This window comes from Oncorhynchus kisutch, linkage group LG24 (genome assembly GCF_002021735.2).
Source record: "Oncorhynchus kisutch isolate 150728-3 linkage group LG24, Okis_V2, whole genome shotgun sequence".
NCBI lineage: Eukaryota > Metazoa > Chordata > Actinopteri > Salmoniformes > Salmonidae > Oncorhynchus > Oncorhynchus kisutch.
Window position 1 is genome coordinate 23057139 of NC_034197.2, and position 57971 is coordinate 23115109.

General features: G+C 42.2%; 1 protein-coding gene, 1 long non-coding RNA gene and 1 pseudogene across 5 annotated transcripts; all 3 read left to right on the forward strand.

The window, feature by feature from the left end:
* The first annotated feature begins 234 nt into the window (after positions 1-234).
* On the forward strand, positions 235-27190 carry LOC109869820 (inosine-5'-monophosphate dehydrogenase 2). Of its 4 annotated transcripts, none has more exons than XM_031803417.1 (15): positions 235-355; positions 3696-3744; positions 4093-4194; positions 13533-13607; positions 14021-14227; positions 14387-14474; positions 14558-14757; positions 14855-14945; positions 15063-15158; positions 15817-15888; positions 17634-17777; positions 18211-18355; positions 24042-24185; positions 24298-24381; positions 24650-27190. In XM_031803417.1, exons 3-15 carry the CDS (start codon positions 4126-4128, stop codon positions 24669-24671), a joined length of 1437 nt encoding a protein of 478 aa, XP_031659277.1. In that variant the 5' UTR covers positions 235-355; positions 3696-3744; positions 4093-4125; the 3' UTR covers positions 24672-27190. The 4 variants fall into 4 exon arrangements, with proteins under 4 accessions (XP_031659277.1, XP_031659278.1, XP_020315672.1 ...); XM_020460083.2 differs by lacking the exon at positions 235-355 and adding an exon at positions 914-1378; XM_031803418.1 differs by lacking the exon at positions 15817-15888 and having other exon boundaries at positions 239-355.
* Positions 27191-30304: 3114 nt separating this feature from the next.
* Positions 30305-31732, forward strand: LOC109869033 (uncharacterized). The gene is made up of 2 exons (XR_002251983.2): positions 30305-30884; positions 31158-31732. It is a non-coding gene; the product is annotated as an uncharacterized LOC109869033 (long non-coding RNA).
* A 9605-nt stretch (positions 31733-41337) lies between these two features.
* On the forward strand, positions 41338-56862 carry LOC109869533 (DALR anticodon-binding domain-containing protein 3-like; annotated as a pseudogene).
* The last annotated feature ends 1109 nt before the right edge of the window (positions 56863-57971 follow it).

The following is a 57971-nucleotide window of genomic DNA, read 5'->3' on the forward strand; positions in this document are numbered from 1 at the left end:
TGACACAATTCACCGCGCCCTCTCAAGTACACTTGATGAACTGCAAGATGTTTCGAGCATAGGGCGGAGTTAGGCCCGGTACCGGAAATGACGCATGACTCAGGTTGGAGGGATTTATTTGTTCACGACGGAATAAAGGTGGTCTGACGAGCTAGTGATGGGAAGTTCGGCTCTTTTTACTGACTCGGATCTTTTCGAGTCGTTCAGTCGAATGAATATTTCGACTCATTTCGTTCATTTGAGTCAGTGCTGCCCAGAGCACGCAGGAGAACGAACTGAAAACTCGAAAGAGTCATGATTCTACTACGCGCACGTTCACATGTCCTTCATCAAAAGGAGTTTATTGGCTATAGAGGTGCGTGGTTAAAATCACTGGGGAAGACGAGACTAAACGCAGAGAGACGAAGTAAAGGATTGGATGTTTGTTTTTTTTCTTGGTCATTTTTGGGGGAAGCCTGGCTTCCCTTGGCATCCACGAATACACCCCACTGTTTATTGGAGCTGTAATTTGTGTCACTTGTTTAAAAGTGTGCTTTAAACAATGTACAATTGTTGATTGCTAGGCATACAAATAAGGTTATTTCTTGATACTTTTGAAACGAGGTATAGTTGTGGCCACAACCAGATTAGATTGTAAAACTCTTGGCGGAACGCATTGCTTGACTGCCGTGAGAGTAATATGCTGAGGCTGTGTCCGTTTAATAATCAATGACTGGCATTCATTCTTGCACCATGTGATCAATTATCAGTTCTGAACTGTTTAGATCTATTTTCACTTGCGCACATGATACACGAAGCACGTCTTTGGAGCCAATAAACCGGAGGAGCGCGTATTAATCTTGCTGTAGAATTCATTGCCGCCTGCAGGTCAAACGTACGAATAAAATGAACTAGTCGCTCTGAAAAAAAACGAATCATGACTCGAGTCAGTAAAAAGAGTCTTTCAAAAAGAACGATTCGTTCGCAAACTGCACATCACGAACACGTGTGCGACCGGAGCTACCGCCAGACAGGGCAGGAGCCTGATAACATTAAAGGCCGAGGAATAAAAAGGGCATTTCGGTTTATTTTCAACTGTTGTGAATGCATTACATGTCATTTTTACAGACTTGACTTTAACAAGGCACGCGGGGGACAGCGCGCATGGTCGCACCACGCCACAGCTGACTGACAGATCGCCAATCGGAACTAGGAGTGAAACGAAGAAAGTTCTCGGTCTCGTGGGTCGTTGTATGTTTAGCACCAAAGTGACTGATCAAACACTAAATAGATTGTGTATCATGGCTGACTACTTGATCAGTGGACAGACTGGTTACGTGCCCGATGATGGACTGAGCGGGCAGCAACTCTTCAACTGCGGGGACGGCCTTACGTACAAGTAATTATTGGGATTTGGCATGGCTCCTTGATTAAATCCAGTTTCTCTGACAGCTATTTGTAGTTGGCTAATAATCAGAGCAGGCTCTATATTAAGTCTCAAACACATTACATTATTATTTGCTAATGCAGGGGCTTTGAGTCATTGCAGTACACGCAGTAAATTCATTCTTTCTACATGGGTCTGCCGACTTAAGTTTCCCGGCTCAACTCGTGCTTTCAAGTGACATCGAGTTGCATAACAATTTGACTTTGGGGACTGATGCAAATCTACCAACATAATGAAGTAGCTAGCTGGTTATTTGATTAGGTTCTGGATAAGCCTGGCTATTCAGTTATTCATGATTTGGACGTTCCTCTATTGTAGTACACTACATTACCAAAAGTATGTGGACACCTGCTTGTTGAACATCTCATTCCAAAATCATGGGAAATAATATGGAGTTGGGCCCCTTTTCCTGATACAACAGCCTTCACTCTTCTGGGAAGGCTTTCTACTAGATGTTGGAACATTGCTGCGGGGACTTGCTTCTATTCAGCCATGATCATTAGTGAGGTCGGGCACTGATGTTAGGCGTTTAGGCCTGGCTCGCAGTCGGCGTTCCAATTCATCCCAAAAGTGATCAATGGGGTTGAGGTCAGGGCTCTGCAGGCCAGTCAAGTTCTTCTACACCGATCTCGACAAACCATTTCTGTATGGACCTTGCTTTGTGCTTTGGGGCATTGTCATACTGAAACAGGAAATGGCCTTCCCCAAACTTTTGCCACAAAGTTGGAAGCACAGAATAGTCTAGAATGTCATTGTATTCTGTAGCGTTAAGATTTCCCTTCATCGAACTAAGGGGCCTAGTCTGAAATATGAAAAACAGCCCCAGACCATTATTCCTCATTATAGTTGGCAATATGCATTGGTACCATATAGTGTTCTCATGGCATCTGTCAAACCCACATTTGTCCATTGGACTGCCAGATGGTAAAGCATGATTCATCACTCCAGAGAAAGCATTTCCACTGCTCCAGAGTCCAATGGCGGCAAGCTTTACACCACTCCAGCCGACGCTTGGCATTGCTCCCGACAAACAGTTATTGTGCTGACGTTGCTTCCAGAGGTAATTTGGAACTCGGTAGTGAGTGTTGTAACCAAGGACAGGCGATTTTTATATATATATATGTTTTTTTACGGGCTTCAGGACTGAGCGGTTCCGTTTTGTGAGCTTGTGTAGTCTACCACTTCGTGGCTGAGCCGTTGTTGCTCCTAGACGTTTCCACTTCACAATAACAGTTGACCGGGGCATCTCTAACAGGGCAGAAATTTGACAAACTGACTTGTTGGAAAGGTGGCATCCTATGACAGTGCCATTTTGAAAGCATTTATGGCATTGCATCACTCTTATTGAGGGTGTCTGGGACATGTTTCTCCATTCTGTTTATTAATCAGCCTACTTTCTGACACACAAGACAATCACTATTTTGTGGTCAGATACGTTAGCTTTGTTTCCAGCAGTTGAATTTGGAAATTCCATGAAGGCATGACATGCCTTGTGTGACGATGTTTGACAAGAATGTAATTATGACACCCTGGAGGCACCATCATGTCAAGATATTAGCAAAAAGGTCTGGTTGTATTGGAATGCAACAAACAATAAGTAGTTGTTAGGTAGAAATGTAGCCTATATCGTCAGTCAGTCAGCCACTGTCTGCTACAGTGCCTTATCTCTTGTCTGCTCTTTCAGTGAAGTTACCACCACATCTCATTCTGCTAATTCCTTGCTTAATATAGGCTTAATCTCCTCCTAGAAGCATGGGTCACACATTGACTATTTAGGTGTTTATAGTACCAGTATACACCAAAATGAAGATGCAAGTGGAACAGCATGCTTTAAAACTCAACTAGTTAGTACAAGACACACAGTACGCTTGGAAACCTCTCAGGACCTTTAGGAATGTGTTGACCATCAACACTAAGGTGTAATAACACAGGACTCTGTTGCCTGCTCATCACATGCATGCACACCGCGTATCATACACCCAACTTCTCAGAAAAATTATCCACTTGAAGTTCCAGATATCTCAGATGATCAAATACTGAGCTTGCAGTACCACTCAAGTGGTACCATTTTATTTTTTTTACGCCACTGTGTCAACGAAAAAAAAATAGCGTATGAATATGACTGAAGATGGAAATTAACCTTTGGCCTCCCCTTGTGTGATTTCGAAACACCTTGCAGTACATTATGTGTGTGAATGTCATTGATCGATTGTGTGCAGCATGTGAGGCCCTGCTCTCCTCTCACCCCTTCTCTTTCACTCACTCACAGTGACTTCCTGATTCTTCCAGGGTATATTGACTTCACATCGGAACAGGTGGTGAGTAGAACCCTTGTTCTTCAAGACAATAGGGCTTCTGTCCCTCCATGACCAGGGTCGAATTCATTAGTGCACACTTGCAAAACAATTTGCAACAGAAACCAAAGACAAGCATTTCTTATTGGACAATTTTCAGGTAGTCCCTGCCATTTTTCAATCCGTTTTCTTCTGTTTTGTGCCTGTAAATACAACCCAAGGGTTTAATTTAGGAAGGAAGAACTTCCCATTGTAACCTTGATTTGTAGCAGAGTCTTATTCATTAGGCATACCCCCTAAAAGTAGTTTGTTACTACAATAAGTGTTTGTTACAGGTATTCACTTGTAGAAACTGGTTTGTTTCCTCTGCAGGATTTGACTTCAGCCCTGACAAAACAGATCACCATGAAAACGCCTTTTGTATCCTCCCCTATGGACACAGTCACAGAGTCAGCGCTGGCAATTGCCATGGCAGTAAGTCTGGTTTAAACACACACACACTTTGGCATAGCAATGCAGTGGCGTGCCGTGGGCCTGGGCCTTCAGTGAAGTCCTACACAGTCCCACCCGAATTAATCCACCTCTTATTACCATCATTATGATGCCATGGCTCTAGACACTATACATTTAGACAGAAACGCAGTATAACCAGGCGTTGCGTCACCTTGAAATGTACATTTTTATTCAGAGAATTGCAGGGGAAGAGTACAATACCTTTTCATTGTGCAGCTTCGTTGCCCAGCGCGCTTGTTCATTGAGCTGTAGATCCACTCGGGTGTCCAAAAGTTTTCAAAAGCACCATTGCTTGTAAGTGCCCAGCCGTACTTTGGTGTCTCGTTGCTGCCTTGGTTAGACAACTTAAGTTTGCAAAGCCAGTGTGGCTCCAAACACCAAATCGATCACTTGCAAATAATAGGCATTCCCAGCAGTACAGTTTGCAGTGCTTCTCGGAGCCTGTGAGCCATTGATAACGCTCGTAGTTGGTACTTTGAAAGTGGTGAAACGAACCCCTTTCCCGCCTGTGGCAGGCTTTGTAGCGTCGGCGTTGACCTCTCCTGACAATGTCTTAACTTTTCTTGAAAAGTTTGTCTTGAGAATGGCGTTATAATTATATCCTCGACCAAATCGATATCTTCTCCTTCCGCCATTGTGGGTTGAAAAAACAGCTTAGTAGTACGCAAATTAATTTGTTTATCAAATTCAGTTTCCTAGTTCTAAGGTTCTGCATTGACCTGCCCATACAGGACTTGCCTCTCAATATTGGTAATCCAATCAAAAGACGTGCACGCACTACGCCTGCTGGCTGGCTCCTGTGTAACACTGGAGCCAGCCAGCAGGCGTACAATAGCCAACTCTAAAGCTGATTGGTTGACACTAAATTTGAATTTCCATTCACTTTAAGCTACAAGCGCCCACACTGTTGATTCTGAAGGCCTGAGGGCAGATTTTAGACCCCTGGCAACACATGATGGCTGAATATGATTGGATAAAAGATCTAACATAAAGACCAGCCCTCCAATTCTCAACCTGGGGCTGGAAGCAGTGCAACCAAGAGGAAAGCTATGAAATGAAGAGTATAACTCTTACTCTGGGGAATAATTTAATACATATTTGTGGGAAAATATATTAAAAAAAATATTATATTCTGATGATGTTTAGGCCAGCAGAGAAGGCCTTGCTGGCCCTGACGGCCCACCACTGTAGCAATGTAATTGAAGATTTTAGTTAAAAGTAGACTCTGCCATTCACAAAGTAAACAGCCGTATCGGGTCAACTTACGTAAAAACTAAGAGCTTGAAATGTGAGGCTAATCTTCTTCGCACTTGTTGTCACGCAACTACCAAAGAGGCAAGAAGGAATTCAACATGGATCATCACATAATTGGCATATATATTACTCTTACAGAATTTCCACGTGGTTGAGGATATAGGAGATCTAATCAAAGCCTACTAGCTGATAAAATGTTTATAACTAGGACAGAAGAATTTATAAGACTTTTTCCAACAAAAAAATGAAAAGGTCCTATTTATATAACGAATATGAATTCGGCAGATCCCCTTATTTTTTAAAAATGATTTTACCTTTATTTAACTGGGCAAGTCAGTTAAGAACAAATTCTTATTTTCAATGACGGCCTAGGAACAGTGGGTTAACTGCCTGTTCAGGGGCAGAACGACAGATTTGTACCTTGTCAGCTCGGGGGTTTGAACTTGCAACCTTCCAGTTACTAGTCCAACGCTCTAACCACTAGGCTACCCTGCTGCCCCTTATTGTGTGGGGCACTTTTAAATGTGCCTTTTTAGAGGCCATGCAATTCAGTACTCATCTGTAAAACAAAAGCAATTTAGATAATACAAGTAAAAGGCACAGAACAAGTTAGAGGAAAAACTAAAAGAAATGGAGGAACTTATTCAAGAAAGATCCAGTGTAATATATTATATTATGGAATGTGGGGAAAAATGTGCCAAATTCTTTTTCAATCTTCAACATAGAAATGCTTGTCGTGGAAATTTCCTGTATTACCAAATCATGAGAGCAAACCCCACACAAGTCAGTGATATCATAAAGTCCATATTTAATTATATGAGCTATAAATGAATTCTCTGAGAGTGCTTACAAAACAGTTCTTAGTATCATTTATAGCCAAGACACACCCATCTCAACTCACATGACGAATAACAGATCTTAGGAACATTACACAAAGAACCTTTTACTTGAAAGAGGAGTATCCCATAGCTAGATAACATTAGCTATAAATTATCGTTCAGTTTGGTCTCCTAAACAAAGTTCTTAACTCGTTCTTGGTACCACTTAGGACCAAAACATTACCTCATCCAATGGCATATATCAATTGTCAATTCTAGATACTTCCATCTCAAATACACCCACTCCTGGACAAGATCAGAAAAGACAGTGAGCCTCTTAGGCCATATACTAGATCAAGATAAGGGCAACCTCAGAGGGGACATGTAATAGTTACAGACACATTCCCATAAGAAGACAAGCCTGACCTCTCCCCTCTCTGGGCCCCTAGTGACTAAGCCCTAGCAGAGAAGGGATAACTGCAAACTGCCAACAGTATTATCCAAAAGAAGACATTCTAATGTCATCTCACATAAGCATTATTATATTGATAAAACATCTTATTTATGAATGTTACCTAACTAATTCTGATTCATCCCTAACATGCTACCAAAAAAATGTATTGAAACTTGTTTCAAATGATGGGAGTCACACATGATTCACAGAATTATATTTTGAAAGGGGAAGTAAAGTACTTTAAGAATATGTTTTAGTTTGACTCCTCCATCTCCACTAACCAAAGCTAATTGTGCACATGTTTTTCCTATTAATAATGTAAAATGAGCATCTGTACAGAAAGACTCAGGTGAAGGCCAAATAACAGAGGAGGAACTTCTTGGTGCAATTAAAGCCTTTAAGTCTGGGAAAACTCCAGGGCTGGATGGCATACCAGTGGAAGTATACCAAACTTTTTTTTGATATACTCAGATGACCAATATTAGCATGTTTTAACCACTCCTATATAAACTGTAGATTATCGGACACGCAACAAGAAGGTCTGATTTCATTATTACTGAAACAGGATCCAATTGGTGTATATATAAAGATCCAGTCCATTCAAAAAAATTGGAGGCCTCTTTCACCTCAGTGTTGTGATGCAAAAATTCGAGCTAAATGCTTGGCTCATAGAATTTAAAAAGGTATTGTCAGTTTTTTTACATAGACGTTAGATTGGAGATAATATAAGACAAGTACTGGAAACAATAGAACCCTATGAAATATCAGGGAAACAAGGCCTGGTTTTCATAGCTGACTTTGAAAAGGCTTTTGATAAAATACAACTGGAATATTTAAATTGTGGAGTATCTCTTATAAAATGGGTTAAAAATATGTATAGTAACCCTAGGTGTAAAATAGTAAATAATGGCTACATCAAGTTTTATACTGTTAAGGAGTAAAACAAGGTTGTCCACTATCTACATATCTATTTATTATTGCCATCGAAATGTTAGCTGTTAAAATAAGATCCAACAATAATATTAAGGGATTAGAAATCTGTGGCTTAAAAACAAGGGTGTCATTGTAGGCTGATGATTCATGTTTTTTTAAAACCACAATTAGAATTCCTCCACAGCCTCATAGCGGATCTAGATACTTTTGCTACCCTCTCTGGATTAAATCCAAATTATGATATTACGTATTGGATCACTAAAAATGCAACTTTTACATTACCGTGTAGTTTACCAATAAAATGGTCTGACGGAGATGTGTACATACTCGGTATACAAATCTCGAAATAAAGAAATTATCTCACTCAAGAGAGTTAGCAAAAATAGATAAGATCTTGCTACCACGGAAAGGAAAATACCAGTCTATTTGTGGAAAAATCACCCTGATTTAATTCTTTAGTCATATCACAGTTTACCTATTTGCTTATGGTTTTGCCTACACCTAGTGACCTGCTTTTTTAAATGATATGAACAAAAAATATTCCATTTTATTTGGAATGGCAAGCCAGACAAAATGAAAAGGTCCTATTTATATAACGAATATGAATTCGGAAGGGAAGAAATTATTAAATATTAAAGCATTAGATCTATCACTAAAGGCATCGGTCATACAAAAGTTATACTTAAATCCAAACGGGTTCTGTAGCTGTGCCATATATAAATTGCAAAGTAATTGGGAAGAGATTTTCGATGTACCCATTCCAAGGCACCTGGTTTATGAATTGAAACGCAAAACAACGCCGATTCAAAACTTCGAATTTTTCAATTTAAATTATTGTAACCAATAGAATGTTATATATATGGGGGATACAATCTTCCCAGCTCTGCAGATTTTGCTGTGAGGAGGCAGTCATTAGATCATTTATTTTTGTACTGTCCATATGTACCTAATTTTTGGTCACAGGTCCAGGAATGGCTGAAGAATTGCAACATTTGCCTAGAACTAAGTCATAGTCAATCAATAATATAATTATTTTAGCAAAAATGTTCATATTTATTTTACAGTCTGTAGAAGCTATGAGAATAGAAAGGTTCAATACTTTTGTGAGGCATCACAGCACAGCTGAAAAATATTTGGAAAATGGATGGTGTTAAGAGATAGATGGGAGGGGTTGAATGGAGCTGAAGGGTGGGACTAATAACAAGACAACAAATGTAAAACATACGGGTCTGTAAAATGTATATAGGATCAGAAATTTTGTGAAATTGCACAGTTACAAATAGAAATCAAACTGGATGGACATCAGACCGAGGAAGAACTAAAAACAAAAAAAATATGACTATTGTAAAATAGATTTGGTCTGTAAAATGTGTATTATATGTATAAACTGAAGGTAGAGGCCAAAGTGTTATTGTTTATTAGTTTATGGACTCTGTCCATAGGACAACAATCAGTCGTATATTGCACAAATCTGGCCTTTATGGAAGAGTGGCAAGAAGAAAGACATTTCTTAAAGATATCCATAAAAAGTGTCGTTTAAAGTTTGCCACAAGCCACCTGGGAGACACACCAAACATGTGGAAGAAGGTGCTCTGGTCAGATGAAACCAAAATTGAACTTTTTGGCAACAATGCAAAACGTTATGTTTGGCGTAAAAGCAACACAGCTCATCACCCTGAACACACCATCCCCACTGTCAAACATGGTGGTGGCAGCATCATGGTTTGGGCCTGCTTTTCTTCAGCAGGGACAGGGAAGATGGTTAAAATTGATGGGAAGATGGATGGAGCCAAATACAGGACCATTCTGGAAGAAAACCTGATGGAGTCTGCAAAAGACCTGAGACTGGGACGGAGATTTGTCTTCCAACAAGATAATGATCCAAAACATAAAGCAAAATCTACAATGGAATGGTTCAAAAATAAACATATCCAGGTGTTAGAATGGCCAAGTCAAAGTCCAGACCTGAATCCAATCGAGAATCTGTGGAAAGAACTGAAAACTGCTGTTCACAAATGCTCTCCATCCAACCTCACTGAGCTCGAGCTGTTTTGCAAGGAGGAATGGGAAAAAATGTCAGTCTCTCGATGTGCAAAACTGATAGAGACATACCCCAAGCGACTTACAGCTGTAATCGCAGCAAAAGGTGGCGCTACAAAGTATTAACTTAAGGGGGCTGAATAATTTTGCACGCCCAATTTTTCAGTTTTTGATTTGTTAAAAAAGTTTGAAATATCCAATAAATGTCATTCCACTTCATGATTGTGTCCCACTTGTTGTTTTATATCTTTATGTTTGAAGCCTGAAATGTGGCAAAAGGTCGCAAAGTTCAAGGGGGCCGAAAACTTTCACAAGGGACTGTATATACAGTGGGGCAAAAAAGTATTTAGTCAGCCACCAATTGTGCAAGTTCTCCCACTTAAAAAGATGAGGCCTGTAATTTTCATCATAGGTAAACTTCAACTATGACAGACAAAATGAGAAAACAAAATCCAGAAAATCACATTTTTAATGAATTTATTTGCAAATTATGGTGGAAAATAAGTATTTGGTCATCTACAAACAAGCAAGATTTCTGGCTCTCACAGACCTGTAACTTCTTCTTTTAGAGGCTCCTCTGTCCTCCACTCGTTACCTGTATTAATGGCACCTGTTTGAACTTGTTATCAGTATAAAAGACACCTGTCCACAACCTCAAACAGTCACACTCCAAACTCCACTATGGCCAAGACCAAAGAGCTGTCAAAGGACACCAGAAACAAAATTGTAGACCTGCACCAGGCTGGGAAGACTGAATCTGCAATAGGTAAGCAGCTTGGTTTGAAGAAATCAACTGTGGAACAATTATTAGGAAATGGAAGACATACAAGACCACTGATAATCTCCCTCGATCTGGGGCTCCACGCAAGATCTCACCCCGTGGGGTCAAAATGATCACAAGAACGGTGAGCAAAAATCCCAGAACCACACGGGGGGACCTAGTGAATGACCTGCAGAGAGCTGGGACCCAAGTAACAAAGCCTACCATCAGTAACACACTACGCTGCCAGGGACTCAAATCCTGCAGTGCCAGACGTGTCCCCCTGCTTAAGCCAGTACATGTCCAGGCCCGTCTGAAGTTTGCTAGAGAGCATTTGGATGATCCAGGAGAAGATTGGGAGAATGTCATATGGTCAGATGAAACCAAAATAAAACTTTTTGGTTAAAAATTCAACTCGTCGTGTTTGGAGGACAAAGAATGCTGAGTTGCATCCAAAGAACACCATACCTACTGTGAAGCATGGGGGTGGAAACATCATGCTTTGGGGCTGTTTTTCTGCAAAGGGACCAGGACGACTGATCCGTGTAAAGGAAAGAATGAATGGGCCCATGTATCGTGAGATTTTGAGAGAAAACCTTCCATCAGCAAGGGCATTGAAGATGAAACGTGGCTGGGTCTTTCAGCATGACAATGATCCCAAATACACCGCCCGGGGCAACAAAGGAGTGGCTTCGTAAGAAGCATTTCAAGGTCCTGGAGTGGCCTAGCCAGTCTCCAGATCTCAACCCCATAGAAAATCTTTGGAGGGAGTTGAAAGTCCGTGTTGCCCAGCAACAGCCCCAAAACATCACTGCTCTAGAGGAGATCTGCATGGAGGAATGGGCCAAAATACCAGCCACAGTGTGTGTGAACCTTGTGAAGACTTACAGAAAACGTTTGACCTCTGTCATTGCCAACAAAGGGTATATAACAAAGTATTGAAACTTTTGTTATTGACCAAATACTTATTTTCCACCATTATTTGCAAATAAATTAATAAAAAATCCTACAATGTGATTTTCTGGATTTTCTTTCTCATTTTGTCTGTCATAGTGTACCTATGATGAAAATTACAGGCCTCATCTTTTTAAGTGGGAGAACTTGGTGGCTGACTAAATACTTTTTTGCCCCACTGTATGTAGGAATGTTTGTATGCATATGTGTGAAAATATATGGGTATGTATGTACAGTTGAAGTCAGAAGTTTACATACCCTTTGGTTGGAGTCATTAAAACTCATTTTTCAACCACTCCACAAATGTCTTGTTAACAAACTATAGTTTTGGCAAGTCTGTTAGGGACATCTACTTTGTGCATGACACAATACATTTTTCCAACAATTGTTTACAGACAGATTATTTCACTTATAATTTACTGCATCACAATTCCAGTGGGTCAGAAGTTTACATACACTAAGTTGACTGTGCCTTTAAACAGCTTGGAAAATTCAAGAAAATTATGTCATGGCTTTAGAAGCTTCTGATAGGCTAATTGACATAATTTGAGTCAAGTGGAGGTGTACCTGTGGATGTATTTCAAGGCCTACCTTCAAACTCAGTGCCTCTTTGCTTGACATCATGGGAAAATTAAAAGAAATCAGCCAAGACCTCAGAAAAAACATTGTAGATGTTTTTATCTATATCCACAGTAAAACGAGTCTTATATCGACATAACCGGAAAGGCCGCCCAGCAAGGAAGAAGCCACTGCTCCAAAACCACCATAAAAAGCCAGACTACGGTTTGCAACTACACATGGGGACAAAGATTGTACTTTTTGGAGTAATGTCCTCTGGTCTGATGAAACAAAAATAGAACTGTTTGGTTATAATGACCATTGTTATGTTTGGAAAAAGGGGGAGGCTTTTAAGCCGAACACCATCCCAACCGTGAAGCACAGGGGTGGCAGCATCATGTTGTGGGGTTGCTTTGCTACAGGAGGGACTGGTACACTTCACAAAATAGACGGCATCATGAGGAGGAAAATTATGTGGATATATTGAAGCAACCTCTCAAGACATCAGTCAGGAAGTTAAAGCTTGGTCGCAAAGGGGTCTTCCAAATGGACAATGACCCAAAGCATACTTACAAAGCTGTGGCAAAAAGCTGTGGCAAAAAGTCAAGGTATTGGAGTGGCCATCACAAAGCCCTGACCTCAATCCTATAGAAAATTTGTGGGCAGAACTGAAAAAGTGTGTGCGAGCAAGGAGGCCTACAAACCTGACTCAGTTACAACAGTTCTGTCATGGAGGAATGGACCAAAATTCACCCAACTTTTTGTGGGAAGCTTGTGGCAGGCTACCCGAAACGTTTGACCCAAGTTAAACAATTTAAAGGCAATGCTACCAAATACTAATCGAGCGTATGTAAACTTCTGACCCACTGGGAATGTGATAAAATAAATAAAAGCTTAAATAAATCTCTCTATTATTCTGACATTTCACATTCTTAAAATAAAGTGGTGACCCTAACTGACCAAAAATTGAGATTTCGACTTCTGTATGGATGTATATGGATATATATTTTTACCCAAAAAATATATGGGGGATTGGAAATGATGCAGACAATTACATTGATGCAAGCAACAATCTTTCCGCAATATTAAGCTCCAAATTTTTTTTGAAAAAGGAATTAAAAACCTCTTTGTTGTGAATGACCAATCACATGGTCACATGAGACACACAAGCCACAACCCTATAAAACCTCTGATGTAAATATCATCAGCTATTGGAAAACAACCTATACTTTCTCCCAGGCCAGGGTAACTTGAAGTGACTACAACAGCTGCACATATCTGTTTCACTTAAAATAGTAACCTAAGATAGTTGTGAACCCCCCCCCCAGAGGCAAACGTCAGAGGAAACATCACAATCTTCATCGTAAAACAAAGGCCAGAATTTCCTCGAGTCTTGGAACAGTTTGTTCTGGATAAATCCTTACAGGCAACTTCAGTTCGGGTTAATGTCTGAGGACACACATTCTCTCTCACACACATTCTTACACGTGTGCACACACACATAAAAATATGATGTCCCTTCTTTCAGCTCACAGGAGGAATAGGCTTCATCCACCACAACTGCACTCCAGAGTTCCAGGCCAACGAGGTCCGCAAGGTCAAGGTAATGACCCCTATGCCATGCTCTCTCTTTTTCACTCCCATCTCCTTTCATCTTTGTTTTCTGTTACATGTGTGTGTCTGTATGTTTGTCTCTGTTACTCATCCTATCGTCTGCTCTCTCGGTTTGATCTTCCTGCCAACCTAGTTGCTACCGTTTCACTGTAGTGTTCCCGCCAGGCAATCTTTTTCTTTATATTCTCATGCTCTGTCTGGCTTGCTTTTTCAATACCCTGTAGGTTTGCAGAGTGTAATAGATATCCTTACCCTCTCGCTCCTCTTTTTTCCTCTTCCCTCAATTTATATTATCCTTCCTGCTACCTCATTCCTCTCTCTCTACCTCCTCCACCCTGCCCTCCCTCTTTTCCCCCTCATCTCCCTCCTCCTCCTGCCTGCCTCCTTCCCTCTCTCTCCCAGCGGTACGAGCAGGGTTTCATCACAGACCCGGTAGTGATGAGTCCTACAGACCGTGTGGCTGACGTGTTCCAGGCCAAGGCACGCCACGGCTTCTGCGGCATCCCCATCACAGACAACGGCCACATGGGGGGCCACCTCGTTGGCATCATCTCCTCGCGTGACATTGACTTCCTGAAGGAGGAGGAGCACATCCTGCCTCTCAGTGAGGTGGGTGTGGCTTACATCATGGTTGAATGTTATTCGGTCTTCGAGTTAGTATTTTTAAATCAGTGTATATGCATTTAGTTTACTTCCCTACCACTCTAACTGTCGTCCAAAGGTAAATGCTCATCTTCCTTTGTTTTCTCCTTTCCTTCCCCGCTACAGGTGATGACAAAGCTGGAGGACCTTGTCATTGCTCCAGCTGGAGTGACACTGAAAGAGGCCAATGAGATTCTGCAGAGGAGTAAGAAAGGTGAGGAGGCGGGACCTGAGAAAAGGGAAGGACAGTGCCTCGTGATTAGATTTCCCCATTCTAAATGGTGTCCATCTCTGTAGGTAAGCTACCCATAGTGAACGAGGAGGGCTGCCTGGTGTCCATCATCGCCAGGACAGATCTGAAGAAGAACAGGGACTTTCCCCTGGCCGCTAAAGACTCCCGCAAACAGTTGCTGTGTGGGGCAGCCATCGGCACGCACAACGATGACAAGTACAGACTGGACCTGCTGGTGCAGAGCGGAGTAGACGTGGTCGTACTGGTGGGTCACTGGTTCTCCTACCCCGTCTCTTTGTTCTTCTCATATAGATACTTTCTCTTCTTCAATCTGTTCTTTAATGTTGCTCTCGTTCTTTAAGGACTCCTCTCAAGGGAACTCGATCTTCCAAATCGACATGATTAAGTACATCAAAGAGAAATACCCACAGCTTCAGGTCATTGGAGGCAATGGTGAGTGTTGGGACACACACACATAGAAATGCTGCATTCTCAGAGTTGCCCTCATTTAATGGTTCCACCATGTACCACCCTTGACATTGTTGGTCTGTCTCCCCCTGCTTGTCTCAGTGGTAACTGCAGCCCAGGCCAAGAACTTGATCGATGCCGGGGTGGACGGCCTGCGCGTGGGCATGGGCAGTGGCTCCATCTGTATCACACAGGAAGGTAAGTCCCACCAATGGCCTTCCTAGCTCCCCTCCCTTACATCCACCCACAGCTCTAACCCAATCGGGAGTCTCCAATCTGACCACCTTCCCACTAACGACTGAAATCGCCCCATAGCCAAGTGTAGAAGTCTGTAGAAAGAGTCCCATCCATAAGTGTTTGTCCTAGTTTTTTTTTCTCTACTGGGTGTAGAGAATGCTGAATGGTTTTTCAGAATCAAATTGTGCTGCTATGCTACATTCTATACATGCAATTAAACAGAATAAGAGTACCTGCTGAATTAATGCAGCATATGCAACATCCTCAAACCCCTTCAGAGCAAAACGTTGAAAACGGACAAACAATTGATTTTCAAGGGGCAGGTCCTCAGAAAGCACGCACAACTTTCTTCTTGTTCATCGTTCCTACCCTCTATTTTATGTTTCTCTGTCTCATCCTCCCCTTCTCTCTCCATCATGCTATTCTCTCATCTTTCATGATCTGTTTTGGGTTTCTTATTTTCTTTCTATCTATCGCTTCTTTCTTTCTCTGTATCCCTCTCTTTCTCATCACCTTTGTTTCATTGTGTGGACCTCTCCTCTCTTGGTTTCACACTGCCTGTAATGTATGTCTCTAGCGCCTCTCTTGGTTTCACACTGCCTGTAATGTATGTCTCTAGCGCCTCTCAGTGTTCCTCCTGGTATAAAGCTCCACAGCCCCAAAACCCCAACTACTGTAACGGGATACTGCAGTAAGTCCCCCACCCCCCTACGCAGGGCTCTCTCTCATTGGCTCTACTACCACACTGTGCCTGCCCACCCGCCTTCACAGCCTCTCTGCATCGGTTGCTAACGGCTCTGCATCAGTACAAGTAGTATTCAAGCTGGCCTTGGGTTTTTGGATGGTTGTCCTTTTGTCCTTGACTAATCTGTCAATCACAGTGTGTGACATCACACCTATCTTGTCTCGACATGCCCTCTGTACGACACATGCGCTACGTTTTGGATGCATATGATGAAGTATGTTTTAGTAGTGGACTTGAGATGCATCCTTAAATGCAGTGCACAGGCATGTGATGGACAGTCTTAGTCATGATGATGTCTGTCAGTTAGGCCATTCACCTTCCCTCATCTGAAACAAGTTCATTTCTTTAGCAATATCAATAGGCCTACTACAGATGAAAGATATTTTCATCATTCTGCATCTGTCAATTTACTGTAAAAGGTCATTGTCACTGTTAAGAAAAAAACAACCTAGTCTTTTTCCCCATGAGTTGTATTTAACTGCATTTACCCTGTTGGTTGTACACCAACCTATGACCAGGTATAGGGGTTGGGAGGGAGCCCTTAGCGCTGAATTAAACTGGCTGTTGTAACGCATTTAATTAATTTACCTATGTCATTGTTTCTAACACCTCATTTACATATGTCATTGACTTAACATATGATTTACAATGTGTTCGATCATAATAATATCATTATTTTAAGAGCGGAAAAATATGCACAACTGCAAAAACTTTCTGGTAGTGCAAGTCTGGATATTGAGTATTTTTTTAGGTAATTATTTCATATATTAAATACCTGTAACAGTTAGGCTGTTCCAAAGCTTATGCATAATAATCACAGAAAAAGAAGTGGACATGAATCTAAAATAATATGTTCCACTTTATCGACTTCTTTGATGTTGGCTTCTGACATTCTAATGAACTCATTTTAGAGTTCATCAAACATTTCTCTGAAACTGATTGCTCACAACAGGATTCATTGAAACTGTTACACAACACGTTTAGGAGGAAATTATAGCAATCTACTTCTCAAATGAAGTGTTAGACAAAGCCTGCATACGAAACAAACTCCCCTCAAAACACCTAAGACTTACTCGATTTCTTTTCTATTTTCATTTTATGAATGTTATTTTCCCAAATAAACATAAACTTTGTATAATGTTATATAGTGTGCGGTTGTCTATGTTTGCAAATTGGAAATCCTGTCATGCCCCATCATCATGCCCCACCATCAGTTTGATAATGATTTGATTTATCAGGTAAACGCGTGATAAAATAGCATTCATTAAAATATAGTCTTAGTCTTAAGCAAGCCAAAACCATGTTTACTCTACAGCAAATCAACAAAAATATGAATTAATGCTGACTTAACTTCATAAACCAGGAAATTACATCAAATACATTCCAGGACGGACTATCTGCTGTGTGTGAGAATCACTAGTCTGTCTCTGATAGGTGGCCTACAGCAGGGGCTCCCAGACTTGGTCCTGGGGCCCCCTGGGTGCATGTTTTGGTTTTATGCCCTAGCACTACACAGCTGATTCAAATTACCATCTCATTAAGCTTTGATGATTTTAATCAGCTGTGTAGTGCTAGGGCAAAAACCAAACCGTGGGCCCCAGGACGAGAGTTTGGGAAATCCTGGTCTACATGTGCAGGCTTGGCTGGATATTCAACTTGTGTTCTTTGTCCTCCTTCCCCTGTTTTCTCAGTGTTGGCATGCGGGCGTCCCCAGGCCACCGCCGTGTACAAGGTGTCGGAGTACGCCCGTCGATTCGGGGTGCCAGTTGTTGCCGACGGGGGCATCCAGACCGTGGGGCACATTGCCAAAGCCCTGGCACTGGGGGCATCTACAGGTGAGTCAGACTTAAATTAAATATCCATACACACACAGACTCTCATTATAGTCCTTTCAAACTCAACTCTGGACCTTGAAGCCAATTCCACTGCTTGTTTTCATTGTTCCCCTTTAATCGGGGACTGATTTCGACCTGGTATTCAACTCTTACCCTACGAGGTCGGAGCTTGCTGGTTTTCTGTTCTACCCGATAATTAGTTGCACCTGCCTGGTGTCCCACGTCTAAATCAGTCCCTGATTTAAAGGGGAACAATGAAAACAAGAAGTGGCATTGGCTTCAAGGTCCAGAGTTGAGTTGAGGGGTCTAAAGTACACACTCAGAGAAAGGCTTTTACAAAAGACACACCACAAGCATACACACATTCCATTAGCAGTGGATGAAGTGCTAACACTCACATTATCTAACGGTTATCTCCCCTCGGTCTCTCCAGTGATGATGGGCTCTCTCCTGGCTGCCACCAATGAGGCTCCAGGTGAATACTTCTTCTCTGATGGCATCAGGCTGAAGAAGTACAGAGGCATGGGCTCACTGGATGCCATGGACAAGAACCTGGGCTCCCAGACCAGATACTTCAGGTACTGAGGCGCAGTAATACTAATAAAATAATTTGCCAATCGTTTCATTCTGAACAGAACCATCATTTGTTCATTCCGACCAGCAAAATATAGTTCTGATCCGGTTCGAACCCAAAAAAAAGTAACTGTTTATAAAGCTCTGGGTTGTTATGACATGCTGAATTAGGCCCACAGAATTATACCTACGTAGGAGCAGAATCTATGAAGGAACTTTGAATGTCTTTGAACTTCAGAGAGTTGGCTTAACTAACGTTGGACCAGAGCTAGCTCTTGACCATGACTCTCAGTCCCATTACATTACGCATAATGCCGCTTAGAGTTTGCGAGCTAGACCAAAACTAGTTTGTGACGTCAATATCTACTGTAGACTATGCTTCTGAGGGAGGAGGACGGGCAGGTAGCCTGCACACACACACTGGCAAAGATGTTCAGCTGGCAGGCAGGCCGACACTGGAATTTGAGTGACAAAGTGAGTTTTTTTTGTGGGAATGGGAAAAAATGCCCGGAACATAAAATAAGGGTTCCCATGCTTTTAAAATAAGGGTTCAGTTCCGGAACAGTATAGATCACTTTCGTTCTTGCTTCTGTTCCTCAAAAAATGTTTGTTATTTTACGGTTTTCAGTTCTGTTCCCTGAACCGGTTCCAACACCTGATACTAATACACTACTAGTAATACACATTTATTGTCTCCAGGGTTGTATTCATTAGGCACAAAGTGAAATAAAAGACACTACCTGAACGCTTGTTTTTGTTTCCCGTTGCAAAACGTTTTGCTACAGTGTGCAATAATCAATGAATACGACACAGAGGTAACTGGCTTTGAAGCAAGCAGTCAATCAAGACAAACAACATACAGTGCCTTGCGAAAGTATTCGGCCCCCTTGAACTTTGCGACCTTTTGCCACATTTCAGGCTTCAAACATAAAGATATAAAACTGTATTTTTTTGTGAAGAATCAACAACAAGTGGGACACAATCATGAAGTGGAACGACATTTATTGGATATTTCAAACTTTTTTAACAAATCAAAAACTGAAAAATTGGGCGTGCAAAATTGTCTGAAATGTCTTGAGTCAATATGTATTCAACCTCTGTTATGGCAATCCTAAGTAAGTTCAGGAGTAAAAATGTGCATAAGTCACAATCATTTGCATGGACTCACTATGCAATGATAGTGTTTAACATGATTTTTTTAATGACGACCTCATCTCTGTACCCCACACATACAATTATCTGTAAGGTCCCTCAGTCAAGCAGTGAATTTGAAACACAGATTCAACCACAAAGACCAGGGAAGTTTTCCAACGCCTCGCAAAGAAGGGCACGTTTTGGTAGATAAAAATAAAAGCAGATATTGAATATCCCTTTGCGCATGGTGAAGTTATTAATTACACTTTGGATGGTGTATCAATACACCCAGTCACTACAAAGATAAAGGTGTCCTTCCTAACTCAGTTACCGGAGAGGAACCTCTCCAGGGATTTCACCATGAGGCCAATAGTGACTTTTAACAGTTAGAGTTTAATGGCTGTGATGGGAGAAAACTGAGGACGGATCAACAACATTGTAGTTACTCCACAATACTAACTTAACTGACAGAGTGAAAAGAAGCCTATACATAATAAAACATATTCCAAAACATGCTTCCTGTTTGCAACAAGACACTAAAGTAATACTGCAAAAAAATGTGGCAAATCAATTACCTTTTTGTCCTGAATACAAAGTGTTATGTTTGGGGCAAATCCAATACATCACTGAGTGCCACACTCCATATTTTCAAGCATAGTGGTGTCTGCATCATGTCATGGGTATGCTTGTAATCGTTAAGGACTGGGGCAATTTTTGGGCTAAAAAAATAAACAGAATGGAGCTAAGCACAGGTAAAATCATAGAGAAAAACCTGGTTCAGTCTGCTTTCCAACAGACACTGGGAGATTAATTCACATTTCAGCAGGACAAAGGAGATGCAAATTAGATCTCTCCTTTAAGACAAAGAAGCTGATTGTGGACTACATAAAAAGGACAACCAAGCACGCCCTCATTCTCATCGACGGGGCTGTAGTGGAGCAGGTTGAGAGCTACAAGTTTCTTGGTGTCCACATCACCAACAAACTAGAATGGTCCAAACACACCATTACAGTCGTGAAGAGGGCACAACAAAACCTATTCCACCTCAGGAGACTGAAAAGATTTGGCATGGGTCCTGAGATCCTCAAAAGGTTTTACAGTTTTACATTGGGTTTCCAATCTCTCCAAAAGAATGTGGTGATCAACGGTATCAAAAGCAGTACACTAAGGTCTAGGAGCACGAGGACAGATGCAGAGCCGCGGTCTGAGGCCATTAAAAGGTAATTTACCACCTTCACAAGTGCAGTCTCAGTGGTATGATGGGGTCTAAAACCAGACTGAAGCATTTTGTATACATGGTTTGTCTTCAGGAAGGCAGTGAGTTGCAGCTTTTTCTAAAGTTTTAGAGAGGAATGGAAGATTTGATATAGGCCGATAGTTTATATTTTCTGGGTGAAGGTTTGGCTTTTTCAAGAGGCTTTATTACTGCCACTTTTAGTGAGTTTGGTACACATCCGCTGGATAGAGAGATGTTTATTGTTCAACATAGGAGGGGCCAAGCACAGGAAGCAGCTCTTTCAGTAGTTTAGTTGGAATTGGGTCCAGTATGCAGCTTGAAGGTTTAGAGGCCATGATTATTTTCATCACTGTGTCAAGAGATAGTACTAAAACACTTGAGTGTCTCCCTTGACCCTAGGTCCAGGCAGAGTTGTACAGACTCAGGACAAATGAGCTTTGAAAGAATACGCAGATTTAAAGAGGAGTCTGTAATTTACTTTCTAATGATCATGATCTTTTTCTCAAAGAAGTTCATGAATTTATTACTTCTGAAGTGAAAGCGATCCTCTCTTGGGGAATGCTGCTTTTTAGTTGGCTTTGCGACAGTATCAAAAATAAATTTTGGATAGTTTTTATTTTCCTCAATTAAGTTGGAAAAATAGGATGATCGAGCAGCAGTGAGGGCTCTTCGATACTGTCTGGTACTGTCTTTCCAAGCTAGTCAGAAGACTTCCAGTTTGGTGTGGCGCCATTTCAGTTCCAATTTTCTGGACGCTTGCTTCAGAGCTTTGGTATTTTCTGTATACCAGGGAGCTCGATTCTTATGACAAATGTTTTTAGTTTTTAGGGGTGCAACTGCATCTAGGGTATTGTGCAAGGTTAAATTGAGTTCCTCAGTTAGGTGGTTAACGGATTATTGTCCTCTGACGTCCTTGGGTAGGCAGAGGGAGTCTGGAAGGAATCTTTGGGTTGTCTGAGAATTTATAGCACGACGTTTGATGCTCCTTGGTTGGGGTCTGAGCAGATTATTTGTTGCGATTGCAAACGTAATAAAATGGTGGTCCGATAGTCCAGGGTTATGAGGAAAAACATTAAGATCCACAACATTTATTCCATTGGACAAAACTAGGTCCAGAGTATGACTGTTGCAGTGAGTAGGTCCAGAGACATGTTGGACAAAACCCACTGAGTCGATGATGGCTCCGAAAGCCTTTTGGAGTGGGTCTGTGGAGTTTTCCATGTGAATATTATCTGCTATGACTACAAGGTCCGATTAGGAATTTAGGGAACTCGGTGAGGAACGCTGTATATGGCCCAGGAGGCCTGTAAAGAGTAGCTATAAAAAGTGATTGTGCAGGCTGCATAGATTTCATGACTAGAAGCTCCAATTTAAATTTGCTATCGTAAATGTTAGCAACACCTCCGCCTTTGCGGGATGCATGGGGGATATGGTCACTAGTGTAACCAGGAGGTGAGGCCTCATTTAACACAGTAAATTCATCAGGCTTAAGTCATGTTTCAGTCAGGCCAATCACATCAAGGTTATGATCAGTGATTAGTTAATTGACTATAACTGCCTTTGACGTGAGGGATCTAACATTTAGTAGCCCTATTTTGAGATGTGAGGTATCATGATCTCTTTCAATAATGGTAGGAATGGAGGAGGTCTTTATTCTAGTGAGATTGCTAAACACGCCGCTGTGTTTAGTTTTGCTCAACCTAGGTTGAGGCACAGACACGGTCTCAATGGGGATAGCTGAGCTGACTACACTGACTGTGCTAGTGGCAGACTCTACTAAGCTAGCAGGCTGACTGACAGCCTGCTGCCTGGCCTGCACCCTATTTCATTGTGGAGCTAGGGGATTTAGAGCCCTGTCTATGTTCGTAGATAAGATGAGAGCACCCCTCCAGCTAGGATGGAGTCTGTCACTCCTCAACAGGCCAGGCTTGGTCCTGTTTGTGGGTGAGTTCCTGAAATAGGGCCAATTATCTACAAATTGTATCTTTTGGGAGGGGCAGAAAACAGTTTTCAACCAGCGATTGACTTGTGAGACTCTGCTGTAGAGCTCATCACTCCCCCTAACTGGGAGGGGCCAGAGACAATTACTCGATGCAGACACATCTTTCTAGCGGATTTACACGCTGAAGCTATGTTGCGCTTGGTGCCCTCTGACTGTTTCATCCTAACATCGTTGGTGCCGACGTGGATAACAATATCTCTATACTCTACACTCGCCAGTTTCAGCTTTAGCCAGCACCATCTTCAGATTAGCCTTAACGTCGGTAGCCCTGCCCCCTGGTAAACAGTGTATGATCGCTGGATGATTTGTTTTAAGTCTAATACTGCGGGTAATGGAGTCTAGGGTTTTCAATTTGTCAGAGCTAATTGTGGGAGGCTTCGGCGTCTCAGACCCTGTAACAGGAGGAGTAGAGACCAGAGAAGGCTAGGCCTCTGACTCTGACTCGCTGCTTAATGGGAGAACCGGTTGAATGTTTGTCGGCTGAATGAGCGACACCGGTTGAGCATTCCTACAGCATTTCCCCCCAGAAGCCATGAGAAAGTTGTCCGGCTGCGGGGACCGTGTGGGGGGATTTATACTAACGTTACTATCTGTACTTACTGGTGGCACAGACGCTGTTTCATCCTTTCCTACACTGAAATTACCCTTGCCTAACGATTGCGTCTGAAGCTCGGCTTGCAGCACAGCTATCCTCGCCGTAAGGCGCTCGTTCTCCTGTATATTATGAGTACAGCGACTGCAATTAGAAGGCACCATGTTAATGTTACTACTTAGCTTCAGCTGTTGGAAGTCCTGACGAATCATGTCCAGATAAAATGTCCGGAGTGAAAAAGTTGAAAGAAAGAAAGTTGAGTGAGGGGAAAAACATAAACGGTAACTTAAAAAGTAAAAACCATAAAGTTGTCAGGTAGCAAAGTAAGCTTGGCAACAAAACGCACAGCAGCACTCACACCTGTGATAACTAGAGAATCACTGACATGATGTCAGCTGGTCCTTTTGTGGCAGGGCTGAAATGCAGTGGAAATGTTTTGGGGGGATTCAGTTCATTTGCATGGCAAAGAGGGACTTTGCAATTAATTGCAATTCATCTGATCACTCTTCATAACATTCTGGAGTATATGCAAATTGCCATCATACAAACTGAGGCAGCAGACTCTTTGAAAATTTATATTCGTGTCATTTTCAAAACTTTTGGCCATGACTGTACACCTGTTGTATTGCGCACGTGACAAACTCAACAAAATGTGGAATAAGTCAAGGGGTATGAATACTTTCTGAAGGCCCCGTAGCTTACCCATCTCCTCCTCCTTCTCTCCAGTGAGTGTGACAAGATTAAGGTGGCCCAGGGTGTGTCGGGGGCAGTCCAGGACAAGGGCTCCATACATAAGTTTATTCCCTACCTGCTGGCTGGGATCCAGCACTCCTGTCAAGACATCGGATCCAAGAGCCTCACCCAGCTCAGGTACACATTTGAATGTAAATCAGAGTGAGCCTACTTTGATAACACCATCTGTTCGAAGGCTGTGTGTGTAAGCTTGGGGCTCTGTGTAACACTATTTTTCTTCCCCCTGCAGAGCCATGATGTATTCTGGGGATCTGAAGTTTGAGAAGAGGACGACATCGGCCCAGATGGAGGGAGGAGTCCACAGCCTGCACAGGTACTTACTGATGTGCTCTAGCTTGGCAGTATTGGCTTGCCCATAGTGCAGCGCTGTCACAGAGGCTAACATTACAATATATTATCTTCTGAACATCTCAGTTCCATGTACCACATACAAGCCCCTAGATTTAGAATGGTTCCCCTTTCAAAACTAATCTCACTTCAACCTGCCTATATGTCTCTACAGTATCTGATCACGGCCAGATGCAACATGTTGGTAATTTGTAATGTGATCCATTAATCTGTTAAACCTCTCTCTCTCACAGTTATGAGAAGCGCCTGTTCTAAGGAAGAGAACACAGTAGTGGGCTGCAGACTTGTTCCTCAAGCATACGCACAAACAACTACTTGCCAACCCCAAATCTGTCTGTGCCTTTGAGCAAGGCACTTAACACTAATTTCTCCAGGATCGCGGTTGATAGTTGCAGATCCTGGCCGTGACCCCACTCTCCTAGTGTCTCAGGGAGTTGGGATATGCAAAAATGTGTTTCTAATTCACACATGCGTATTAATACACACGTGTACATGTGTGAAATAGGAAAAATATTAGCATCCACAATTATTACACACTCACACAAGTGCTGGGCGATTAGTTCTTTTTGAAGGTAGTTTCGGATCGATTATGAAAAAATACATCTGTTTCGATTTATTTTTTTAAACATTAAATGCATTATGAAATAATGACATTAAAATGATTTTATAGCTTTTTAATGGAAATTCCAAAGCCAAAAATAGTGAACATTCAATTGCCAAACAAAAAATACTCCATGGTCTCTTTCAGGTCCACATTCGGTTGACATCAAAAGAAAAAGAGGAAATTACTATGAAATAATATTTCAGTTGTGTATATTACTTACTTTTTATTTGATAACTTTATTTTTCATTCCTTAAAGTCATCATGTATTACTTATCCTATTTAGCTAACCGGACTAAGCATGCTGCAGAGCTGTCTGATGTAATCATTTGACTAGTTCAAAGTAGATGAGGTATACTTTCCCAAAATGTCTCTCTCTCGTTGTTGTGCAGTAGCGGTATATGGGTCAAATCACTGGGGAAGCCAAGCCAGCCAGGGAAAGAAAATCCAAATTATAACCTATATGTTGTGATAATTGCGTTGTTTGCTCTATAACATGTTAGTTCACATGCCTTGACACCGTGATATATAGGCCTAAATGCCAAGACAATAAGAAGACAGTGGCATAATAAATTCAACCACACCTTTGTTTCGTCACAAAACCAGAGAGCAACATCTGTCCGGTGGAGTCCACAAAGCATATTGCATGTAACAAACAGTTACATGACCTTCCGCATAATCAAGCACGTTAATGTTAGCGATATTTTCGGACTACTAAACAACTATTGATTTAGAACACCAGAGAGTTACCAACCGCAAGTCTCAAAGAAAACAGGAGACTCCACTATTCCAGCACCATTTCAACATAATCAAATCACCTCTACTTAGTCTAATACAGTGACAACTAAAAGATACCAAAAGCTATTTAGTCCAATCAACATGAGCTAAATATGATGTGGCTGTCCATGGTACTGATTTCTGTGTGTGCGGTGTGCTTGCAAGTAGAAAAACGTGGACTCGCTTAACTTCTATAGAAACGCCAATTCCATCCTCTCATGTTGCCGAAACAGTCTATGACTCTGTCATATACAGTACATATTTGTAGTTTTTGCTGTCCAAGGCTAACTGACTAAAATGCTTGCTCACTAGCCTAACTTCCTTTCATGGTCAACAATGAGCCAGCTAGTTAACATCAGGCCAGGGGCACAATATATTAATTCATGGTTGGATCAGAATCACCGTTATAATCAAATAAGAATGTTTTTAACTGACTTGCCTAGTTAGATTTTTTTTAAATTGGCCAGACAGAGAATGAAGTAAAATCACAAGTCCAAATCCCTATTGCCATCCATGGCTGTTTTAGATGACTAACCACAACACAACAATTCAAGTTTTTTTCTGCCAATGACGGCCAAACTGGCTTCCCTTGACCCTGTTTTTTTGGTGCGCCAGGACCATTCACAGTTTAGATTAATGCTGATTGGCTAATATTTTTTATTGGGGAGGGCAAATGCTCGCTGGCTTCCCTTGCATTCAATGCTACGGGTGGCAACAATATCATACTCTTTTTGACCAGACAGCATCCGATAGATGGGCTATAGAGACAGAGAGCCTCTTGCAAATTTAAGGAAAACTAAACAGATTTTTATATTTTTCCATTTTTGGGGGAAGCCTAGCTTCCCTTGGCATCCATGAATAGACACCACTCATGTTGTGTACATTCCTTTTTCATCCAGTCTATGCGTATCTAACCTAACGTAGCAGGCGTAAGTGTATCCATCTCTGTCCAAGCCAGAAAGAACAGGCGCAATGGATTATGATCATTATAGTTAAATACCAATTTTCTGCACTAAACTATGTTGAATATTTGCTTAATGAAAACTACAACACCCTTCTGCACAGCGTTCCACATAGTTCTTGACTTGATTTCTCTCGTGAATTATTTGATTTATTTCCATAGAAACGGCATCGTGGGCTCTCACAAAAAAACAAATGGTTTAAATAAAATAAAAAAGACATTACAGTTAATCGCTCAGCACTAACACAAACATAAATGACCTTAACCATCAGTCTTCCCTGACACAGACAGACATGCTCTGCTCTCCCAGAAAGAGCATGTCTGTCTGTCAGTACTGTGATGGAGTGTTTTGTGTAATCAGATGCCTCCCATGTCCTTCTGAAATGAACTGACTTTGAATAAGTCAAATAAAAAAAGTAAACATTTTCAACAAGCTTTTTTTGTTATTGTGGTAATTTATCAAGTGTAGAGATATTGTAAACACATTTGGGTTCAAATATATGCGTATTTATAATTTTAATATTTATTTGTGTGTATAAAGTGTATAAAGTATTCTCAAATAATGTGGCCGAAAAATATAAACTATTGGAACCAAGACTTACATAAGTGTCACGTAGACGCAGATGCAGAAGGTGAGTTTATTAACAATAATGACAAGCAAATTAACATAACAGGGGATCTATACTGAACATGAAAACAAACCATTACTGCTGATGACTGAGGCTACTGAGGGCTAAATAAAGGGAGGTAATCAAGGTGATGAAGTCCAGGTGTGTGTAATGGGGAGCAGGTGTGCTTAATTGATACATGCTGACCAGACGCGTTGCGTGCGCTGCAAAATAAATGCACACGTTATTCAATCATTGCACCCACACTGCTCGTGAGTGTCTGCGTAGTCAGGTGCTAAAATAGAACTTGGTTCTATTTGTGATGCTCGACACACTGCAAGTCCTGCCTCTCCCATCTCCTCATTGTTTTTTATGAGCATGTACCCACGTGGGTGATTGAAAGATGAACTGAGGTCTACACTCCAGTCGGTTGTGGTAATGCACTTTAAAGTTGGTTGCCAACCGCCATATAAAGTCTGAAGAAGCCTGAAGGAGGAGAGATTACTAGAAACTAACTCGGTTGACCGTTTTATTTGTGGATTAATTGTTGGAGTAGAGGACCTTGTGCATTTCAGGTAAAATAACAACCCAATGTTTATATCCCAGAACAAATTAGCTAGCAACAGCAAGTTCGCTAGTTACATTGCCATAAATGTTTAATGCTTTTCGACCTGTCCCTGAACAAAACATTAGGAACACTTAAAAAATTGAGTTGCACCCCTTTTTGCCTTCAGAAGAGCCTCACTTCGTTAGGACATGGACTCTACAAGGTGTCAAGCGTTCCGCTGGGATGCTGATCCAAGTGGACAATGCTTCCTAGAGTTGTGTAAAGTTGGCTTGATGGCCTTTGGGTGGTGGACCATTCTTGATACACACGGGAAACTGTTGAACGTGGAAAAACCTAGCGGCATTGCAGTTCCTGACACACTCAAACCAGTACCCTGTTCAAAGGCACCTCAATCTTTTGTCTGGCCCATTCACCCTCTGAATGGCACACACACACAATCCATGTCTCAAGGCTTAAAAATCCTTTAACATGTCTTCTCCCCTTCGTCTACACTGATTTGAAGTGGATTTTACAATTGACATCAAATTGCGACTGCACTTGAAGAAACATTCAAGGTTCTTGACATTTTCCGGATTGACTGACCTTAATGTCTTAAAGTAATGATGGACTGTCATTTGTCTTTGCTTATTTGAGCTGTTCGTGACATAATATGGACTTGGTATTTTACCAAATAGGGCTATCTTCTGTATACCACCCCTACCTTGTCAGAACACAACTGATTGGCTTAAATGTATTAAGATGGAAAGAAACTCCACAAATTAGTTTTAACAAGGCACACCTGTTAATTGGAATGCATTCCAGGTGACTACCTCATGAAGCTGAGTGTGCAAAGCTTTCATCGAGGCAAAGGGTGGCTACTTTGAAGAATCTCAAATGACATATTTTGATTTGTTTAACACTTGGTTTCTACATGATTTCTACATGATCTACAATGTAGAAATAAAGAAAAACCCATTGAGTAGGTGTGTCCAAACTTTGACTGGTACTGTATATACGTATCTGAACTCAGCAAAAAATGAAACGCCAAGTTTTCAGGACCCTGTCTTTCAAAGATATTAAGTAAAAATCCAAATAACTAAACAGATCTTCATTGTAAAGGATTTAAACACTGTTTCCCATTCTTGTTCAATGAACCATAAACAATTAATGAACATGCACCTGTGGAACGGTTGTTAAGACACTAACAGCTTACAGACGGTAGGCAATGTTAGTTGGGGATGGAAATTTCAGAATTTTTGGTGGCCTTCCTAAGCCAGGATTCAGACACAGCTAGGACATCAGGGTTGGCAGAGTGTGCTAAAGCAGTGAATAAAACAAACTTAGGGAGGAGGTTTCTGATGTTAGCATGCATGAAATCAACAAATGATAGCGCCTGGGTTAACCTCTACATCACCAGAGGAACAGAGGAGGAGTAGGATAAGGGTACGGCTAAAAGCTATAAGAACTGGTCCTCTAGTGCGTTGGGGACAGAGAATAAAAGGAGCAGATTTCTAGGTGTGCTAGAGTAGATTCAGGGCATAATGTACAGACAAGGGTATGGTAGGTTGGGAGTACAGTGGAGGTAAACCTAGGTGTTGCGTGTCGATGAGAGCGGTATCAATCCTGGAGTCGCCTCTTCACTGTTGACGTTGAGACTGGTGTTTTGCTTGGATTAGCTAACACAACGTGCCATTGGAACACAGGAGTGATGATTGCTGATAATGGGCCTCTGTACAGCTATGTAGATATTCCATAAAAAATCTGCAGTTTCCAGCTACAATAGTCATTTACAACATTAACAATGTCTACTCTGTATTTCTGATCAGTTTGATGTTATTTTAAATCGATCAAAAATGTGCTTTTCATTCAAAAACAAGGCTATTTCTAAGTGACCCCAAACTTTTGAACGGTACTGTACATATAACAAGAATAAATGTATTTCCATATACATTCCAATATCAACTACTTGTATTTCCAAATAAAAAAAGATTCAAATAATTACTCAAATGTACTTGAAAGTAATTGAAATACCCTAAATAGTATTTGAACACAGGTCTGATAGGAAATGCCATCCGTGTTGTATTGCCTTGTGTTAAGGTAAGAGTTGGGGATGGAAAACCTCTAAGTTGAATGAAATAAATATTGCCTTGACTGTTTTTAGGGCAGACAGATTCAATATAATACATAGTGTTGTATTTAAATTCTGTGATTTAGCGTTTTATAACCATCCTGTCTAGTACACATCTCGATCGTACTGGACCGTGAAGAAGAGGACGGAGGTCTCTGGAGGGGGGGCAGCTACATCTCCAAATCCTCCGGACTTTCCAGACACCTCACAGTGTGACGCACCAGTGGAAACACACACACACCTGTCCCACTAATCCGACAGACAGGTGTCTACAATTAGCAACTCCATAAGGCTGAAGCCTTGACTACTGTAACAGAGCTATTTGTATTGTATCTTTCGGAACATCTATATGTCGTGCATATCAACTGTATAAATCACTTAAAATGGCAGGTGGTAGTGGTACAGTAGTAAAGTGTTGTTGTGACAAGGAAAGGGATGGCGCAAAGGAGGAGTTGTGGTCAATTGTTCTGCTGAAGTGAAAGTGAAATACATTTTTTTGTGTATTTAGGAGGAAGTGAAGACTCATAAATAGAGCAACACATACACATATGTGCCGATTCAGGAGGATGACAGGAAAGTGGGATCAGGATTATGGTGACCTGAGCTGAGCCCATACGGTAACTGTCTTTTCAGAAATGGGACTTGTCTTTTTTTGTCTGTACTTTCACTTTGGATGGCTGTCCTCAGTCAACCCTTTCTTGATATTTATCTTCCTTAAACAAATACTCCTCTCTGGTTCTCTCGTTTTGATTTACACAAAGTATTCCTTTTCCTGTTCACTTCTTCTATTGATCAGAGACACTTGCTCCCCTTCGCACCTTAAGAGGAGATGACTTCAATCAATAAGTGAGTGTCCGTCTGTCTCAGAGAATTAATTGTTAGGCTTTTTGTTCACTCTCTATCTCTGGCTGTCCCTTTTAACTATTCTCTGTGTTTCTTTCAGTAGTTTTGTGGATAGATTCTGCTATGTGAGATTTAAAGTAAAATGACTTAACTAAGTTACACAGCCATCCTATCATTTCCTTTAATCTCTCCCAGAACCCTTTGCTTGTATCATTGTCTTTATCTGCTCTACCTTCAATGCACTGACCTGCTTTCTCTTTCTCCGTCTCTCTACAGACATGAAACAGGTTTTTCAAGACTTCAAGATATGAATGGAACAGGATAGACTGTCTTTTATCCACCCCAAGAAGGCAGCTAAATTCAGAATAGAAAGTGAACCTGAGTTTAAATGACATTAGTTTAAATTGTGAATGGGACACTCAGTAGTGGTGTTAGCGGGTAGGGTGGTAACGGAACCCATAAAGCAGCTGTGTTTTTCAAAAGCAGCTGGATGTGAGCTCCGTTTCCATCCCGTTTCGCAACATCCAACAGTCTGACCGTTTGTAGAGAGAAACATACTTCCTGGTGTACTTGAGTCAGTGAGTGTCTTTTAGTGTGATGTGGCTGCAGTTGACTCTTCAATAACTAATAGGTGATGTTCTTCAATGACACGTTTTCTCCCGGATTGACACAAACTATAAGCCCCGGGAATTTCGTGTCAGCAAAGAATGACACCAGCTTCTATATAGGACATGAGCAGCTTAAGCTATTTATTTTAGCTGATTAATGTAGTGTGTAAATTGATTTATCGTCAGGCTATTGTTTCTGAATTGTTGCCCTGTTATTCTGAATTAAAATATAACTGGATTTTATTCACAGTATCCATTTGTTATATTGTCTGGGAACACTTAAGATAATTTACTATACCATGTCATATGTCCATGGATATGTGTGTGCTGTTCAATTGTCTAATTCAGTTTACATTAAAGAGCCAGTTTACATTACAGAGCCAGTTTACATTACAGTTAGTTCTTACATACATACCAGGCATAGTTTAAAATGTTTAACTCCTTATTCCACTTAGTAAAGACTATACTGAGACTTCATGAACATCTGTAGGCTACCGTCCAAATGAGCCTGACTGTAGGCCTGCGGTCCATTGCCATGTTCCTGGCAACCACCATAAGAACATAATGATTTATCATGACTTGTCATTGGAACAAATTGACCACATGAGTTTCTTTACCAAACATTTTTTTTGTATGAAGAATGAAAACAAATTCAGATAGATTTTTTTATTTTACCTTTATTTAACCAGGTAGGCTAGTTGAGAACAAGTTCTCATTTGCAACTGCGACCTGGCCAAGATAAAGCATAGCAGTGTGAACAGACAACAACACAGAGTTACACATGGAGTAAACAATAAATAAGTCAATAACATAGTAGAAAAAAATAATCTATATACATTGTGTGCAAAAGGCATGAGGAGGTAGGCAATAAATAGGCCATAGGAGTGAATAGTTACAATTTAGTAGATTAACCCCGGAGTGATAAATGATCAGATGAACATGTGCAGGTAGAGATACTAGTGTGCAAAAGAGCAGAAAAGTAAATAAAATAAAAACAGTATGGGGATGAGGTAGGTAAATGGGTGTTGCCATCGTGACCAGTGAACTGAGATAAGGCGGAGCTTTACCTAGCATAGACTTGTAGATGACCTGGAGCCAGTGGGTCTGGCGACGAACATGTAGCAAGGGCCAGCTGACTAGAGCATACAGGTCGCAGTGGTGGGTGGTATAAGGTGCTTTAGTAACAAAACGGATGGCACTGTGATAGACTGCATCCAATTTGCTGAGTAGAGTGTTGGAGGCTATTTTGTAAATGAAATCGCCGAAGTCGAGGATCGGTAGGATAGTCAGTTTTACTAGGGTAAGATTTGTGGCGTGAGTGAAGGAGGCTTTGTTGCGAAATAGAAAGCCGACTCTAGATTTGATTTTGGATTGGAGATGTTTGATATGAGTCTGGAAGGAGAGTTTGCAGTCTAGCCAGACACCTAGGTACTTATAGATGTCCACATATTCTAGGTCGGAAACATCCAGGGTGGTGATGATAGTCGGGCGTGCGTGTGCAGGCACGAACGGTTGAAAATGTGGTTTTACTAGCGTTTAAGAGCAGTTGGAGGCAACGGAAGGAGTGTTGTGAAGCTCGTTCATTGAAGCTCGTTTGGAGGTTAGATAGCACAGTGTCCAAGGAAGGGCCGGAAGTATACAGAATGGTGTCGTCTGCGTAGAGGTGGATCAGGGAATCGCCCGCAGCAAGAGCAACATCATTGATATATACAGAGAAAAGAGTTGGCCCGAGAATTGAACCCTGTGGCACCCCCATAGAGACTGCCAGAGGACGGGACAACATGCCCTCCGATTTGACACACTGAACTCTGTCTGCAAAGCAGTTGGTGAACCAGGCAAAGCAGTCATTAGAAAAACCGAGGCTACTGAGTCTGCCGATAAGAATATGGTGATTGACAGAGTCAAAAGCCTTGGCCAGGTCGATGAAGACGGCTGCACAGCACTGTCTTTTATCGATGGCGGTTATGATATCGTTTAGTACCTTGAGTGTGGCTGAGGTGCACCCGTGACTGGCTCGGAAACCGGATTACACAGCGGAGAAGGTACGGTGGGATTCGAGATGGTCAGTGATCTGTTTGTTCACTTGGCTTTCAAAGACCTTAGATAGGCAGGGCAGGATGGATATAGGTCTGTAACAGTTTGGGTCCAGGGTGTCACCCCCTTTGAAGAGGGGGATGACCGCGGCATCTTTCCAATCCTTGGGGATCTCAGATGATATGAAGGAGAGGTTGAACAGGCTGGTAATAGGGGTTGCGACAATGGCGGCGGACAGTTTCAGAAATAGAGGGTCCAGATTGTCAAGCCCAGCTGATTTGTATGGGTCCAGGTTTTGCAGCTCTTTCAGAACATCTGCTATCTGGATTTGGGTAAAGGAGAAGCTGGGGAGGCGTGGGCGAGTAGCTGCGGGCGGGGGGGTGGGGGCGGAGCTGTTGGCCAAGGTTGGAGTAGCCAGGAGGAAGGCATGGCCAGCCGTTGAGAAATGCTTGTTGAAGTTTTCGATTATCACGGATTTATCGGTGGTGACCGTGTTACCTAGTCTCAGTGCAGTGGGCAGCTGGGAGGAGGTGCTCTTGTTCTCCATGGACTTTACAGTGTCCCAGAACTTTTTGGAGTTAGAGCTACAGGATGCAAATTTCTGCTTGAAAAAGCTGGCCTTTGCTTTCCTGACTGACTGCGTGTATTGGTTCCTGACTTTCCTGAACAGTTGCATATCGTGGGGACTATTCGATGCTATTGCAGTCCACCACAGGATGTTTTTGTGCTGGTCGAGGGCAGTCAGGTCGGGAGTGAACCAAGGGCTATATCTGTTCTTAGTTCTGCATTTTTTGAACAGGGCATGCTTGTCTAAGATGTTGAGGATGTTACTTTTAAAGAATGACCAGGCATCCTCAACTGACGGGATGAGGTCAATATCCTTCCAGGATACCCGGGCCAGGTCGATTAGAAAGGCCTGCTCGCAGAAGTGTATTAGGGAGCATTTGACAGTGATGAGGGGTGGTCGTTTGACCGCTGACCCGTAGCGGATACAAGCAATGAGGCAATGATCGCTGAGATCCTGATTGAAGACAGCAGAGGTGTATTTGGAGGGCAAGTTGGTCAGGATAATGTCAATTAGGGTGCCCATGTTTACGGATTTAGGGTTGTACCTGGTGGGTTCCTTGATGATTTGGGTGAGATTGAGGGCATCTAGCTTAGATTGTAGGACTGCTGGGGTGTTAAGCATATCCCAGTTTAGGTCACCTAACAGAACAAACTCTGAAGCTAGATGGGGGGCGATCAATTCACAGATGGTGTCCAGGGCACAGCTGGGAGCTGAGGGGGGTCGGTAGCAGGCGGCAACAGTGAGACTTATTTCTGGAGAGATACATTTTAAAAATTAGAAGTTCGAACAGTTTGGGCATAGACCTGGAAAGTATGACAGAAATGTGCAGGCTATCTCTGCAGTAGATTGCAACTCCTCCCCCTTTGGCAGTTCTATCTTGACGGAAAGTGTTATAGTTGGGTATGGAAATCTCTGAATTTTTGGTGGCCTTCCCAAGTCAGGATTCAGACACGGCAAGGACATCAGGGTTGGCAGAGTGTGCTAAAGCAGTGAGTAAAACAAACTTAGGGAGGAGGAAGTCAACAAATGAGGGTGCCTGGGGACATGCAGGGCCTGGGTTTACCTCCAGATATTTGAATCAGTGGCGAATTTAGCATGTAAATCTTACCCCCCAAAAAATATTTTGGAGCATGCCAGCAAAGTCACTACACAACACTGAACAATACATGAATTGCACTATAACGATGACAAACGGTGCCCACAAACTGTGGGCCAACATAAATCTGTCCCAACAGCAGAGCTTTCTTTTCAGCACCACAGAGTGAATCCTTACCACTGCTACACCTGGCTATCAGTGGAACCTTGTCTGGCAGTAAAACAGTTCATTTAGCCTCATTTACTGTCTTTAAAAAACGTAGCTGACATGGCTGACTTGCCTAAACAAATGTGGTTTCTACTGACAATTTAGATGTCAAACTATGGCATAAGGGAACGATGAGCGCAAAAGAGGCAATCTCTCATTTCTATTACGACATTAATGAGTGAGCTAAAACGGACGTAGTCAATATAACTATTTGTTCAGCACTTTTGAAATGTACAGTGACAGAATTCAGAACACGAGTCATTCGTTCAGTATTCTCTATAAGCAGACAATGAAAGCTCTTACAATATTCGATGATGACATTTCTATAAAACAGGCTATAAGCTACATGTGCACCACCAAGTCAGAAAAGTAGGCGAAATTAAGAGGGTAAATAGATCAAATTATTAGGGTGAGGCACATGGGCTTCTAAAAGCTTACAACATACACATAGTATTACTTTCTTAGCTATACTATACATATCTCCCTTGCATATTACATCATTTATGCAGAGGCATACAATACATTTTTGGACTCACTGTTGTGCTGTGCTCACTTGACCAGGAAGGTGGAGCGGCGGTCCTTCTTGTGGGCAAATTCTTTGTCATCAAAGTCTGGCATTCTCTGGATTTATGGTGCTTTCAAGACAACTGGGAACTTGGGGGAAAAAACTAGGTTGAATCATGACGTCAGTGATCTTCAGGTCGAATTCCAAGCTGGATGACCATTGAAAATGTATTTTCCCAGTCTGAGCAAAATAAATTCCTGAGTTGCCAGATCTCTTGAACTCACTGAAGTCTGAGATTTCTCAGTTCTGAGTTTCCAGTTGGATTGACAGCATGGCCAATATATTCAACATTTTCTGGCCCATGTTGTTGCGTGTGAATGTTTGTCCTTTTAAGCTTTGAAAAGAGACCCTTAAACCCTTACTTGGACCTCACCCTCTCCACCGAATAGCAGGGGAGGCAAAATAGTGATTGCTTGCAACGCTTGCAGTTAGCCACTGATTCCTTCCAAAACACTCATGAGTGAGCACAGATACGTTCTATCTATAATTTATCTTAATATGACAAGGATTGAAAAGGATTTGCCAGTATATTTTTTAATGTGATTCATGATGATGGCTGTTTGTCTATGTTGCTAGCTAAGATTTGGAAAATATGATGTTGACATGATCAATCCAATCAAAACTATGGTAGCTATAACGTGATTTGACATTTTATCTGTGGCCAATGACCTTAAGCCTTCTTGGATGGGCACTTCAAATGTAAATACACTGCTCAAAAAAATAAAGGGAACACTTCAACAACACAATGTAACTCCAAGTCAATCACACTTCTGTGAAATCACTGTCCACTTAGGAAGCAACACTGATTGACAATAAATTTCACATGCTGTTGTGCAAATGGAATAGACAACAGGTGGAAATTATAGGCAATTAGCAAGACACCCCCAATAAAGGAGTGCTTCTGCAGGTGGTGACCACAGACCACTTCTCAGGTCCTATGCTTCCTGGCTGATGTTTTGGTCACTTTTGAATGCTGGCGGTGCTTTCACTCTAGTGGTAGCATGAGATGGAGTCTACAACCCACACAAGTGGCTCAGGTAGTGCAGCTCATCCAGGACGGCACATCAATGCGAGCTGTGGCAAGAAGGTTTGCTGTGTCTGTCAGCGTAGTGTCTAGAGCATGGAGGCGCTACCAGGAGACAGGCTAGTACATCAGGAGACATGGAGGAGGCCGTAGGAGGGCAACAACCCAGCAGCAGGACCGCTACCTCCGCCTTTGTGCAAGGAGGAGCAGGAGGAGCACTGCCAGAGCCCTGCAAAATGACATCCAGCAGGCCACAAATGTGCATGTGTCTGCTCAAACGGTCAGAAACAGACTCCATGAGGGTGGTATGAGGGCCCGACGTCCACAGGTGGGGGGTGTGCTTACAGCCCAACACCGTGCAGGACGTTTGGCATTTGCCAGAGAACACCAAGATTGGCAAATTCGCCACTGGCGCCCTGTGCTCTTCACAGATGAAAGCAGGTTCACACTGAGCACATGTGACAGACGTGACAGAGTCTGGAGACACCGTGGAGAACATTCTGCTGCCTGCAACATCCTCCAGCATGACCGGTTTGGCGGTGGGACAGTCATGGTGTGGGGTGGCATTTCTTTGGAGGGGCCGCACAGCCCTCCATGTGCTCGCCACAGGTAGCCTGACTGCCATTAGGTACCGAGATGAGATCCTCAGACCCCTTGTGAGACCATATGCTGGTGCGGTTGGCCCTGGGTTCCTCCTAATGCAAGACAATGCTAGACCTCATGTGGCTGGAGTGTGTCAGCAGTTCCTGCAAGAGGAAGGCATTGATGCTATGGACTGGCCCGCCCATTCCCCAGACCTGAATCCAATTGAGCACATCTGGGACATCATGTCTCGCTCCATCCACCAACGCCACGTTGCACCACAGACTGCCCAGGAGTTGGCGGATGCTTTAGTCCAGGTCTGGGAGGAGATCCCTCAGGAGACCATCCACCACCTCATCAGGAGCATGCCCAGGCGTTGTAGGGAGGTCATACAGGCACGTGGAGGTCACACACACTACTGAGCCTCATTTTGACTTATTTTAAGGACATTACATCAAAGTTGGATCAGCCTGTAGTGTGGTTTTCCACTTTTTAATTATGAGTGTGACTCCAAATCCAGACCTCCATGGGTTGATAAATTTGATTTCCATTGATAATTTGTGTGATTTTGTTGCCAGCACATTCAACTATGTAAAGAAAAGATTATTTAATAAGAATATTTCATTCATTCAGATCTAGTATGTGTTATTTTAGTGTTCCCTTAATTTTTTTGAGCAGTGTATATGGCAGCACCCAAGGGGGCTTGAACTTCCTAGCTCTCCCTGAAGATTTTTGTCACGTAGAGTAGGCCAGATGGCTAAACTGGATAACCTAACCTCTATAAAAATAAAAAGATGGCGGAACCGCAAAAGTTCTTCTGTGCAAAGGTGTTTATTTACAAGTGATTCCGGAACAGAAAACAACAGTACTGCCATCAACGTCTACCTTATGGGACAGCTTAAAAACAATGCTGCCCCATCCACAGCTCAATCCCAAAAATTCCCCCTTTAGAGACTGGAGAGAGGCTCCTTTTGTAGGGCTAGCCCCTCCCCTCAGAACAATTAACCCTAATTAATTAATCAATTAACAATACAAACCTACATTTTCCATGAACTAAACATACTAAAGGATATACATTGCAACACGGTTTTAAACAATATCACAACATAACATTTACAACATTACATCACTACTGACAATATCTTTCAATATGCCCATATGCATTAATGAGCCATTTGGGACAGGCACTATAAAGCCAACCCAATTCCCTTAGCTCGGGTCCTTTTCCAGCATACCCGGAAGCTACAGAGATGGAGAGAGAGGAACAGAACAAACAAACAATGCGCTCATCCACAACATTGATAAGTATAATAATTATTGTATCTCTCAAATATGAACATTGACAAGTGTGAAATGCATGCACCAAGACAGAAGTTAAATTGTGTGTCGACCCACATTGTTAACTTATGGTATAATGGCGCAGGGAGGAGTGATGAATATGTGTGTGCGTTAAAGAACCAAATGCTGCCCGTGGCCAGTGACGGACTTCTACGTCACATTACCTTCCTCCTCTCCTGAAGCGACCATGTTCGGGAGCCTTGATAGGTAGTCCGCAGTAACGTTCTCTTTTCCTGCCTTGTGACGGACACAGAACCTGAAGGGCTGGAGCTCCAGATACCACCTGGTCACACGAGAATTCCGGTCCTTCATGGTCTGGATCCAGGTCAGTGCTCTGTGGTCCGTGTGCAGGTCAAATTCCCTCCCAAGAAGGTAGTAACGGAGGCTATCTAGGGCCCACTTTATAGCCAGGCACTCCTTTTCGATTGTAGAATACCTGGTTTCCCTGGGCAACAGCTTCCGACTCAGGTACAGCACAGGAAGCTCTTCTCTTGGCTCCCCTTGGGCCAGTACAGCTCCAATTCCTACAGCCGAAGCGTCCACCTGCACGAGAAATCTCTTCTTAAAATCAGGGGTCTGGAGAACAGGGAATGAGCACAGTCGTTTTTTCAGTGTCATGAAGGCTTCCTCACACTCCTCAGTCCACTTCACAGGGTTGCTGGCCCCCTTCGAAGTGAGGTTGGTCAGAGGGACAGCGATGGTCGAAAACTGTGGAATGAATCTCCGGTACCACCCTGCCAGACCTAGGAAGGACTTCACCTGTGTCTTGGTTCTGGGTTGAGGGCTATTCCTGATGGACTCCACTTTCTCCACCTGAGGCCGAACTTCACCCTTACCCAGCTGGTAACCCAGGTACTTTGTCTCCTGTTTCGCCCACTCACACTTCAGGAGGTTAAGCGTGAGGCCTGCTTCATGGATCTTCCCCAGGACGCTGCTAATATGCTGTATGTGCTCCTCCCAGGAGTGGCTGTAGATCACCATGTCGTCCAAGTAAGCAGCACAGTAATCGTCACAGTCCTGGAGGACCTTGTCCATCAGCCTCTGGAAAGTCGCAGGGGCCCCATGAAGGCCAAACGGCATGACCTTGAACTGGAACAGGCCCATTGGCGTCCGGAATGCAGTGTAGGCCTTGGATTGTTCATCCAGGGGCACCTGCCAGTACCCTTTGCAGAGATCCAATGTGGTGATGTAATGAGCTCTACCTATTCTCTCCAGTAAGTCGTCAATGCGGGGCATGGGATAGGCATCAAACTGGGAGATGGCATTCACCTTACGGAAGTCCATGCAGACGCGCAAAGAGCCATCCTTCTTTGGGACAATGACAATAGGGCTGCTCCATTCACTTGAAGATGGCTCGACAACATCCATCTCTATCATGGTGTGGACCTCTTCCTTGAGGGCTACCACCAGCCTCTCAGGCACATGGTAAGGATGCTGGCGGACAGGGTTCTGGCCAGGTTTCAAACGAATGACGTGTTCCAGGACTTTGGTTCTTCCTGGTCTCTGACTGAAGAGGGCCGGATACTTACCAAACAGCTGCTTCAGCTCATCTTGCTTGTCTTCTTCCAGGTGAGCCAGTATGACTTCTGCTCGTTCTTTCCATGCCTCTGTGACCCCATCCGACTCATCCTCTTCTACTCTGCGGACCAGAAAGGACTTTCCTTTGGAGAGTTCCTCTTTCTCCTCCCAGGCCTTGAGAAGGTTCACATGGTAGGTTTGCTTCCTCTTACCCTTGTCCGGGTGCAGCACCTCGTAGGTCACTGGGCCCATCTTCCTCCTGATTAGGTACGGTCCTTGCCATTGCGCAAGGAGCTTGCTGGTAGACGAGGGAAGGAGGAGCAGGACTTTCTGTCCTGGCTCAAACTCTCTGTGGCGAGCGTTTGATTGAATCTCTCTACGAGCCCATCCGTTTGGGGATGGTATGGAGTAGTCCTCAAGCCTTTAATGCCCAGCTGTCGGTGGAGTTGAACCATCAGTCGCGAGGTGAAGTTTGTCCCTTGGTCCGTCAGGATTTCATCTGGGATTCCTACACGAGAGAAGAGCTGAACAAGAGCACTGATTATCTTTGGAGTGGTAATGGAACTACTGACAATATCTTTCAATATGCATTAATGAGCCATTTGGGACAGGCACTATAAAGCCAACCCAGTTCCCTTAGCTCGGGTCCTTTTCCAGCATACCCGGAAGCTACAGAGATGGAGAGAGAGGAACAGAACAAACAAACAATGCGCTCATCCACAACATTGATAAGTATAATAATTATTGTATCTCTCAAATATGAACATTGACAAGTGTGAAATGCATGCACCAAGACAGAAGTTAAATTGTGTGTCGACCCACATTGTTAACTTATGGTATAATGGCGCAGGGAGGAGTGATGAATATGTGTGTGCGTTAAAGAACCAAATGCTGCCCGCGGCCAGTGACGGACTTCTACGTCACAATTTTGCTCCGACATAGTGTCCCCATGAGTGACAGAACACTGAGCCAATCACGGCGCAACTAGAGAACATTACCAACCCGTAGCTTTGTATTTTCTACTGGGCTAGGCTGAAAAACCTGCCTTACTCAAGAAAGCAAAAAATAGATCATATTTGTATGCAGCTTTATTAACTTAATCATGATTATTTTTTACATTGTTTGCAAACTGATATTTGACGTATTAATGCCAAAATAACATGCAAAACATACAACAAAAAAACATATTTTATAGCTAAACAGGTAAACTCTGCACCACTTGCCACTGATCTGAATTAATCCAGAGACCATGACATTATTAAAAAAGTAGGAGAAGCCATATAATAAACTAATTCTAACATCTACGACATGTCTACCACTTAATGTTTGCAGAAAGTTCATTTAAGTTTCATACATTGTGCTGAACAGGCAACCCTGCCACACATAAAATGGACCTAAACTCGCGCTTTTGCCGTACTTCACAAGTAAACGGGATTCGGGGAAACAACATGTGCACTCTACAGTTCCGCGTTGTGATTATTATGCAGTCATTTACAGCCAATATGATATCGACTGACTAACTGGATCAACTGAACGCATGTTTTTCTATTTGAAAAACTAGCTGTCATAAAGCAGAAAGTACTACGATACCGTATAGCTCAGCTGAAGTGATGACCAGGTTGTGAGTTAGTGATGGAGAACATTGAGGAGACGCCATTTCGGATCACCCACTCCGCACTACGGGGAGAGCCTGAAAATGTTCCTGATGCTAATGGTCTGGGTAGCGGGGACAGAATCTCGAGTGAGCCGGAGAAGCTTTGGTTCAAAGAAAGCAGCGCTAAGAATCTCCTAAACAGGGACTTGTCACCCACCACGGTGCTGAATACGCTTTATGCAGACGGACAGGTCGGTCTGTTAACGTTAGATTAACAGTTAGCTAACTAACGTTAGCTTAATAGTTATTTAAGTCTCGTATAACCCCATTGTAATTTCCCTTAGAATTGTTTTGCAGTTGGTGCACTGGTTGTAATGTATCTGTTGACAGATATGCAGTTGACAACACGCGCTTTTCTCTTTGACAGGTTGAACTCGAGAGATATGTGGAGGCAAAATGAACCCCAAACTGTCAACTTCCACTTGATGATTGTGAACGAAATTGAATTCATACATTTTCATATTTGAGACTGTTGGCATTGCCATCATCGACATAACATTTAAACATTGCGGCAAGTATTATTAACCAAATACAAATACAATGTGGGTCAACCTGCAAAATGTGCCACCGTGTTTCCACATGGCATCGGTCCATACAACACCACACAGTCCTGCAGGAGGTAAATGAAGCATATACCACTACAGGCAGAAGGCTATTACTGCAATAGTTTTTGACCGTGTGTGTGTGTGATAGTGCATATGTCTTTGGAAAATTCCTGAAAATTATGTTATGGCTTTAGAAGCTTCTGATAGGCTAATTAACATCATTTGAGTCAATTGGAGATGTACCAGTGGATGTATTTCAAGGCCTACCTTCAAACTACGTACCTCTGCTTGACATCATGGGAAAATCAAAAGAAATCAGCCAAGACCTCAGAAAACAAACTGTAGACCTTCACATGTCTGGTTCATCCTTGGGAGCAATTTCCAAATGCCTAAAGGTGCCACATTCATCTGTACAAACAATAGTATGCAAGTAAACACCACGGGACCACGCAGCCGTCATACCGCTCAGGAAGGAGACGCTTTCTGTCTCCTAGATATGAACGTACTTTGGTGTGAAAAGTGCAAATCAATCCCATAACAACAGCAAAGGACCTTGTGAAGATGCTGGTGGAAATAGGTACAAAAGTATCTATATCCACAGTAAAACGAGTCCTATATCGACATAAACTGAAAGGCCACTCAGCAAGGAAGAATCCACTGCTCCAAAACCGCCATAAAAAAGCCAGACTACGGTTTACAACGGCACATGGGGACAAAGATCATACTTTTTGGAGCAATGTCCTCTGGTCTGATGAAACAAAAATAGAACTGTTTGGTCATAATGACCATTTTTATGTTTGGAGGATTAAGGGGGAGGCTTTTAAGCTGAAGAACACCATCCCAACTGTGAAGCACGGGGGTGGCAGTATCATGTTGTGGGGGTGCTTTGCTGCAGGAGGGACTGGCAGACTTCACAAAATAGATGTCATCACAAGGAGGAAAATTATGTGAATATTGAAGCAAACATCTCAAGACATCAGTCAGGAAGTTAAAGTTTGGTCGCAAATGGGTCTTCCAAATGGACAATGACCCCCAAGCATACTTCCAAAATTGTGGCAAAATGGTTTAAGGACAACAAAGTTGAGGTATTGGAGTGGCCATCACAAAGCCCTGACCTTAATCCTGTAGAAAATTTGTGGACAGAACTGAAAAGTTGTGTGTGCGCAAGGAGGCCTACAAACCTGACTCCGTTACACCAGCTCTGTCATGAGGAATGGGCCAAAATTCACCCAACTTATTGTGGGATGCTTGTGGAAGGATACACAAAACGTTTGACTCAATTACACAATTTAAAGGCAATGCTACCAAATACTAATCGAGTGTATGTAAACTTCTGACCCACTGGGAATGTGATGAAAGAAATAAAAGCTCAAATTAATAATCCTCTACTATTATTCTGACATTTCACCTTCTTAAAATAAAGTGGTGATCCTAACTGACCTAAAACAGGGAATTTTTACTAGGATTAAATGTCAGGAATTTAGTTTAAATGTATTTGGCTAAGGTGTATGTAAATTTCAGACTTCAACTGTAAGTGCGATGTGTTTGTGTGTAGGTTCCCCCAGCGGTGATGGTTAGAGTGCAGTCCCTGAGAGGGACAGGGGTTCTCCCTGTGGCTGGAGGGGAACTCATAGGAGAGGGGCTGCGGGTGTGGGTCGACCGGACTGCTGCGTTTCAGAAGGTCCTGAGTGACGTGTCGGTGTACCTGAAGCCTCCTTGCCAGAGACAGGGGTATGTGGTGCTCAACTGCCCTGCCCTGCACCCCAAACCAAATGTACCCTCCCCTGATACCCTCACGCTGGGGCAACTACGCAATGTGCTGCTGACTGACCACTTAGGGGCGCTACTGAGGAGACAGGGGTGAGTAAGGGGATTACTATTCTACCATAGCCAAATTTGGACACGCCTACACAACCTTTCAAAAGTTTAAGAAAACCTACTAATTCAAGGGTTTTTCTTTATTTTTTACAAATTTCTACATTGAAGACATCAAAACTATGAAAATACACATGGAATCATGTAGTAACCAGAAAAGTGTTAAACAAATCTAAATATATTTGATATTCTTCAAATAGTCTGACAGCTTTGCACACTCTTGGCATCTCAACCAGCTTCATGAGGTAGTCACCTGGAATGCATTTAAATTAACATGTCTGCCTTGTTAAAAGTGAATTTGTGCAATTTCTTTCCTTAATGCGTTTCAGGTAGAGGTGGTATTCAGAAGATGGCCCTATTTGGTAAAAGACTAAGTCCATACTATGGCAATAACAGCTCAAATAAGTAAAGAGAAACAACAGTCCATTACTTTAAGGTTAGTCAATCCAGATTAGATTTCAAGTGCTGTCGCAAAAAACATCAAGCTCTGTGATAAAACTGTCTCTCATGAGGACCACCACAGGTCCGCTGCAGAGGATAAGTTCATTAGAGTTACCAGCCTCGCCCAAGTAAATGCACAGAGCTGAAGTAACAGACACATCTCAACATCAACTGCTCAGAGGAGACCGTGTGAATCAGGCCTTCGTGGTCGATTTGCTGCAAACAAACCACTACTAAAGGACACCAATTAGAAGAAGAGACTTGCTTGGGCCAAGAAAAACGAGCAATGGACATTAGACCAGTGGAAATTTGTCCTCTGGTCTGGAGTCCAAATTGGAGATTTTTGGTTAGCACCACTGTGTCTTTGTGAGACACGGTGTGGGTGAACGGATGATCTCAACTAGAGGTCGACCGATTTAATCGGAATGGCTGATTTAATTAGGGCCGATTTCAACTTTTCACAACAATCTTTTTTTTAAAACATTTTTTACATCTTTTATTTAATCTTTATTTAACTAGGCAAGTCAGTTAAGAACACATTCTTATTTTCAATGACGGCCTAGGAACAGTGGGTTAACTGCCTTGTTCAGGGGCAGAACGACAGATTTTCACCTTGTCAGCTCGGGGGATCCAATCTAGCATGTCCTGCGTTGCATATAATCTGACTGAGCATACAAGTATCTGACTGAGCGTTGGTAGGCAGAAGCAGGCGCGTAAACATGAATTCAAACAGCACTTTCGTTAGTTTTGCCAGCAGCTCTTTGTTGTGCGTCAAGCATTGCGCTGTTTATGACTTCAAGCCTATCAACTCCCGAGATGAGGCTCGTGTAACCGAAGTGAAATGGCTAGCTATTTAGCGCGCGCTAATTGTCGTTGTGTTGCTGGTTCGAGCCCAGGGAGGAGCGAGGAAAAGGACGGAAGCTATGCTGTTACACTGGCAATACTAAAGTGCCTATAAGAACATCCAATAGTCAAAGGTTAATGAAATACAAATGGTATAGAGGGAAATAGTCCTATAATAACTACAACCTAAAACGTCTTACCTGGGAATGTTGAAGACTCATGTTAAAAGGAACCACCAGCTTTCATATGTTCTCATGTTCTGAGCAAGGAACTGAAACATTAGCTTTCTTACATGGCACATATTTTACATGGAACATATTGCACTTTTACTTTCTTCTCCAACACTTTTGTTTTTGCATTATTTAAACCAAATTGAACATGTTTCATTATTTACTTGAGGCTGAATTGATTTGATTGATGTATTATATTAAGTTAAAATAAGTGTTCATTCAGTATTGTTGTAATTGTCATTAGAATAAATAAATTAATCGGCGGATTAATCGGTATCGGCTTTTATGGTCCTCCAATAATCGGTATCGGTGTTGAAATATCATAATCGGTCGACCTCTAATCTCAACATCTGTATTTCTCACCTTAAAGCATGGAGGAGGAGGAGGTGTGTGTGTGTGCAGTGGTGACACTGTCAGTTATTTTTATTTTGATTTCAAGGCACAATTAACCAGCATGGCTACCACCGCATTCTGCAGCGATACTCCTTCCCATCAGATTTGCCCTTAGTGGGACTATCATTAGTTTTTCAACAGGACAATGACCCAACACACCTCCAGGCTGTGTAAGGGCTATTTGACCAAGAAGGAGAGTGATGGAGTGCTGCATCAGATGACTTGGCCTCCACATTCTGCCGACCTCAACCAAATTGAGATGGTTTGGGTTGAGTCAGACCGCAGAGTGAAGGAAAAGCAGCCAACAAGCGCTCAGCGTATGTGGGAACTCCTTCAAGACTTGGAAAAGCATTCCAGGTGAAGCTGGTTGAGCGAATGCCAAGTGTGCTAAGCTGTCATCAAGGCAAAGGGTGGCTACTTTTGAAGAATCTCAAATATAAAATATATTTTGATTTAACACTTTTTTGGTTACTACATGATTCCATATGTGTTATTTCATAGTTTTGATTGTCTTCACCTAATATTCTACAATGTAGAAAATAGTAAAATTAAAGAAAACCCGTTGAATGAGTCCACACATTTGACTGGTACTGTATGTATCTGCTGAGTTGTATGTTAAGTGCACGTAAATATGTGATAGACTACATAGATATAGGGTGTTGCTTTACCACTATATCATATACCGATTGCATGGCATCGATTGGCCCACAGTGCCAATCAGCTGGACCAATGACGAGAGGGAGGAGAACATTTAGGAGGCTTTACAGAATTCCCCGTACAGAGAAAGAGAGGAGACAGATGGAGGAAGAAGAGAGAGTAAAGGAAAGAATACAGATGGAGATAAAGAGGAGATGCTCAGGGTGAACTTGAAGAGGGTGTTTCAGGAGGAGCAGCTGCCAGGGTATGACCCCAGCCTGGGCAGCTGTACAGGTGAGACAAACAACATTGACCTTTTGACCAGGGGATTGGTTGTAAATGTCTTAACATATGAATAACCCATACAGTGTATTGGGAAAGTATTCAGACCCCTTCACTTTTTCTACATTTTGTTACATTAGACTTATTCTAAGGATGATTAAATAGTTTTTCCCCTCATCAATCTAGACACAATACCTTATCACTATAAAGCAAAAACAGTTTCATTGATTATTTTTGCAAATGTGTTAAAAATAAAAAACATATCACATCACACCCTTTACTCAGTACTTTGTTGAAGCAGCTATTATAGCCTCAAGTCTTCATGCTTGGCACACCTGTATTTGGGGAGTTTTTCTCATTCTTCTCTGCAGATCCTCTCAAGCTCTGTCAAGTTGGATGGGGAGAGTCGCTGCAGAGCTATTTTCAGGTCTCCAGAGATGTTTGATCGGGTTAAAGTCCGGGCTCTGGCTGGCCCACTCAAGGACATTCCCAGACTTGTCCCAAAGCCAATTCCGCGTTGTGTTGGCTGTGTGCTTAAGAGTCTTGTCCTGTTGAAAGGTGAACCTTCACCCCAGACTGAGGTCCTGAGTGCTCTGGAGCAGGTTTTCATCAAGTTTCTCTGTACATCTTTCCTTTGATCCTGACTAGTCTCCCAGTCCCTGCCACTGAAAAACATCCCCACAAAATGATGCTGCCACCACCATGCTTCACCATAGGGATGGTGCTAGGTTTCCTCCAGATGTGATGCTTAATAGGCCAAAGAGTTCAATCTTGGTTTCATCAGACCAGAGAATCTTGTTTCTCATGGTCTAAGAGTCCTTTAGGTGCCTTTTGGCAAACTCCAAGCAGGCTGTTGTATGCCTTTTACTGAGGAGTGGCCTCTGTCTGGTCACTCTACCATAAAGGCCTGATTGGTGGAGGGCTGCAGAGATGGTTGTCCTTCTGGAAGGTTCTCCCATCTCCACAGAGGAACTATAGAGCTCTGTCACAGTGACCATCAGGTTCTTGGTCACTTCCCTGACCAAGGCCCTTCTCCCCTGATTGCTCAGTTTGGCTGGACGGCCAGCTCTAGGAAGAGTCTTGGTGGTTCCAAACATCTTCCATTTAAGAATTATGAAGGCCACTGATCTTGGGGATCTTCAATGCTGCAGACATTTTTTGTACCCTTCCCCAGATCTGTGCTACAACACAATCCTGTCTCGGTGCTCTATGGACTTCCACTGTTAACTGTGGGACCTTATATAGACAGGTGTTGTCTTTCCAAATCATGTACAATCAATTGAATTCACCATAGTGGACTCCAATCAAGTTGTAAAAACATCTCAAGGATGATCAATGGAAACAGGATGCACCTGAGCTCAATGTTGAGTTGCATAGCAAAGGGTCTGCATGTAAATAAGGTATGTTTTTAATTTAATACATTTGCAAAGATTTCTACAAACCTGTTTTCACTTTGGATTATGGGGTATTGTGTGTAGATTGATGAGGGGAAAAAACAATTAAATCAATTTTAGAATATGGCTGTAACTTAACAAAATGTGGAAAAAGGGAAGGGGTTTGAATACTTTCCCGAATGCATTGGCAAATGGTAGGGTCAAATTGCTCAATGAAATTGATTTCTTTCACAGGGAGGTCACCGTGGGAGGTCAGGGAGGTCACCGTTAGATATCTAAACTACATTAAAGTAAGTTTCATAAGTAAACCTACAGAGATTAACAGTCTATAGGATCAGTCTGTAACCCATAATCCTGTTGATTTGTCCTCGGTGCAAAGGGACAGTGTGTCTCATCTGGCCCAACTGGACAGGGCTACTGCAGGCTGCACTGTGAGTACCATTTCCCCCCCCCCCCCCCAAACTTTAAACATCAAGCTACAGCCGTGTACTACTATAGCTGCTATGTTGTGTATGTTCATACAATACTAAAGAGTAGGGTCTCATGTTTTTCACATCTCTTATTGACCAAGGTATCCACGGCAACCGCAGTACATGTCACTTCCTGTCAGGATGAGTTCCGTCAGCAGCAGATAGCAATGCTGTGGAGAGCAAGTGGTGCAACAGTGACACAGGTTTGTTTGACGCAACAACGCATTAACTACCACATGATGACAAACTGTACCTCCCCAGACTAACCAGTAGAGGTGCACCAATTTTTGTAAATGAAAAAGAAATTGGTTTGTTGCTCCAACTTTACTTTATCCAAAGTCAGTTTATAAACCTATCCTTGCTGCAACCACATATGTTCAGTGTTGGGATTCGTTACTTGTAAAATATGACGTATTGCTCGTAACTTTCAATCAAAATAATGTGTTATATTACAATACTACTTTCTGTGCAAGGTAATGTGTTATGTTACTCCTTTATATTACAAAAACCATCAAATCCCACTTGCCAACAAGGTATGTTGGTCACCGATTTAATAATGCAGAGGATACAATACTAATGATAGGACAGACATCAAAGCATTTGAATTATTTAACACTAGAATAGCCGTGATGAATACCAATCAGTGTAGATTAAGGGGAGGAGCCGGGTAAAGAATGATTCTTAAGCCTTGAGATAGTTGAGACATGGATTGTCTATGTGTGCCATTCAGAGGGTGAATGGACAAGTCAAAAGAATTTAGTGAACGGGGTAGTAGGTGCCAAGCGCACCAGTTTGTACCAAGAATTTCAACGCTGCTGGGTTTCACGCTCAACGATTTCCCGTGTATATTAAGACTGGTCCACCACCCAAAGGACATCTAGCTAACTTGACACAACTGTGTAAAACATTGGTCAACATGGGCCAGCATCCCTGTGGAATGCTTTCAACACCTTGTTGAGTCCATGCCCCCGGAAAATTGGTGCTCTTCTGAGGATTAAAGCAACTGAATATTAGGAAGGTGTTCTTAATGTTTTGTACACTCAGTATATGGTGTATATAGTAAGAATATAACGGAATACAATCAAAATAGAATATATTCGACAAACATACTTTTGTCTTGCGAATGCTCACTTGAGAAATGGATGGACTTGCGATTATCCCAAGAATAAGTTATATTTTGAAAGAGCATTTCGTTTTTTGTTGTTTAGCAAATGTAAGGGTTTTGAAAAGCTCAGTATCTGGTCTTTGTAATCATATATAGAAATCAAAATGTCTTACTTGCATGTGACTGTGGAAGGATTCTCAAAGTCGCTTTTTGGTAAAAATACAAAATAAGAGTGTGTTTTCCCTGCCTCTGTCAATTCCATGCTGGGCTGTTCATCAGTCTCTTCATTCACAATGTATACAAATATTGTCAGACAGAACAAGGCCACCTCTTAATTTGGAGATTGAATCATTCTAAGAAGAATGAAAATAGTGTGATCAGGCCTCACTGTGACAACAGCTTGTATCCTTTTAAAACACCAAGACTTGTGACAGATTTTTTTCCCAAACCTTTCCGAGAGCTTGGACCAGAGGTGTGGACTCAAGTCACATGACTTGGACTGGAGTCTGACTCGAGTTTACTTTTTTTAAAACTTGAGACTTGATTTGGAGCCTAAAACTCGGGACTTTGACTTGAGACGGATGACTTGAAAGTATTTGGCCAGGTTTTTTAACGTTTAGTCACTCATTTTGTGGCACAGAATCTACATGGATTATTCTCCACGCAGCCAGAGACAATGGCTGCGTTTCAAACACATAAAACACACCCTCCTCCTCTTACCCTCACCTTATGCCCTTGGGGGAATCCCCAGGGCCATCTTTGCCAACGGTCCAAACGATTAGCCAAGTAAAGGAAGTTGGCAACCTAAGCCCCTTCAGCCCCTGTTTGTGAGTTTACAATCCTGTTCACTCCGGGGCCTGTAACGCCCCATAATTCAATTTGCGATGATTGTACATTCGCTATGAAAAGTCAGCCAAAATGTAAAACCAACATCAATATGGAGAAGTCGACATACAAGTATAAGTAAATTAGAAACTGTGCCAATAATGCACATGACAGCACAAATGCGTATCGTGAAAGTAATGATGTTTTTGTTTGGTTAGCTTTTGGAAACATTAGCTAGTGCATACAACTTTCCCTGACATCACTTTTCTATTCTACATTGTCATTTTCGATTTACCTGATATCGTCAAGATGGTTAGCATTCGATGTCTGCGAATGCGTTGTCTTCTAGCCAATATATGAAATGCAATCATAATTGACTCTAACGCATATAAAGCACACACAACAGCTACCGGTGGTTCCATGATGACTGAAAGCACAACTGTGGGACAAACGAGTGACACATTTCCGGGCAAGGGCGGTCCATTATAAAATGCATTCATTATTCTCGGGCCCTGCAGGTGTCAATTCATCATAAGTCATGATATTCACTTAATTTGAGGGCTGATGGGAGAGGGTGTGTATTTTACATATTTGGAATGCAGCCAGTATTGCACTTACAAAAATACTGATTGGCTAGTGAAATACTCTCAGACCTCTGATTGGACCAGCAAATTGTCAATCACCACAGGTCGGGGGAGCTAGCGCAGTGAGGTTTTGGGGGGTTGGCAGTGTGAAACTGAATGGGGAATTATTATTTTTTTCTACATATTTTAATAGGCTACATATAGCCAACCATTTGTATCATACCTTTTGCTTATTCAATCAGGTCACTAACCTAGGCCTACATTATTGCACCAAAATTATTGTTTCAAAAAATCTAAAATCTAATCATAATTTGTGCTTCAGAACAGAAAAGTTGCACGTCTTGATTTGACTTAATATTGTCCATATAAATTAGGGTGAATTCAGAAAGAGTGGGACATTATATAAACTGAGACAGCTTAATCCTGAGACGTTTATTTCTTGATCTGACAAGAGAAAATCTAAACGGTGGTTACTAAGCCCTTGCAGAGAAACCACATAAAAATCGCATCACTTCATTAGTGTGACAGAGGGGGCAGAGCAAGCTTCAAACAGCAAGTTGAATCTTGGTTTCCCTGCGTAGCACACAGTAAGGATCAGTGACAGCTTTCTTCTGTTTTGATGTTAGGGTTATAATGCACTGTGCCAAATTGTGATGTAAATGTACATACTGGTGCATCAAAATACAAAAAGTTGCCAATATGTTTAAATTTTGTAATTCAGTATTTTTTTAGTTGTCCTGCTTTACCAGCCATAGCTAAAGTGGAGGAAAGAGAGATTACCACAAGAACATGGGAGTAGCCAGCCAGGATCCCCCGGGCCGTGGGATTTTTGTTGACAAACAAGCTCTGTTTTGGTGTCAGGTACATTTGAATGCACTTTTCCACATGAAATACACAGCGAAATGTCCAGTTCAAAATGTGCCTGCTCTGCCGCAGTCTACCATTTTGAAGACTACACATGTAAATGTCATGCCATTTTGTATTTGAGCAATATGATTGGCAGTTCATTCAAGCAGCACCATGGTCCCGATCCACGCTTTTACTGTCCCGTGCTGGCCATCATTAACGTTGGACCCTGCTCGCGAAAGAAAATGTATTAATGTGCCTGAAAACAATAGGCTGTGGATTTCAACTCATCGTTAACACATTATATGGGACGTGTAAATGAATGCTCTCCGTGTAGAAATTAGACTTCAACTACAGCTCACACAACGCACACACACACACCAAGGTACCGAGAGGCGGGACATTGCTCCCTTTGTGACTGAGAGCTGCCAGTCCTGTCAATAGATGGCTAGAAGATGCATTTGTTCAGCGGGAGGGGCTCTGCAGACTTCTCTGGTGCTACACAGGATTTGTATTTCATTTTTGCGTTGTAATTTAAATGATGCCTAATATCTGACATTAATAGTGGAAGGATAGTGTTTCACAGTTACTGACCCTTAGTTTTGTGATTGGCTGTGATATTCTCCTATTGATTTCTCCTAGTAAGTAGCATCTGTTGTAAAACTGAGAAAGCTGTTCAGACTTTGGCTGTGTTATCTAGCGGAAATTGCTCTGTCATTTCCTGGTGGCTAAAATCCAACACTGTTCGCTCAATTTCAGTTTTTGAGAAAACAAGCACTGAATAGTGTAGGGAATCATTGTACCATCAAAAAACGAAACTAAAATACCCATCTGAAAATGACTGTAAACAGCGCTTGGGGAAAACACTGACTATCCTCTTAATTTGTTAATGTAGTTCTGTTATGAACACTGTTATTTGAGGGAATTCAGAAAAAGTGGAACACTTTTTGCATTTAAGTATTCTGTAACCTCTTCAGGCATCTGTTCAACATATTAGCCCAACAGATTATGCTTTTCTGATATCCTCAGATGTTTCCTAATCACACAAAATGTAATAAAATTTTCATTGTGGTACAATTAGGACTATAATAATGGTGTCCCAGTTTATCTAACCTGCTGTCTGTCTACCAAATGCAAACTGAAAATATGGTTTTGACTCAGTGTACAGATGGGTGTGTCATGCCTCCTGTGAATATGATATTAAACATGTTTTTTTGTGTGTGATTAGGAAACATCTTTCAGAAATGTATCATGTTGGGCTAATTCAAAAAGTGTCCCGCTTATTCTGAATTCACCTTAGTGTTTAACAATCTGCTACGGATGCATCTTTGCCACAACAGTAGCTACCTGGTGATTTTTAATATTTCCGAAAGTTTGGGTGGGTTATATACCTCAGTGATGGTACTGGCTATATGTCTGAAGGTCTCTGGAACATCGCACTAACCTTCAATACTTATGGGATGAAGATGTAACATATTCCGACAAATTAATTAGGACATTTGTGAGTAAGAAAGACTACAGAGACAGATCATGCTTTCCATCCAATCTTGCAACCTAGGCTGCATACAGGTAGGGCTAGGCATGGGCAACTCCAGTCCTCAGGCCATATTGGTGACACACTTTTGCTCCAGCTAACACACCTGACTCCAGTAATCAACTATTCATGCTCTTCAGTTTAGAATGTAATTGGTTTATTCAGCTGGGTCCTGTGGTAGGCCTCTGGATTCCAGAGAAGTGATGATATCCCTGGTTGATATTGACTGCTAACATGAATGACTTGCAGTTGATTTCTGTAACTTGCATTTTGAAGATGCATCCCCGTTTATGGCTGTAATGACAGGCTTAATTTGCATAGGGACTGCATGTGTGTGCGCAGGGTCGCAAGCTTTGAACCACTCTTTTTTTGCAGGTCACGGGTCAAAGTTTGAAAACCACTGAGCAAGCAAACAGATTGCTGATTTGCTGTACAGCTATAGAACCGGGTGCAGCGCAAACGCCAAATTGTAGGGAGAGCGGATTGCCATAAATTAGTATGCAGCTCCAAAAATGGTTTGGTGATCAAGAATACTTTGCAAGCTCACCAGCAATGGTGCATCAAGGAACAATTACTAGCATAGGTCTGGTCTTTTGGTATGTCAAAATTGCTTGATTGACGATAAACCCGAGTCTGACCATCACCCCTGGTGAGACAAAACCATGACTCGTCAGTGAAGAGTACTTTTTTTCCAGTCCTGTCTGGTCCAGCGACGGTGGGTTTGTGACCATAGGTGACTTTGTTGCCGGGTATGTCTGGTGAGGACCTGCCTTACAGCAGGCCTACAAGCCCTCAGTCCAGCGTCTCTCAGACTATTTTGGACAGTCTGAGCACTGATGGAGGGATTGTGCGTTCCTGGTGTAATTCGGGCAGTTGTTGTTGCCATCCTGTACTTGTCCCGCAGGTGTGACGTTCGGCTGTACCGATCCTGTGCAGGTGTTACACGTGGTCTGCCACTGCGAGGACGATCAACTGTCCGTCCTGTCTCCCTGTACCGCGGTCTTGGGCATCTCACAGTACGGACATTACAATTTGGCCACATCTGCAGTCCTCATGCCTCCTTGCAGCATGCCTAAGGCACGTTCATGCAGATGAGCAGTGACCCTGTGCATCTTTCTTTTGGTGTTTTTCAGAGTCAGTAGAAAGGCTTCTTTAGTGTCCTAAGTTTTCATAACTGTGACCTTAATTGCCTACCATCTGTAAGCTGTTAGTGTCTTAACGACCATTCCACAGGTGCATGTTCATTAATTGTTTATGGTTCATTGAACAAGCATGGGAAACAGTGTTTAAACCCTTTACAATGAAGATCTGTGAAGTTATTTGGATTTTTACGAATTCTCTTTGAAAGATGGTCCTGAAAAGGGTCTGTTTCTTTTTTTGTTGTTTATATTAAAAGGCCTCGTTTCTACCAAATTCATGCTGTAACTCGACTTCTCATGTTGTCTTATAAATTGATTGCTCAAAGTAAACATTTTTTTCGCCCCCTCTTTTACTTGATCTGTTTCCTAGGGGCATCTTGTTTGTGGACCATTGAAGACACCTGGAACTCACCTCAGTGCTGCCCAGTACCTTCAGTAAGAACATCTACTTTTATCATTTTGATTCAGCTTTAGTCCCCGTAATTATCACTTTGCTCTGCTGTTTGCTCTAATGTAGCCTATTGAGATCTCATCGAGCCACTGTGTGTGTGTCTGTCTCATTGGCTCCTTGTTCACCCTGTCCTACAGACTGAGAAGAGTGCAGATGAAGGAGGCCTCAGAGACGAAGTATGGAGAACAAGTCGAAGGTGAGTCTTCTAAATTTGTCTGAACTCTGTAGCATGTGTATGATCAGGGACTGTTGTGGTATGTGATCTCCCTCCTTGGACTTAACACTTCTATTACAACTCCAAATACTGTTTCAGACCAAACTTGGGATGACATCATCAAGGTCATGACCTCAGCCACAGTGAGATTTGAGCTGCTCTCAACAGTCCATACGAGCCCGGTGAGTCTTTGGAGCTGTTTGAGAGACTCACTTCTTGGAGCTAGTCTGCATGCGCGCATGCACACACCGATAATCGTGTGTGTATTTTCGTGTGTGTAGGATTCCCATTAGCCGTCGCCAATGGAGACAGCAAGTCTTACTGGGGTCCGATATATCATAAATACATTACAGACAAAGGATTTAACAATTTACATACACACTACATGTTCAAGTTTTTAAATGTATCTATCAGTTACACATACAAGTCTAATGGTTTTAAATGACTGTTTTGTATTGTCTGGAAATTCGCTTGCAGTAGGTCTCTTAAAAAAGAGAAGCCGTGCAAGGTTATTAACCAGAGGTGCCTAGTTATTCTTCTTTTGTTGATATCAGGTAACGTGCAACCTAACCCTGGCCCTGATATGCAATGTCTCCAAACCCCCTCTGATTTTAAATCAAGATCTGGTTTTGGTATTTTCCATTTAAATGTACTATCATTTTGATAGTTGTCAAAAATTGATGGGGTTAGGATTTGGGCTAAATCAACCGATGCTGATGTAATTGTGTTTTCTGAAACCTGGCTTAGCAAGTCTGTTTTTGATAAGGATATTTGTATAAGTGGTTACAATGTTTATCGCACTGATTGAGTTAAGGTGGGGGTGTAGCTATATATGTAAAAACTAAATTCCCTGTAACTGTGGCAAAGTCTGAAACTATTTGTAAACAGTTGGAATTTCTTGCTTTGAATATTGAGGTTTCAAATGGTCTCTCTATAACTGTGATTGGCTGTTATAGAACCCCTCTGTTCTCTATAACTGTGATTGGCTGTTATAGAACCCCTCTGCTCTCTATAACTGTGATTGGCTGTTATAGACCCCCCTCTGCTCTCTATAACTGTGATTGGCTGTTATAGAACCCCTCTGCTCTCTATAACTGTGATTGGCTGTTATAGACCCCCCTCTGCTCTCTATAACTGTGATTGGCTGTAATGGACCCCCCTCTGCTCTCTATAACTGTGATTGGCTGTTATAGACCCCCCTCTGCTCTCTATAACTGTGATTGGCTGTTATAGACCCCCCTCTGCTCTCTGTGATGCATTTTCTTCTCTGACGCACATTATGTCTAAACTTCTTTTACAGTGAAATGATCTTGATTGGTGATCTCAACTGGTGTTGGTTAAAGCCGGTGTCTGATGATTTAAAAATGTTTTGTAATTCTATGAATCTTCCCCAGTTGATTAGCTCACCCACTCGCCCAAATCTTAAATGCCCAGACTGATTAGATATTGACAAATGTTCCACATAAATATTCTGCGATTGGCGTTTTTTGTAATGATTTATGTGACCATTGTGCTGTTGTTGCTGTTAGAAATACTAAGGTTCCTAAGACAAACCCACGTTTTAAGAGAAATGTGAAGTGTTTTAATAAGCAGGCTTTCTTTCATGATTTGATTTATTTTGACTGGAGTAAGATTGAGCTTATTCCTGATGTGGAAACTGCATGGAAATTCTTTCATTATGTTTTTTTCCAAATGGTAAACAAACATGCCCCATTCCGCAGGTTCAGGGTTAAAGGGCGGGATAATCCATTGTTTTCATCTAAGCTGTCTTGTATTATTCACAACCGTAATCTAGCCTGGGCTAAAGCAAGGAAATCATGTTCAGATGCTGATTGGCTTATTTTTAGGCAGTTACGAAACAAGTGTCTTTTCTTCTCAGGAAGGCCAAATCTGAATATTTTGTCTGTTACCACTGATAACCTGAATGACCCTAAGGTTTTAGAAGGCTATTACGTCTATGTCTGGTAATGTTAATGAATTACTGTCATGTGTATTGAAGGACTCTGTTGCTTATATGACACAACTGAAATGCTGAATTGTTTCAATGAGCACTTTGTATCATCTGGTAGGCTGTCTCTGTACAACCCTG

Bases quoted from the DNA above. Each gene is read 5' to 3' on its own strand.
- LOC109869820 (XM_020460083.2), top strand. From the start codon at position 1,233: ATGTTTAGCACCAAAGTGACTGATCAAACACTAAATAGATTGTGTATC. The intron at 4,195-13,532 runs GTAAGTCTGGTT...CCCTTCTTTCAG, and splicing joins CGCTGGCAATTGCCATGGCA to CTCACAGGAGGAATAGGCTT. The intron at 14,475-14,557 runs GTGAGGAGGCGG...CCATCTCTGTAG, and splicing joins TCTGCAGAGGAGTAAGAAAG to GTAAGCTACCCATAGTGAAC.